The 72089-nt window shown below is 36.6% G+C and overlaps 4 protein-coding genes and 1 non-coding gene across 5 annotated transcripts; 1 reads left to right on the top strand and 4 right to left on the bottom strand.

The window, feature by feature from the left end:
* Positions 1-3025: 3025 nt before the first annotated feature.
* Positions 3026-3967, bottom strand: LOC145067014 (uncharacterized). The gene has a single exon (XM_079014243.1). It carries the CDS (start codon positions 3965-3967, stop codon positions 3026-3028), a length of 942 nt encoding a protein of 313 aa, XP_078870369.1.
* Positions 3968-9182: 5215 nt separating this feature from the next.
* LOC145067013 (uncharacterized) lies at positions 9183-9590 on the bottom strand. The gene has a single exon (XM_079014242.1). It carries the CDS (start codon positions 9588-9590, stop codon positions 9183-9185), a length of 408 nt encoding a protein of 135 aa, XP_078870368.1.
* A 28327-nt stretch (positions 9591-37917) lies between these two features.
* On the bottom strand, positions 37918-38421 carry LOC145067012 (uncharacterized). The gene has a single exon (XM_079014241.1). It carries the CDS (start codon positions 38419-38421, stop codon positions 37918-37920), a length of 504 nt encoding a protein of 167 aa, XP_078870367.1.
* A 21063-nt stretch (positions 38422-59484) lies between these two features.
* On the top strand, positions 59485-61255 carry LOC145069478 (uncharacterized). The gene has a single exon (XM_079016405.1). It carries the CDS (start codon positions 59855-59857, stop codon positions 60929-60931), a length of 1077 nt encoding a protein of 358 aa, XP_078872531.1. The 5' UTR covers positions 59485-59854; the 3' UTR covers positions 60932-61255.
* An 855-nt stretch (positions 61256-62110) lies between these two features.
* Positions 62111-62182, bottom strand: TRNAD-GUC (transfer RNA aspartic acid (anticodon GUC)). The gene has a single exon. It is a non-coding gene; the product is annotated as a tRNA-Asp (tRNA).
* Positions 62183-72089: the final 9907 nt, after the last annotated feature.

Genomic DNA, 72089 nt, shown 5'->3' with positions numbered 1-72089 from the left:
GTAACGTAATACAAACCGGTGCATATAAATAACCTAATTAAAATTATACAAATATTCCATGTTTTTTATAGGTTAGAAAACATACCTTAAAAAGCATAAACATACAACCCTCATAATAAACATACTTTGAAATAAACTTTATTCATTCAAATCGAACCACGGAAACTTTGATCTGTTTTCGTATTCTGTCCATGAATTATCTGTTGCTTGTGTCCCTAGGTTTACTGTCTCTTGTGTCCATTGGTTATCTGGCTCTTGCTGTCATTGGTACTCGGTGCAACCCTGCCATTGGTTTTGTGGCTCTTCCTACGGTTGGTATTCGGTCTCTTGCGCCCATTGGTTATGTAGCTCCTGCTGCCATTGATGTTCGGTCTGTTGTGTTCATTGGTTGTCTGGATGCTGCTGCCACTGATGTTCGGTCTGTTGTGTCCATTGGTTCCCACAACTTCGCTATTTGCTTGCCTATAATTTGGGTGTATAAGCAATGAAGAACATGTATGCTCGTCATTAAACGTCTTAATTTCAAACATTTTTGTTCCTTTAATGATACATGCGTATAAACGCCAATGACAGTTTTCTTGCATACAAACAACCTGGTACCGAGATTTTGAAGATTTTTCAACCTTTATCTGAAATTTTTCTCTAACGACTTTGAATTTAACAGCAGATGCTAGCTCTTTTTTGGTGTTATAGGTTTGATTGACAATTAATTTATCATTCGGACCTAAACTGTGAAATGGTCCAGGTTCAAGAATAGATTCTGGACAACCAGGAATAGAAGGAATACAATACCATGGATTAAAAGCAGTTTTTCGTTGCGTGTACTCATCATCCGACCACCCTTCATTTGATTTTTCCTCACATCTTCGATCATCAATTTCAGGAACTTCTCCAAACTCGAACAAATTTTCACGTTGTAATTCAGTCTTGCCCACTTTTGGTTCTTTATCATTATCTGATACAAAAGTGTCATTTCCTCTTCCCCTTGAACGGTTTCCATCACATTGGCTTTCTCTACGACATCTATTAGTTTTTGTTGGATTAAACTGGTTGTTAACCACTGCTTGTTCTTCATCTACCACCGTTAAATACAAATGCACCGTCTTCTTTGATTCAGACATTACATGTCTCAATTGAAATACATCAGTTTCATCTCCAAGCTCCATGACATATCCTAGCTCCGGGTGTTTAAAAGACAAACATATATGACTATTTAAGACACTCACCTTACTTCTAACAATTTGTAATAACATTTCATGGTCAATGTTAGGAGGAAGATTTAAACCATAGTTTTTCACATTATTTCTAACGTAAACCTCAACTCCATTAACTAACTGTCACGACCCTCCCGTACACAAAATAACAAAACTCATTTTACAAATCACTCTCTACAAACACAACAAAAAAACAACTTCTACTAGTAATTGAAACTCACAAACTCACAAATAACCACTTAAATGCGTCTATAACTTCTATAACTGATCCGCAGAGGTGTACACTGATCCTTAGTGGTGTGCACTAATCTGCAGAGGTGTACACTGATCTTTAGAGGTGTGCACTAATCTGCAGAGGTGTACACTGATCCTTAGAGGTGTGCACTGATCCGTAGAGGTGTACACTGATCCTTAGAGGTGTGCACTGATCCGCAGAGGTGTACACTGATCCTTAGAGGTATGCATTGATCCTTAGAGGTGTACACCGATCCTTAGAGGTGTACACTGATCCTTAGAGGTGTGCACCGATCCTTAGAGGTGTACACCGATCCTTAGAGGTGTGCACCGATCCTTAGAGGTGTGCACTGATCCGCAGAGGTGTACACCGATCCTTAGAGGTGTGCACTGATCCGCAAAGGTGTACACTGATTATTGTATTACGTTATTTATATGTATTTCGTTTGTATTAGGTTATTTACAAAACCAGTTGAGTTAACTTTTACTTTATTCCATAAAACATAAAATACAAAACAATACAAATATATGAAAAACATACATTAGCAGCAAACGTATTACATAAAATATTTCATTATTTTTAACCTTTTTTTTGGTCAAATTTTTTACATAATAATCACATAAAGTATAAGTGTATTTAAAAAAAAATAATATTAATAAACGAAAATGAACGCAAAAAAAAAAAAATTAAAAAATTAAAAAAATTTAAAAAAATTAAAAAAATTAAAAAAAATTAAAAAAACCAACATTCCGCAGAGCTGTAGCTAGATTCACACAGGCTTTAATGGATCCGCTGAGAATGGATTCCCAAAGAGTTCTGTGGACTGATATCAAACATAAGTTTATTATTTTTAACTTTTTTTTGTCAAATTATTTACATAATCACATAAGGTATTAGTGTATTAAAAAAAATTAATATTAATAAACGAAAATGAACGAAAAAAAAAAACAAAAAAACAAAAAGAAAAATAAAAAAACAGCAATTCCGCAGAGCATTTAATGGTTCCGCAGAGAGTGTACACTGATCTGTAGAGGTGTACACTGATCTGCAGAGGTGTACACTGATCCGCTGATAACGGTTATGTGGATTCTCAAACAGTTATGTGGACTGATATCGAACATAAGTTCATTATTTTTAACATTTTTTTTGTCAAATTATTTATATAATCACATAAGGTATTAGTGTATTTAAAAAAAATATTAATAAACGAAAATAAACGGAAAAAAAAAACAAAAAAAAATAAAAAAACAGCAATTCCGCAGAGGTGTAGCGGATCTGCAGAGCAGCTAATAGATCCGCAAAAGGTGCTCTACGGATCCTTTGGTTATTTTCCAAAATCCATTTTTCCTTGGTCATTTTCTTCGAACATTCTTTTCTTTTTGGTTATATCACAAATTTTCTCTAAATTCATTGCAATAATGCTGACAAATATAGAAATTTTACAAGTCAAGATGTACTTTTTACAGAATTCTACATCAATTACACAAATTTCTAGACTTGTATGTTAAAAACAAAACAATATAAACACAGTAAACATCTACAGGTAAATAAAACAACAACCCGCTAACCTTCATCATCAAGCTTCCACAACAGTAACAACATGAATGACCTTCTCATCATCAACAGGCAAGTTGATGTAATCAAACCCCTCTGCAACCTCTAGAGCGAATTCACCATGGAAAGACTTGCAGTGCATATACAATACAGCGTTGGCAACAGTGCTTGCAAGCAAACACATCATCAAGAAGAAGGAACCAAGCATTGTTATGAAGACAGAGTTATGATGATCATACACAGGCTTCGAAGACACCCATGCCAGAAGCCCATTCCCGATCAAATAATACAACAACAATGACAATGAAACCGATCTCATCCCCTTCACTAAACACCAGCTCCGTCTCAAAGCCGCAAATCCCCATTTCGATTCAGCAACAACCACCGTTAAAGCCAAACACCAGTTCATTTGGAAGTAGATTAGTATTCCGATTAACATCGCACCTAAGGCGATGGAAACCCACATGAAGGAAGTCCAGTTGAAATCGTATACAAACCCTAGGCTTTTCCCCAACATAACAATTGCTCCAACAGACAGGAGGAAAGCTAGGGAGATTAAAAATAGGAGTATCTGAGCTACAATGGCGGTTGAAACGAGCGGGAAGAAGTTGAAGATTAGGGACTTGAGGGCGGCGAAGTAATTCACCGGTTTACCTATGAGAACATTGTATGTACTGTAGGAGATCGTGCCTATGGCGCATAGGGCGAGGAGATATACGATTATGATGTAAAGGAGCTGAAAAATTATAATGTTTTGATAATTCGTCGGAAGCTTGTGGGAGAGGTCGGTGGTGAAGTGGCCGGAGAGATGAGGGTTGACAGTAGGGGTGAAGACGATGGAGATTGAGAGAGGGAGGAAGAAGAGGGCTAAGGCGAAGAAGTGCCAGTAGTTAGATTTCAGGATCCTCTGCGACTCGGAGAGTACGCCGCAGAGGTTAACGGTGTTCACCGGTGTCATTTCCATGGAAGCGGCAGATGACGATGGTGGGGGCGGCTGTAGCAGAGGTATATACACATCGATAATAATGTCTTTTCGTTATAGTTAAGGTGCTCGTATCCAGTAGTTGTCTGCCACGTGGTATGTTGACCTGTATTCAATCGAATGTGGGCCCGTTGTGTGTTGGAATATTGATCTCGCGCATTGAAAATTGGACTTTTCATTGGTTTAAATAAGAATAAAAAGAAGAAAAAACGTTGTTGTCAATGGCAACTATTTGAATTCGCAGGTGTGAGAAATTGTCTAATGAATCGATCTCAATCATCGAAAAGGTCATGAAGAAAGACGATGAAATGGAAGTTTCTTTGCATCAGGGTTTAGATCGTTATCTGGAAAGAAAATTATTGTTTTTTTTTTTTTTTTTTTCACTTTAATTTTTCAATACATATATTTTATGTTTTAAAGTTTAAACCCATAACCACACTTCTGTCTAATTTTACATTTTTGTCCAAATTTTAATTCAATTAAATTTAGAAATTTGTTTTTCTACAACTGTTTTAAGACGCTTTTATAATTTTTTACACCTTTTTTAAAAATTGTTTTCTTAATTTATTACAGGTTTTCTTAATTCTTTTATAGCATGTTTTAAATTGTTTTTACAACGTTTTTTTTTTAATATTTCATATACAATTTTTTTTTTGATAACTTTCGTACAACTCTTTGAAAAAATACAATATTTATAAACAGTTTCATAGATTTTTTTTTTTTAACTTTTTATTCTTTTTATAACATTTTAAAATAATTCTGTTAAAATAAGTCATATGAAAATATAAAAAAAGTTAAAAAAAAATGTACAACGAATTTAAGAAGTTGTATTGACTATTTGCTATGAAACATGCTTCTGTAAGAAGTCTATGTGAAACGTTGTAATAAAGTTTTAATATAACATTACAATTTTTTTTTTTAAACTTATTTACATTTTCTTACGAGTTATATGAAGGCTATAAAAAAAGTTGTATGAAAATATAAAAAAACTTTTAAAACATTTTGTGAAAGAATTTTAAAATGCCTGTAAAAGGTTAAGAAAAAAATCATTAAAAAGGTTGTAAAAAATTATTAAAAAAGTCCTAAAAAAGGTTTAGAAAAAAAAAAAGTTGTCAATTAAACTAAATTTTGAGATAAAATCGTAAATTGTTCGAACCAAATTAGTAATAATATTTAAAATTTGATATAAAAATGTAAAATTAAAATATTAAGACCAAAATATTCACTCTCTAAGATAATAGGTAAATATATATAAAGCATGAGCTAGTTATCATTTTAAATAAATAAATAAATAGGTTATCCTTTTAAATCATAAGATACTTTTGTTGTCTGTTTAAAGACAAACACAATAGTTTCTTTCACAAAACAGTCTAATCTGATCTAAACCGATCTGAACCCGATGTATCTATAATCACGTAACGTGATTTGAGAATTTCTTTTATTTTAATAAATGTTTTAAAAAGTTGCTATTTTTAATATTGAGTTAATATTATAAAAGCCCTAAATTTTTAACGCGTAATTGGAAAAAGCCCTGATATTTTTTTTATTATTGTTGTGGCCACAACTTTCTCGCAGAATTATCAGTCTAGCCCACTTAACGAGTTTCATGATTAAGTTGGTTAACTTTTTTGCAAAATTAGTCGTAAAAAGCTCAAATTTAGTCCCGAGATTTGAAAAAAAAATTACACCACATGGTTTTTTAATTTTATTTTTCGTTTTTTGTATACCTTATTTATTTTCGGTTTTTTTTTATAAATATATGTACATTTTTTATTTTCTTTTTATATATATACTTTATTTTTTTCATTTTTTAACTCTAATTTCAACTATTTTTTTAAACCTTTTTACCTTTTGTTTTCTATTTTTTAGTGTATATATAATGTATATTAGATTTTCTTTTTTAGGTTTTTTCAGATTTTTTTTGTATTATATTTTATTTTTTTCACCTTTTTATTTTTTTATATTTTTTGTTATTTATGGTTTTTCTAATATTTTTCTAAGGTTTTTTCATATTACAATTTTTGTTTTCTATTTTTTTTCCTATTTTAGTTATTTATGGTTTTTCTAATGTTTTTATTTACTTTGATTCAAGTAACGAACTTGAATTCAATATAAATTACTATAACAAGTTTTTTCTTTTATAAAGATCGACTATTTTTTTTTAGTCTATTATTAAATTGAAAAATATTATTTTGAATTTAATCTATTGATATCACATATAGAAATATGATTTAATTTGCAAGTTATATAACACATTGAAACACTAATTCTTAGTAAACAAACTACTTTTTTTAATTTTCATTTTTTTTCGTAACATAAATATAATAGCAATAAAGAAAAAAAAAAATAAGTTGGACCGAAATTACAAATATAAACATAACCACTTTATTTACTTGAATAAAAATAAAAAAACAATTACAAAAACCATAAATTATCAAAATTGTAATATACTCTAATATATGAATACATTTTATATTTTTTGAAAAATGTCAATAAAAAGATAAAAATACAAAAAAAAAATAAAAAAAACAAATAATTGGAAAACAAATAAGAAAAAAATAAAACAATAAAAAGATGAAAAAAAAAATATAATACGAAAAGAAATATGAAAAAATCTAAAAAAACTCTAATATACTCTATATATACACTAAAAAATAGAAAAAAAAAAGGTAAAAAGGTTTAAAAAAATTGTTGAAAAATAAATTTAAAAAATAAAAATAAGTAATATATATATATATATATATATATATATATATATATATATATATATATATATATATATAAAGAAAATAAAAATGTACATATATTTATAAAAAAAACGAAAATAAATAAAGTATACAAAAACGAAAAATAAAGTTAAGGGTTAATATTATAAAAGCCCTAAATTTTTAACGCGTAATTGGAAAAAGCACTGATATTTTTTTTTTATTATTGTTGTGGCCACAACTTTCTCGCACAATTATTACTTTAACCAACTTAACGAGTTTCATGTTTAAGTTAGTTAACTTTTTTGCAAAATTAATCCTAAAAAGTTCAAATTTAGTCCCTGAGGTTTGAAAAAAATTAAACCATGAAACTCGTTAAGTGGGCTAGAGTGATAATTCTGCGAGAAAGTTGTGGCCACAACAATAATAATAAAAAAAAATATCAGGGATTTTTCCAATTACGTGTTAAAATTTAGGTCTTTTATAATATTAACCCTTTTAATATTTGTTGTTTATTTTTGAATTATTGATATTACTTCATTTACTAGTGTTATAAAATAATTTATATCATGTTTGCTTTTTCAAAAAAATAAAAAATAAATAACATATATTTTATTAGAATTCATGAGCATGAAGTTTAAGATACCCAAGGAGGCCCTTAATAAGTTGGTAAAAGTTCAAAATTAAAGGTGCTTATAGACCAAAAGTAAGGTAAAAGTTCGTTAAACTAACTTCCTAAAGTGATCACATACGGATTTTATCCCCATGCATGGTGAACACGTCATGGTTGGTGATTGTATGTTTTGATGAACTCATTTAGATCATAGTATGCCAGATGCCTTTTGAATGATACCTTATGAAGTGATGTCATTATGACATAATGAGAGGTATTAATGAAGTTCTCATGCTCAGGAAATGTTTTATACTATATCTATTGGATCATGTATAACATTGCATTAGATTTCCATTAATTGGTTTGGAAATATGTGATGAAGATGAAGAAACGAGAGCAAAACATTTGAATAGTATGTATGGATTTGTTAGAATATGATGATGTAGATGCACCTTACTGTACAATGATGTATCTAGTTGAAGAATAAAAGCTTGTTGCAATTTTTCCAAAGAGTGAGATAGACTTATTCTTTGATACTTGGTCTAAAATTTTGAAGAGGATAAATTAGAATGATTAAAAGATGATTCTCATATCAACTTATAATAAGGAAAAGTGATTAATACAGAAAAATCCTATTATTTTAGGAAATTTTTAAATAAAATCCTAAAAAAAAAATTTTTTAACAGAAAAATCACGATTATTTAAAATTTTGTCAAAGTTAACGAAAAAGTCATTTTTATATTTGAATAATAAATGACGTATAATGTGGTTTTCTCAAAATATGAGAATTTTCTTTTTAAATTTTTTTAGGACTTTTTGAAACTTTTTTAAAAAATTTAAAACTTTTCTGCAGATTTTCTTATGAAAAACTAATATATTAGTATATGATTTAACATTTAAGCATGCGTATATAAATAAGGGAGAACTTAAAGGTGGAAATAACATTTAAGCATGCGTATATAAATAAGGGACTAGAACTTAAGGGTGGAAATAACCAGGTTGGTTCAAGTTGATGGATGGTGAATCAAATGCAACTATTGGTCAAAGGTTGATGTGTATCAGAATATATGCGCAAAAGAGCTAAAATGTATACAAGAATAATGTTATTATTCAAACGGTTAGGTTGAAGATAATCATAAAAAATGGTGATTGTATAAGAAAATTGTAAGTCCATCAACCTTATTGTGAGTACATACTCTTCAAAAGTAAAATGAGTCATTGTGAGTCCATACGAAAATTATTATTAATATCCATCGGAAGTAATATAATGGAAAATACAAATTTTGTGATGGAAGACACAATTGGTAACAAATAGAGGTACTTGTATGATAATTATATATAATCCATGAAAGCTTTGTATAAACGTTATTGGTGATTTCAGGGACAAATCTTTTTAACGTGTGAGAGATAATGGTAACATCCAAATTTTAAAACTTGTGATTTAAATCTATTATGAAAGTATGTAAGTTGAACTGAGATATTATTTTGCCTAAAAGTTATAAAATGGCATATTAGTGATTTATCGAGATGGCTATTACAGGAATAGATGATCCGTCACCGACAAAGACAAAATGGAAATTACTTATATCTAAAATGGATGAGAGTACATCTGAATTACAATGAAGGTGAGAGGTGTTTAATTACAATGTGTTTTCTAAAATGTATTCTGAATTTGATAACTCATTGAAAGAATACTTCAAAAAAATGGAAACTTTACACACTTACAATCTTTATACGACGTTCAACATGTCCTAAAGAAAAATATATCAATTACACAAACTTCTACACATTTACGTATATATATAAAACAAAATCATATGAGCATGTAGAGTGAAAATCTACAGGAAAGAAAGAACCGATAACCATGAATCCTTGATCATCAAGCTGCCACAACAGTGACAACGTCAACACAATGGATCTTATCATCATCGGAAGGCAAGATGATGTAATGGTGATCAAACCCCTCATCAATCCCAAGTGCCAATTCACCATGAAAAGCCTTGCAGTGCATATACAACACAGCGTTGACAACCGACCACATCATCGGCATCAAGGAACCAGTTATCGTCAACCAGATCATGTTCAGAATACTCCACGCATCAACAGTTTCAGGCACATTGTACGAAAACAGCATCACCAAAGACCCAAAAAATATCAAAAAATACGACCCAAAAAATATTAAAAAATGCGACGACAATGACACTGAAACCGATCTCATCCCTTTTACTAAATACCAGCTCCGCTTCAACGCCGGAATCCCCCAGTTAGATTCAGCAACAACTACCATAAAAGCCAAGCACCAATTCGTTTGGAGATAGATTATTTTTACGATGATTATGGAAAAACTTATCAAGATAACCGAGAAGAAACCGATTACAAAACCTACGCTTTCACCAAACATAACAATTATTCCACCAAACAGGAGGAATGTTAGCAAGATCAGAAACATGATAGTGTGAGCTAGAATGGCGGTTGAAATGAGCGGGAGGAAGGAGAAGGTTAAAGACTTGAGGGAGGCGAAGTAACTCACCGGCTTACCTATGAGAACATTGTATGTACTGTAAGAGATCGTGCCTATGCCACAGAAAATGAGGAGATAAACGATTAGGATGTAAAGGAGATGTAAAACTACAGGGATAGGATGACTTAGGAGAGACTTGTGGAAGAGTTCTCCGGTGAAGAAGTTGCCGGGGAGATGAGAGTGGAGAGTAGGGGTGACGACGATGGAGATTGAGAAAGGGAGGAAGAAGAGGGATAGGGCGAAAAAGTGGCCTTTGTTAGCTTTTACGATGTTCCGTGACTCAGAGACTATGGTGCTAAAGTTAACGGTGTGCAACGGTGTTGTTTCCATGGAGGCGGCAGATGGCGATGGTGGGAATGGTGGTGGCGGCGGTGGCAAAGGGATATATTGATAAAAGTGATGTCTTTTGATGTTATATAACAGGTGTATAGGTGTAGGTGTAGTTAAGGTGTTTGTAACTATTAGTAATCTGCCACTTGGCATACTTACCAAGTCAAAGAACTTGCCCTCTCGGTCAAATGTTATATTTTTGCTATTGAACTTTTCTACACCGTATAAGAAATCGTCTATGTTTGTATTTTTCTTCCCAAATTTAAATATATAAAATTCGACTTTTCTAAAATCGTTCCTTATTCATTCGCATAATAGCATTTATAATAAATCTTCTATATCTACGTATCTCCCCTCTCCCCCCCCCCCCCCCCCCCCTCCCCCCCTAAAAAAAAAATTCAATATCTAAAATTGGACTTTCTCTACGTTCACATTTATAATAAATTTTCTATATTTTATGTATTTATTTTCCTTAAAATTCAATATACAGAATTGAACTTTTGAACATTTCTAAAATCGTACCTATATTTATTCATATATTTAATGTATCATTTATGTTTATTTTTTCCATCAAAATTAGAATATACATAACTGCATTTAAAAATAAAATGGAGACATAAAATAAAATGGATACATAAGTGGTTATTTAGGAGTAAATTATAGTTAGTTAACTTAGTTTGTTGACTCAAAAAAAATAAAATAAAATTGTGTCTATATGGCTACATTCACCCACACATATAATATATCTTCTGAGGTGAGTGTAGGTCTGGTTTGAGTTTTTTTTTTATCTTGTCATGTTTCAAACTGAACATATTGACTGTGCAAACTGTAACACCCAAAGTTTTGAAGGCCAAGAAAGGAAAGAAAACCCTAATTTTAGGGGTGACTCGGCGAGTCCAAGGAGGAACTCGGCGAGTCCGAGCGGGATCCGGGTCAAGGTGTAAGTGACCAACTCGGCGAGCCAGCCAAGTGGACTCGGCGAGTCTGGTCTGTGCGAGGAAAACCCTAAATCCGTGGCTTTGGGCGCTATTTAAGCTCCTTATTCTCTCCATCAGGGTTCCTTAGAGCCTCCCTCATTCAGAAAACGAACCCTAAGCCTCCATTGTTGTGCATTCAAGCTTCCAAACCATTTTTGGGTTATTTGAAGCAAGAAGATGGAGGGGAATCAGTGAAGCTTCAAGGATTGGCTTCAGATCTGGAGTTTGTGGAGCCTTTCTGAGGTATTGAAGCTTGGGAAGCTAGTAAAGCAGGAGTTCAGTGAGTGGTCGGGCAGCAGTTAGTGGGATCATCAGCAAGTTCAGCCAGTGCAGGTGAGTTTCCCTTTGTGTGAATGGGTCTACGGCCACAATGCCGGCCCATGTAGATATGAGTAGAAGACCCGGGGGTTAGCCCTAGGCACGATATGCTAGTAAGATATTCGGGACGAGGTCCATTGAGAGAGGGCGGGTGCCCAAGGAGTGGTTTATGTGGTAGTTTATACTTGTTATCTGCGTGATACTTGTATATGCCTGGTAGGGAGGTGAGTGTGGGCAAGGTCCCGTCTCTCACCAATTGCAGAGTGTGGATGGTGTTCCACATCTCATTAGCAGCAGATCAGGGGCGAGGCCCAAGTTAGGGAAAGAGTGAGTGTGGGTTGGGCCCGCATCTCACTACCAGTAGGAGCATGGATGGGGTTCCATAACTCATCAGTAGAATTCGGTTGTTAGGACCGAAGGGTAGTCAGATGCCCCAGAAACGCCTGACAGTATGTGATGTTATGTTTATGTGCTAGCATGATATGATGTTATGTGATAGTGGTAGTAGGGGGTGAAATAGTCCCCGGTTACCGGTCGATAGGGCCGAAGGGGTAGATTAGTACCTAACTATGCTAGACAGATTATGATATATGTGATATGATATTATGTGGTAGTAGTATGGGTGAAATAGTCCCCACTTACCGGTCGACAGGACCGAAGGGGAGCCCAGCACCCGGGTATGCTAGGCAGTATATGACTTATGTGTTTATGTTATGCTTTTATGTGGTAGTGTTAGGGGGTGAAATAGTCCCCGGTTACCGGTTGAAAGATACCGAAGGGGAGGCCAGCACCCAGATATGCTAGGCAGTATCCGGTCGAGAGGACCGAAGGGGAGCCCAGCACCCAGGTATGCTAGGCAGTATCCGGTCGAGAGGACCGAAGGGGAGGCTAGCACCCAGATATGCTAGACAGTATCCGGTCGAGAGGACCGAAGGGGTAGGTCGGGCACCCAGATATGCCTGACAGTATATGTATGTTATATGATTGTGTGGTATGTGGTATGATGGGGGAACTCACTAAGCTTCGTGCTTACGGTTTTCAGTTTTGGTTTCAGGTACTTCTGGTAGCGGAGGGAGGAGCTCGGGGTGATCGCATGGCACACACACCATAGATTAGACAGCCTGGGAATGTTTACTCTGATAATGAACATATGTTTTGAAAACTAATGCTTTGATTATGTTTTGAATCGATGATTTTATCTTAAGTAATATTGTATTAAAAGAAATTTTTAGTCTTAAATTTTGGGACGTTACAAGTTGGTATCAGAGCCTTGGTTTGAGAGATTCGGGCATACTCTCGGGTGTGCCTGAACTCAAACTGAGGGGTCGGATAAAAATTTTTCAAAAATGAAAAGACAGCTTTGTAAAAAGAAAGTTTTTAGAATAAAACAGTTTTAGAAAAGCAAAAAGGATTCAGAAAGAAAAGAATTTTGAAAAGAGAAAAAGGGGTGTGGTGCATGCAATCAGCCGAGCTCAAGTAAGTACCCCAAAATACCCATACAAGTTTATTTTATGATTATCCGTTGATAGAACAGCATGCTAGAATAGGACTAAGGATCTAGGGATGATGCCTTATGTGCCTGTTATTTGTGCTTTTGAGCTACATAGTAGTGCTGATTAGACAGTAGTAGGATAGCCTGTTTAGGTTATGCCTGAGTTACGAGTTTGTGTTGCATGCTAGTTCAGATTCTTGCTATGTGGATATGATTGATTGAGTATGTTATGATTAGATTTTCCTTTGTCTGAATGCTGCTTGCTTTGTGCATTGTGGGATTCTGAGTGATGGGAGTTAGCCATTAGGTGGATACGACACGCCACATGTGATCAGGGTTGAATAATCTCAGAGTGTTGGATTTGGTCCTATTGCGCAGCTCTTGTTTGAGTCCAACCGTTGTAGGAACGAGTCTTTTACTTGAAGGATTATCTGAGCCTCGTCACATGTGACGGTATCCAGGTGATGGCTAATTGGCATCACAAGGAGACCTTCGGCAGCTGAGGACTGGTTTGAGTTGAGTCAGAGGTTTCCCTAGGGTAAGCCTAGGATGAGATAGTGCTGGGAGCAGTAGTAGTGGATAAGGGACCTGGTGGAGTCGAAGCAATTCCTGAGGAAAGTACGAATAGATGTGGAAGGTAGTATGGGCCCGTAAGCAGAGGATCCGTACTCGATTCGGGAAAGGCCAAGACAAGACTGGGAACCTGGTAGGGTGTGTTTGGTCTCGCAGCAGTGATCAGTATTTTGATTGAGGATGCATTATATTTTCAGCATGGAGACGTTGCAAGAGAGACCAGTGGGCGGATCAAGCGTCGGAGAGGGATCAGGCTCGGGCTCAGGAGCCGAGCAGCTCGAGGAGCGAATGAGGGAGTTGATATCCATCGAGGTTGCGCGCAGTATTCTGGATCAGAATCCTGTGATCTTTGGCGCGGTCAAGGAGGGTATAGTGGAGATTTTGGATGAGAGGCTGGGAGCCTTCCGTGCTGAGATGATGGCCTTGATGAGAGTGCGTACCTTGACATTTCGTGAGTTCAGGGCTTGCGGAGCACCAGATTATCATGGGGCTAGGGACCCCATAGCTAGCAGCAGATGGTTGGCTGATGTTGCCAACGCATTCCGTACGAGCAAGTGTCCCGAGGGGGACAAGGTCAAACTCGCTTCCTGTCTTCTGAAGGACAGAGCGAGGGATTGGTGGGAGGAGATTGGTCATGCTTTGGGGGATGATGCCGCGTTGGACGCGATGACTTGGGGAGATTTCTCGGCCAGGTTCAGGGCGGAGTTTTCGCCAATTGTTGAGGTGTAGCAGTTGGCACGGGAGTTTCAGGATTTGACGCAGACCACTGAGACTGTGGCGGAGATCACCGCCAAGTTCAGGGAGGGGGCTCTTCTGGTACCGCAGTATGTCGCGGATGAGGAGATGAAGAAGGCCCGATACCATGAGATGTTGAGGGATGACATCAAGGAGTTCGTGAGCAGATCCAGCTGTAAGACGCTGGAAGATATGATTTCTCGGGCTAAAGAGAGGGAAATTGATTTGGAGCAGATCCAGAAGAGGAAGCCGGATGAGGTTCAGGTAGCTGCAGGTTCGGGCAAAAGGCCCAAGGGATCGGATTCGAGATCGAGGGATTATCAGGACCGCAGTCGGTGCGGGAAGTGCGGCAGGGCGCATGGGGGCGCGTGCAGGAGAGGTAGCGGTGGTGAGTCTGGTTGTTTCAAGTGCGGTCGGACTGGTCATTTCAGCAAGGGTTGTACTGTTACCACCGCACAGGGATCAGACTTGATATGTTTTCACTGCAATCAGCGGGGCCACAAGAAGGCCCAGTGCTCCAGTTTGTTTTCAGCAGGACGGGTAATGGCACTTGTCCCTACAACTCTGAGGATCACGGATGGCCGTCAGGGCCGGGTAGAGGCACCTGCAGCAGGGAGCAGGGCTTTTCAGATGACGACCTTGGAGGCGCGAGCAACGCCGGACGTTGCAGGTATGCAATTTCCATTTTCAGTTCTTTTATTTGCGCATGATTATATTGTTATGGTTCTGCATCATTATCGGTATGAGTATTTTATTTTTGTGCGGTTGATTGTGATCGAGTTATATGTCATCTGCATACCTTGGATATTTGTATGGTAAATAGGGGATGTGCTCTATTGAAGTAGGTTTCGAAGGATGCAGCAACTGTAGCATGCTTGGGAGAGACTTGGTATGTCTTGCTAGATCGGAGTTGTATAGTGTTAGAAATGGATTAGTTAGATCCCTAGCTATGGTGAGCTTGGGTTCCTCAGCAGATTGATTATGGAATGGTAACAAGGATTGGGATTTCTTCTTGAGTATTGAGTACCAAGGGGAAAGCAGGATTGAAGTGGGGGAGAATCCTCCGAGTGTGCAAAGGTAGGAGCACGCAGACCCAGGATGAGTGCGCGACCTCCGAGAAGGAAATGAAGTAGTTCAGCGTTTGATGATTGAGGATTTCAGGGTTGGGAGTTTGAGAAACTCCCCATCAGCTAGTGCGTGTGATGGTAATGGTTAGTTCATGGTTGGGAATTCGGGTTGTGGATTGCCCGTAGGACTCGAGGGAGTCGGAATGAGGATCTTGAGAGCTAATGGCACATGGGTGCCTTCGTGATAGCAGCCAATGGTGGAAGTGTTGTAAGACTACGGGGCAGCCGTAGCATTCACTAGCAGTCAGCAGTGGATTATGATGTAAGACTATGGGTAAGCCGTAGCATTCCTTAGTAGCTTCGTTAGCGGAATTGAGGCGAGGCCCTTATTTCCTAGTGATCATATAGGGATCAAGATGGGTAGTGGATGAGAATGATAGGGAGTTAGGGGATCGGGGATCCCAGGTTTGTAGTGCCTGAATAGCAGAAGTGATTGAGCAGTTATAGTGAAATGACCCAAAAATACGACCCAAAAATTTCATTTTTCAATATAACCAAAAACCATAATCTGAGTGTCATATCATAAAAACCATACGTGATGTATCCCAAACATAATAAAAAAAACACTGTGCGGAAAACTGTATCATATCCATGTCATATCAAAATCAAAAACTAAATCAACTCCCAGGATAAAAGCTGAAGCTATGGTGTGTGCGATGCCATCATCCCGAGCTCTTCCCTCTGCTAGCGGAAGTACCTGAAACCAAAACTGAAACTGTAAGCACGAAGCTTAGTGAGCTCTCCCAAACCACCACATACCATACAATAACATATCAAGCACATATTGGGGCCTTGCCCCCTCCATCGGACCGAAGTCCGAAGTTGACTGACTGGGACCTTGTCCCCTACATCGGACCGAAGTCCGAAGCTAACATCAGACCGAAGTCCGAAGCTGACTGGGACCTTGTCCCCTACATCGAACCGAAATCCGAAGCTGACATCGGACCGAAGTACGAAGCTGACTGGGACCTTGTCCCCTACATCGAACCGAAATCCGAAGCTGACATCGGACCGAAGTCTGAAGCTGACTGGGACCTTGTCCCCTACATCGAACCGAAGTCCGAAGCTGACATCGGACCGAAGTCCGAAGCTGACTGAACATAGCATAAACATATCACTAACATGAACACACATAATCCTGTCTGAGCCACGAAGGCATCAAACATGCTAACTACTGCATCGGATCAAAATCCGGATACTACTGCTAGCTAAACGGGTCGGCATTGTGGCCTTAGACCCGTTCCTACTGAAAGGAAACTCACCTCGTGAACTGGCTGCTGTGTGTATGGCTCTGGAAGCTAACTGCTGCTGCTTCGGTATCTCCCCGGCTACAAGTCCATAAACACACTCAATCAAATACTAAACACTGCACTGGGTAAAATGACTCTTTTACCCTTGGTCAAAGTCAACTCTCGGTCAAAGTCAACCCACAGTTGACCTGACTCGCCGAGTTGGGCCGCCAACTCGCCGAGTCCCTATTCTCACTCCTCGACCCTACTCGCTGCTACTCGTCGAGTATGGCATCGACTCGACGAGTACTCTCCCGATCCAAGAACTCAGACAATCTTCATCCGACTCGCCGAGTCATATGAACAACTCGACGAGTTGTTCTTGAGCTTAAGAAGATTGCCTTGGACTCGCCGAGTTGTATGAACAACTCGTCGAGTCCCTCCATTACTGAGTCTACCCTCAAACTCGCTGAGTCCACTCCACTACTCACTGGTCCCACTCGACACCGCTCAAAAGGAAGAAATCGGGGACTCGCGACTCGACTCGCCGAGTCGTTCTTCCGACTCGCCGAGTCACCGCCATGAAACTATTCTACACTCGATTCTGCTCGAATCCAATACATACAAATGATAGATCTGAGTCCAATAAGCTGATTTACCACGTAAAGTTTCCAACTTTACGTGTACAAACACATGAACAAGGGAATAAAGGCTAAAAGATGCTTAAAAGGGGTAGATCTAGGGTTAATATGCAAAATAGCTCCATAAAGGCAATAGATCTGGGCTCTACAACTCCTAAATGAACAGATCTAAGGATATCTTGGCATAATAGAACTTCCATATCAACATAAGGCTTGAGAAAAGCATTAACAAGATCTAGAAAGGGTTTTAAAGCATAAAAGGGAAGGAAATCTGAAGAATACCTCAAAGAGCTCTTGCTTTCCCTTGAATCTCTGCTCTACAATCCTTCTCCTTGCTCCTTTCTTCTTCTCCTTCTTCAAGCCTTCACAAATGCACACAAGATCACTTAAAACACTCAAGATCGAATTAGGGTTTTCTCACAGCTTTTGAGGGTGAAGGAGGCGAGATTGGGGGCTATAAGGTGGCTTAAATAGTGGGCAACCCGGGGATTTAGGGTTTCTCCCAGACGGACAGACTCGCCGAGTCCAGAATATGGACTCGCCGAGTCGCCAGCTAACACGTGCTCGAAATCCCGACCCTACTCGGCGAGTCAGGCTATGAACTCGCCGAGTCCCTCTTGCAAAACTTCAAAATAAATACCAAGGAATTATCATACCGGAGACGGGTCGTTACATATAGGTGGTCGAGGTTTCTTTGGAAGTCGCTGGGAGCGACTAGTGATGGTGATGGGACTAGCTACCGGTGGGAGCTGGTAATCCAGACACTGATAGGTTGGTAAGGACCAGAGTGGTCTCAGTTCATCCGGAAAGCAGATGAGGGATGGCAGAAATTTCCAGTCAGTAGTAGTGCGGGTAAGCGGTTTATGGTGGAATTCAGTTAGTCGAGTCGAGGGGTGCTCGACACCAAGTTATGACAAGAGAGGAGTGTCAGTGGTTACTGGCGGTGATGACCCGTACTGGTTTTAGCGGGAATAATGGATTGGTGAAGATAGGATCTTCACAGTGTCAGAGGAGATAATTGGTTATGGAGTATTGTCTTGGGGAGGCAAGGAAATCGCGCAAGGAAGGAAGTGGAGAACCCCTATGGGTTCAGTGCAGTACTCGGTGAATACCAGAAGGAAAGTCGGTTGAGCAAGTTATGTTCCAGAATGTTCAGAGTCAGGGTTGACTCGTGATGATTATCTGCAAGGAATAATGTTAGTCGGAATGACCGAGCGGAAGGCCAGCAAGGGAAGGCACCTGGTGTTGGAATAATTGGTTGGGTATTAGAGGCAGATTGCAAGCGGTGGGCCATAGCAAACTTCGAGGACGAAGTTTAGTTTAAGTGGGGGAGAGTTGTAACACCCAAAGTTTTGAAGGCCAAGAAAGGAAAGAAAACCCTAATTTTAGGGGTGACTCGGCGAGTCCAAGGAGGAACTCGGCGAGTCCGAGCGGGATCCGGGTCAAGGTGTAAGTGACCAACTCGGCGAGCCACCCAAGTGGACTCGGCGAGTCTGGTCTGTGCGAGGAAAACCCTAAATCCGGGGCTTTGGGCGCTATTTAAGCTCCTTATTCTCTCCATCAGGGTTCCTTAGAGCCTCCCTTATTCAGAAAACGAACCTTAAGCCTCCATTGTTGTGCATTCAAGCTTCCAAGCCATTTTTGGGTTATTTGAAGGAAGAAGATGGAGGGGAATCAGTGAAGCTTCAAGGATTGGCTTCAGATCTGGAGTTTGTGGAGCCTTTCTGAGGTATTGAAGCTCGGGAAGCTAGTAAAGCAGGAGTTCAGTGAGTGGTCGGGCAGCAGCTAGTGGGATCATCAGCAACTTCAGCCAGTGCAGGTGAGTTTCCCTTTGTGTGAATGGGTCTACGGCCACAATGCCGGCCCATGTAGATATGAGTAGAAGACCCGGGGGTTAGCCCTAGGCACAGTATGCTAGTAAGATATTTGGGACGAGGTCCATTGATAGAGGGCGGGTGCCCAAGGAGTGGTTTATGTGGTAGTTTATACTTGTTGTCTACGTGATACTTGTATGTGCCTGGTAGGGAGGTGAGTGTGGGCGAGGTCCTGTGTCTCACCAATTGCAGAGTGTGGATGGTGTTCCACATCTCATTAGCAGCAGATCAGAGGCGAGGCCCAAGTTAGGGAAAGAGTGAGTGTGGGTTGGGCCCACATCTCACTACCAGTAGGAGCATGGATGGGGTTCCATGACTCATCAGTAGAATTCGGTTGTTTGGACCGAAGGGTAGTCAGACGCCCCAGAAACGCCTGACAGTATGTGATGTTATGTTTATGTGCTAACATGATATGATGTTATGTGATAGTGGTAGTAGGGGGTGAAATAGTCCCCGGTTACCGGTCGTTAGGGCCGAAGGGGTAGATTAGTACCCAACTATGCTAGACAGATTATGATATATGTGATATGATATTATGTGGTAGTAGTAGGGGTGAAATAGTCCCCACTTACCGGTCGACAGGACCGAAGGGGAGCCTAGCACCCAGGTATGCTAGGCAATATATGACTTATGTGTTTATGTTATGATTTTATTGTTGGATAAGGTGTCTAAGTCCATAACTATTTCGGGCTTGTACTTGACCCGACCCGGCATGGTCCATTTGGGTTGCATGGCACCATGCAATTGGATAGACTAAATGAGAGGAATAACACTTGGAGATTATTAATATATTATAAGTTCTAATATATTAATAATATTATTTGATTAGTTTGATCAAGAATTAATTTGGAATTAATTAAGTGATCAAAGGATAACTAATTAAATATATGGGTTGATTATGTAAATCATCCATATCTTGTATAGTGGGCTAAGAGGCTCCATGGATTATCAAGTTGGGTTCTACCCATAGGATGCTCCATGGATGCTCCATGGGAGTTACAAACCCATGGGTCATGGAAATGAAGAGTCATGACACATTAGGGTTTACATGGTGTAACCCTAGATGTGTCAACACTATATAAGAAGCATATTCTCCACCAAAATCGGCTAGACACTTATAGACATAAGAAACTAGAGGGCTTGGCCGATTTCAAGGAGTGTGTGTTCTCTCATAAGTTTTTCCAAGAGCATTTGGTGTTGTGTGAAGCATTTGAGGCATCACACTCGGGGTGCTAGGCTCACAAGGTTTCAAGGAACACAAGCAACAACAAGGTAAGTTATTCTATCTATTATTCAAGTTAAAATTGTTCCCCATGTATGCTAGATAGGAATATAACCTTGGAATTCAACTTAGCATGATAATTAGACAAACATAGATCCAAGGTTATTAGGGTTGCATGTACACTTAGGAAGTGTTAGAATGCTCAAAACCCATCAGTGGTATCAGAGCCTAGGCTTGTTTGTTTGTTATTTGTGCTTAAAAGTTGAAGAAAGTCGAAATCTTGCTGTCTGACTGATGGACTCGGCGAGTCCATGGGGAGGACTCGTCGAGTTCATGTGTATCTTCAACCTACTCGGCGAGTAGGTTTATGCACTCGGCGAGTAGGGTCGACAGAGTGCAGAATTTCGACTTCAGTTGCTGGAAATGGATTAGAAACATTACCCTAAACTGTTTTGGTACTTGAAAACTTGTTTTAGAAGGTGTAATGTCTTTTCTAACTCATTTACAACAACTAGTTATCAAAATTACAAAGATTAAATGTGATTTTGATTCTTGAATGTGTTCATATTCATGTTCTTGTTCTTATGAAGTTTAGATGATCATAGAAATTATTTGTAACCTATGTGGTAGTTTAATTCTTGATCATAATGTGTTTTAATGGAGTCCATAACTTGTCCTCAAGTTATGGAAAACCAAAAGTCTCTTGGATTAAAAAAAACCATTAAAAGAACACAAGAGTTAGAAAAATGAAAAGTCCTCATTTTATTACTCTATTAAACTCATAAGTTACAAGATATGAAAAGTTTTGAAAGTTTACAAAACTTGCCCTCAAGTTTTGGAACAAGTAAAGTTAAGCTAAAACTTTAGTTCCAACCCCTAGAATTTTAAAAGTTAAAATTCAACCCTTATACTTATATTATTATGATTTAATAATTATATATATGTATAAGAACAAAGTCGTCTTACCGCTAGTACGCCTCATTCACAAAGCCGATCTATAAGGTGGGTATAAGGTTGTTGCCTATAAAATGGTGACTTAATGGGTGTCCACTCTCACCCACCGCTTGCTTGATCGGTGGAGGGTCGTTAGCCGAACGGGTAAGACAAGGACTTATTAATTCTCATTCAAAGTATGATGAATATTATAAAGTAACTAAATGTTTTATTAAATTCCCAATCTTAGTTACTTTAGGAAAAATGTGAATAAGGTGCTATTCCATGAAATTACACTTTACACTTTGATTAAGTCGTTGGTGGAGCGTGTGTGGTTAACCGGCACACTAACTTGGACTTAACAAGGTAGGTAGAGGGTGACTTAGGGTTTATTATAGTATCGATGGAGCGTGTGTGGTTTACCGGCACATCGATTGAGTGATAAACTTTAAGGGTACCAAGTGATTTGCATGGTTACTTCACACCTCGTTTTGTGATCCTCGGTATCCCAATCACAAAACTTGGAGGGCACACTCGAGATTGAAACATGCCTTTGAAAAGTTCATTGAATCTCAAAGAATCTAGGAATTTCTAAGAACCATTCAAAAACCTAATACTAAAATATTGCGGTTTTCGTGGTGGAAATTGGTGAATCGTCATTCACCTACCTTTCAAATATGATATAGCTTAGATTACGGCATACCTCTTCTAAGTTATATTATATTGTGATTGGATCCTAGCCTTAATATTACATTTGGGTGTTTTATTAAGGACTTTCTTATATCTAAACTAGTCTTGTTCTCTTTTCTTCAGATGTCTTTCAACAATGCTTCTGGCTCTAATCCTAATGGCTCCTTTACCCTTATGAACTTGTGTGGGAAAGTCACCTTTGATGGATCCAACTTCAATGAGTGGATCAGAAACATCAGGATGATTACCCGCTACGAGGACAAAGAATATGTCCTTGACAAGGAGGTTAAGGAGATTGATGAGACCACTGCAACTCCTCAGGAGATCGCTGACTTTCGGGCACATGAAAGGGATGCTACGAAAGTGGCTTGCATCATGATGGCCACGATGACAGCAGAACTCCAAAAGTCTTATGAGGATTTCTACCCTTATGAAATGCACCAAGATTTGATGGAAAGATACCATCAAAGTGCAAGACAAGAGAGGTATGAAATCATCTGCTCCATGATAACAACCATGATGAAGGACGGGGAATCCGTCACGAGCCACATGCAGAAAATGCAAAGGTATGTGGATCGTTTGCTGAAGCTTAATGTGAACTTCCCGGAGGATCTTGCAATAGATATTATTTTGCATTCCTTACCATCGTGCTATGATCAATTCCGCATGACATATCACATGAACAAGGAAGAAGTCACCCTCAGCAAACTTCAGGGACTTCTCAAGACCGCAGAATCAGGTCTTAAGGGGAAGTCGGTTGCTATCACTCCTACTCCAAACTCAACTCCGGTTTTGGCAATCGGGATGTGACATCCCCAAAATCTCGGCCAGAAAAGACCGATTTTCATTTATGCTTTTAAATATTTTCAGAGTAAATCCTTTTGATTTGAAAGAGTTGCGGAATTTGTTCCCAAAAACAAAACATGATAAAACATTGTTTACCGAAGCATTTCATAAAAGAAATGTATTTTCATTATAATCAAAACTCGGGGTGTCATGTTCCGATACAGACCAATAAGCATAAACGAATACATTACAAGTCATATAACAAATATAAACATATGCAGACTTGTAAACAAAACAACTTGATGGTTCATCCATCTCATGCCCTTCCGCCACTACCTGTAATACAATTTAAAACTGAGTGGGTCAGGCTTGGGAGCCTGGTGAGCATATAGGGTTTTCAACCCACAATAAATATCATATTTAATTTTCACCAACCAACAATAACCCAATTACCCATTCCCGTTATTCTCACTTTAATGTCCCTAAAACAACTAACATAAGGGACCTAGTCTAAGAATATTTCATCGGGGCGACAACACATGCTTCGGGGGTACCTCAGCAATATAAGTCAAATAAGGCAACCATGAGGGGGATGGAGTACAGCGAATGAACACCCAAGTTCATTAACACCTACAGGTGGCGAACCTGCTAATGTTTCCACAAGACTGTCTAGAATAGCCAGTGGTCGTCATCTAAACTCCGCTAGATGACTCAATCAAACAACAACGAGGCCTCTCATCTGTTTATTACACACCAACTGTCTACCCATGTTCTACCCAACATATTAGTAGATAAAAATATACATTTGTATACATAGTTTAAAGAAAACTTGTATAGCATGCTTTAATCAACACATATATCACATAACAGATGAGGCACAACACACATAACACATATCTCATAAAGAAATAAGCAGATCTGTAAGATAGAAGAGAGTGAATACTCATTCACACATAACACAACCAAATATATACACATAGCACGTATTTTATATTAGAATACTTCGTATTATTGTATTAGAAGAAATAACTACACACTCACTTGATCAGAAGATGATCGGACAGCACTACGGCTTATAAAAGTAGTATTCCTCAGCAGATCTGGAAGATCTCCTCGAAAATCGAACTTCTCGCGGGCAGAGCTTCGACTCGGGAACCGCACTTTTCGGGATCTTCGGGATCTCGGGACTTGCCTCGGGGATAAAGTATGATATCGGGACTTCGGGATAGCTTCGGGGGTTTTTGCGCAGAGCTTCGACACGAAAACGAGAGGGAATTGGCAAAAATACCCGGAACCCTCGCATCCTATTTATAGGAGGCTGGAGCCTCGGAGTACGCGGGGCGTACTGCGTTACGCGGGGCGTACTGCCCAAAACGTCATTGCTTACGTATCCGAAGTGCTCGAGTGCGAGTGTCAACATCCCTCGGAGTACGCTGGGCGTACTCGAGTACGCGGGGCGTACCTCGGATCAGATCGGTGACTCCTTCGGATAATGCTTCCGAATTTTGAATTAAAAATAAATACAAAATGATTAATAAACTTCGGAAATTCATAACTTCTTCATACGAACTCCGTTTTCGACGTTCTTTATATCCACGCGAAGGTGAGACTACGCTCTACAACTTTCGTTTAGACTCCGTCGGCTAATTTTGACTTTATTTTTATTAATTATTTTTAATAGGCCGGGACAGAAACTTTCGTTATAAATTCATAACTTCTTCGTTTGACGTCCGTTCTCGCCTAACTTTTTATCGTTTCAATACCAACAATGAGATCTTCGATTCTCATTTAGATTGCTTCGGCTAACAACCGCTCGATCTCAAATCGAGTAAAACAGGCTGTATATCGCTAAGCCGGAACTTCGATAAATCATAACTTCCTCATACGAAGTCAGATTTGGGCGTTCTATATAAATTCGGAAACCTCGTTTCACTTACTACAACATTAACCAAAGATATTAAGTTTATTTTACACTTAAATTTTGACGCTTATTTTTATTCTTAATTAATCAAACCACATAATTAAGCAATTAAGCACAAAACACATAATACTCAAATAATACACTTTTATTATTTCAAAACGGGTTACAAAGGTTAACCTAGACTATTACATTGCTACAAATGGCAAGCCCGAAACACAGGCGTTACACAGGAAAAGTCGAGGGAGGAAGAGGAGGAGATCTTCGAAGGGTACCAAGGCTCGGACCCTTGATGGCTCTTCTTCAAGTGGAACCAAGAAAGGTTTCATTACTCCTTCTTCTGACCCGAAAGAGGCTGAATGCTTCTATTGCCATGAAAAATCTCATTGGAAGCGGAACTGCCCAAAATACCAGCAAGATGTGAAGGATGGGAAAGTCAAACCCAACCATGCAGGTATTTACACTATCATTTCTAATAACTCACCCCATTCTAATTCTTGGGTCCTTGATACCGGTTGTGGTATTCACATTTGTTGTGACTTGCAGGGACTAAGAAGAAGTGAGGATGTGGAGCAAGGAAGGATAAACTTGATCATGGGGAATAGGAAAGCTATACCTGTTACCAAGATTGGAGTTTATACTTTATCGCTAAGTAGTGGGTTTAGTTTAGATTTGAATAAATGTTGTTACTCGCCAGGAATGGCAAGAAATATTATTTCCTTTCATGCTTTGTACAAACAAGGGTTTACCTTTTCATTTAATAATGAAGTTGGTTCTATTGATGCTTTCTTTAATAATGTTCTTTATTTTAAAGCATTACCTTGTGATGGTGTGTATGAAGCTGTGTCTGTTATAGATAATTTAGGAAATAATGTTTTGTGTATTGATTCTACTAATAATAATAACTTGGATAAAGCATCATTATGGCATTGTCGTCTTGGACATATAAGCAAGAAACGCATAGGCCAACTCCAAAAGGATGGAGTCTTGGAGTCGTTTGACCTAAAGTCAAATGATAGTTGCGAATCATGCTTACTTGGAAAAATGACAAAGTCACCCTTCACAGGTTCGTGTGAGAGGGGTGAAGGTTTGTTGGACCTTATACACACGGATGTGTGTGGACCATTCAAACATGCCACAAGGGATGCTAATCGTTATTATTTGACTTTTACTGATGATTACAGTAGATATGGATATGTCTACTTGATCAAGCATAAGTCAGAGACTTTCGAAAGGTTTAAGGAATTTAAACAGGAAGTCGAGAATCAATTGGGCAGGAACATTAAGATGCTTCGATCCGATCGTGGTGGTGAGTATCTTAGTTCAGAGTTCCTCGATTATCTTAGGGAATGTGGGATTGTCTCACAATTGACACCTCCCAGGACACCACAGTTGAATGGTGTGGCTGAGAGGCGTAATCGAACCTTGTTAGATATGGTTCGTTCCATGATGAGTCGAGCTACGCTACCAATCTCATTCTGGGGGTATGCCTTAGAGACTGCCGCCCATATTCTTAATCTAGTCCCTACAAAGAAAGTTGCCAAAACTCCTCACGAGATATGGACTGGTAAAGTACCTAAACTAGACCACATCAAGATTTGGGGTTGCGAGGCTTTCGTGAGACGCGAGACTCATGATAAGCTCGAACCTCGAAGCGAGAGGTGTATTTTCATCGGTTACCCACAGCATTCCTTTGGTTACCTCTTCTACAGACCTAGTGACAATGTGGTCTTTGTAGCAAGAAGAGGAGTCTTTCGAGAAAGAGAGTTTATAAGCCAAGGAGACAGTGGGAGGCAAATTGATCTTGAAGAAATTCAAGAATCAAGCGGTGAAGGAACTTCAAACTCTAGCCCTCAACTTGAGGAGGATACTCCTGTTGAGTCAATTGACAAATTTGTACCTCTGAGGCGTTCCACGAGAGTTAGGAGTGCACCTGAGCATTACTATGGATTCCATATTACTGCAGAAGGTGAGACACTTATTAGTGATGAGACACTAGTAAGTCAAGATGACCCTAACAGCTACGAGGAAGCCATGGCAGGCCCCAAGTCTGCTAAATGGAAAGAGGCTATGGATAGCGAGATACAATCCATGTATGACAATCAAGTTTGGAACTTGGTTGAAAATGTACCAGGTCGTAAGACAGTAGGGTGCAAATGGGTCTTCAAGAAGAAGACCGACATGGATGGTAAAGTACACACTTATAAGGCTAGACTGGTTGCAAAGGGCTTCTCTCAAATTCCTGGAGTGGACTATGATGAGACCTTTTCTCCAGTAGCCAAGATTAAGTCTATTCGGGTTCTGTTAGCCATAGCTGCATTTCATGACTATGAAATATGGCAGATGGATGTCAAAACCGCTTTCCTTAATGGAAAGTTGGCTGAAGATGTTTACATGAGTCAGCCAGAGGGTTTTGTCAGCAACGAGTACCCTAACAGAGTGTGTAAGCTTGAGAAATCCATTTATGGATTGAAGCAAGCACCTCGCAGATGGAATCTTTGCTTTGATGAGAAGGTCAAGGAATTTGGCTTTACTAGGAGTGAAGATGAATCTTGTGTGTATGTCAAGGCTAGTGGGAGTATAGTTAGCTTTTTGGTATTGTATGTGGATGACATACTACTCATAGGAAACGACATTCCAACCCTGCAGGAAGTTAAGTCCTGGCTTGGGAAGTGTTTCGCTATGAAGGACCTTGGTGAAGCTGCCTATATTTTAGGGATAAGAATCTTGAGAGATCGGAGTAAAAGACTAATTGGACTTAGTCAGAGTACCTACTTGGATAAGGTGCTGAAGAGATTCAGCATGCAGGATTCCAAGAAAGGAGAGTTACCCATCCAGAGTAACACCAGATTGAGTAAGGCACAAAGCCCTAGCACTGAGGCTGAGATAGCAGAAATGAGTCGAACACCTTATGCTTCGGCTGTAGGATCGATCATGTATGCTATGACGTGTACTCGACCCGATGTAGCTTTTGCCTTGAGCATGGTTAGCAGGTATCAGGCGAACCCTGGCAAGGCACACTGGACTGCGGTAAAGAATATCCTCAAGTACCTACGGAGGACTAAGGACTGGGTTCTTACCCTCGGTAGGAGTGATGACTTGAGAGTTGTAGGGTATAGTGATGCTAGCTTCCAGACTGATAGAGATAATTTCCGCTCTCAGTCGGGCTGGGTCTTTACCCTAAACCGAGGAGCAATTTCTTGGAAGAGTTCCAAGCAAGAGACAGTGGCAGATTCTACTTGTGAATCAGAGTATATTGCAGCTAGCGAGGCAGCAAAGGAGGCGATATGGCTGAAGAACTTCATTGGAGACCTTGGAGTTGTACCAGCTATTAAAGAGCCAATGGAAATTTTCTGTGATAGTGAAAGTGCTGTTGCCTTAGCCAAGGAACCAAGGGATCACGGGAGATCCAGACACATCGACAGAAAATACCATTTCATCAGACATCGGATCGAAGAAGGACTCCTCGTGGCAAAGAGGGTATCATCAGATGAGAATCCGGCAGATCCCCTCACGAAGGGACTGAGTAGGGTTAAGCATCTCCAGCATGCTCGGAGCATAGGGCTGAAGGATGATATAAGTTTTAGTAGTTAGATAACCCAGAAATTTGTAAAGTGTAATTGACATTAGATGATGAATAAAAGGAGTTTTATTTATGAGTAAAGTGTTGCTATCTCTTGTCGATCGTTTACTATATTTCTTTTGCATGTTTTGACTTCCAGAATAATTTTTGTTTGGTATAACATATTATTCAAACCTCCACAGTCGGTCATATGTTGGAAGTAGATATGAATCAAGACTGTCATGTTTGTTGTAGAGGTCTTGGACAAGGCTACAACAATCATGAGTGCTCATAAGTTCTGAGCATTGGACTCAACCCACGCTCACTGGAATCACTTCATGGAATTCTATCTCGAGTGATCGTGAGACGGTAATATCGTATAAGTCTTCAAACCTAGAGATATGATTTGTTACTTACAAGTTGGTTATGCATTGACTGTACGAAACCGCATTGGTAACTCGATGTTATAAAACGTACTTTTGTGTGTAATTGAATGAGTGGTAGAACAAACATATGAGTCGAAGTTTATCTGTTCCTTCTTGGATTAGAAGCTGATATATGGGCCCCTCGATGATTTTGTTTTGACCTATGTACCGGGCCCGGTCAGAACTAAGTTGATGTGTTCAATTAAGTTCTATGTCAAACAAATCGGAAATCGGGAAACAAATGCTGGACAATAAGCAAGACAATGTTCCATGTATTTGTCCGGCTGATATCTAGAACAGAGGATTATATGATCACTTATCTTAAATGGCGTACCATCATCTTCTCAGTTCCGAGAAACCTTGAAAGAGCTACGATTGCCGGTCGGTTCCTGAAGTACTAGAAGATATAGTTATTAGACTTATCCAAGTGGGAGACTGTTGGATAAGGTGTCTAAGTCCATAACTATTTCGGGCTTGTACTTGACCCGACCCGGCATGGTCCATTTGGGTTGCATGGCACCATGCAATTGGATTGACTAAATGAGAGGAATAACACTTGGAGATTATTAATATATTATAAGTTCTAATATATTAATAATATTATTTGATTAGTTTGATCAAGAATTAATTTGGAATTAATTAAGTGATCAAAGGATAACTAATTAAATATATGGGTTGATTATGTAAATCATCCATATCTTGTATAGTGGGCTAAGAGGCTCCATGGATTATCAAGTTGGGTTCTACCCATAGGATGCTCCATGGATGCTCCATGGGAGTTACAAACCCATGGGTCATGGAAATGAAGAGTCATGACACATTAGGGTTTACATGGTGTAACCCTAGATGTGTCAACACTATATAAGAAGCATATTCTCCACCAAAATCGGCTAGACACTTATAGACATAAGAAACTAGAGGGCTTGGCCGATTTCAAGGAGTGTGTGTTCTCTCATAAGTTTTTCCAAGAGCATTTGGTGTTGTGTGAAGCATTTGAGGCATCACACTTGGGGTGCTAGGCTCACAAGGTTTCAAGGAACACAAGCAACAACAAGGTAAGTTATTCTATCTATTATTCAAGTTAAAATTGTTCCCCATGTATGCTAGATAGGAATATAACCTTGGAATTCAACTTATCATGATAATTAGACAAACATAGATCCAAGGTTATTAGGGTTGCATGTACACTTAGGAAGTGTTAGAATGCTCAAAACCCATCATTTATGTGGTAGTGTTAGGGGGTGAAATAGTCCCCGGTTACCGGTTGAAAGATACCGAAGGGGAGGCCAGCACCCAGATATGCTAGGCAGTATCCGGTCGAGAGGACCGAAGGGGAGCCCAGCACCCAGGTATGCTAGGAAGTATACGGTCTAGAGGGCTGAAGGGGAGGCTAGCACCCAGATATGCTAGACAGTATCTGGTCGAGAGGACCGAAGGGGTAGGTCGGGCACCCAGATATGCCTGACAGTATATGTATGTTATATGATTGTGTGGTATGTGGTATGATGGGGGGACTCACTAAGCTTCGTGCTTACGGTTTTCAGTTTTGGTTTCAGGTACTTCCGGTAGCGGAGGGAGGAGCTCGGGGTGATCGCATGGCACACACACCATAGCCTGGGAATGTTTACTCTGATAATGAACATATGTTTTGAAAACTAATGCTTTGATTATGTTTTGAATCGATGATTTTACCTTAAGTAATATTGTATTAAAAGAAATTTTTAGTCTTAAATTTTGGGACGTTACACAAACACTTCATACCAAATTACAAAATGAGTGGATGATTCGAACATGAAACATATACATATTTTAGAAAACAAGTAATTGTTAACTATGGAAAACAACCTTCTTGATAAAGGGCGTATGTATTGCAAATATGTATATCTCAGAAAAATGCTCCTAAATCACAACAGCTCTCTGCTCAGCATAATAGAAACTGGTAGCGAGCCTCCACCAATCCTTGACTCCGGTCCTCAGAAGGTTCAGGGCACACCTGACCTTCTGGTCAGCAGGGCACAAACAAGCGAAGAAACATTCCTCCACATCAGATAGCCACCTAATGGCAATGATTGGGTCCTGCACTCCGTCTAAATTCGGGGGCTTCGTATTATCGAAGTCTCGATACTGGAAAACTCAGCCTAGTCCAACACCCGCAGCTGCCACGGCTGTAGAGGGTGCATCAGCAGTAGTCTTAGCAACGTATGTGTATTTGTCATTAAAATACTCCATCATCATGGTCTTAATAGACCCAAATAGCTCAGGTATCTGATCCCGAACAATGGCCACAACCTCTTCACAGAGAATCCCCCTAATCCTAGCATCAAACTCATCTGATCCCATCTGCCTGTCAGCCCTTGATCCCGATCCGGATCCAATCTCAAATCGCTATCAGGAATCATATAATCAGACAATTCTATCATACAATTCCTAAAGATCCCTAGCCTATTACTAGCATGTTGTTCTAACATATCATAATATCAAACAACAATATGATATTTTGGGGTCTACTTACTGGTTACGGCTGATCATACACATCGCATCCTCCTTGAGTATTTTGAAAACCATTTTGAAAATATTTTCCTTAGTTTGAGACTGGTTTCACACAAGTCTTCCTCCAATTCACTCAAACCAAGGCTCTAATATCAACTTGTAACATTAATAAAATTATTGAAAATTTTAAAATTTTAAATAAACCCCAACCCATCATTGTTTTCAAAATAAGTTTTCACATCAAAGAAATCCAAAAATCATAAAACAAAATATGAGGAGGTGCACGATCATGCATTCGCCTTCCCGCGATCCTCCAAAGTACCAGAAACGTAATCCAAAACTGTAAGCCCAAAGCTTAGTGAGTTCTCCCAAAATACCGATACATAACAAATAGCACAAATATAACAACAGGGTGTAATGGGTCTATAGCTTAACATATTGGATTACCCCCAAGCCCACAACATAAGTCTTGCTTGATCCACAGTACCACAGCTTATGTCTAGCTTGATCCCCAGCCTGATTAGTCAACAAACTGAATACCACTAAGTCCTCAGTACGATTCTGACATGCCCTGCTCGGCCATCAACTCGTATCTAGAATGCTCATAAGTCCTCAGTATGATTTTGGCATGCCCTCCATGGCCCTCAACTCATATCTGGCATACTCTAGGGTTTGTTGGCTACAACACAAAGGAGTACTACCTTAACCCACCCATATAATATGTCGACATATAATAGATAATATCATATACAGATAAACAGGCAATATCACAGGTAGTCCTATAGATCTACCAGACTAGCATTTCAAACTAGCATGCATATCTAATTAATACTCAGCATATCAGCAAATACTAGGTTCTGAAACCAATGGGCCGGCATTGGTGCCTTCGACCTGAAAGTACATTGAGGAAAATTCACCTCTCAAATGTCAAGCTGCATTGAAATCCCTGACTGCTGACTCACGGAAAATCCCGAACTATCACAACAAACAAACATCCAATTAACAATTGGAATACTATCCTTGACTAAGGATCCAAACTTAGGGTAAATGCCCATTTACCCTTTTCCCTAGTTGGGTCAAGGCCTAAATCCAAAATCTTTGATCCAAAAGGTCTAAATAATTTCAAGGCCCATTATTAGCCCAATTTTCCAAATTGGGTTGAAATCCCTTATTGGGCCTCTTCTAAAGGTCCGATCCTCTAGTTAGCTCAAAACACACTTATCCAGATGGTCCATTAGGGCCCAAGTATCAAAGCCAAACAGATGGCCCAATACCCGAAGCCCAAAGTCTGAAATCCACACAGAAGGCGTACGCGGGGCATACTCCTTCGGTACGTTGGGTGTACTTTGCCTCGTCTTGACCACCATCGTGGTGGTTAACTCAATACACAGGGCATACATCAATCACGCGGGGTGTAACCTTGCAAGTCTTAAAATCCTTATAAGTGCTTAATGGGTTAAGCACCTAAGCTCAAACTTCAGATCTAAGACTCAAAGGCACTCTAGAACCATCAAGTCTCAAACTTTAAGACTTTGATCGTCCAAAAAGGGCTTAATACATGGTCTTAATCCATTAAGTCCTCCTACGAAGAACAAGGAACCAAACTAGCTCAAGGGACCTCATTTTTATGCCTTAGGACCTATCCTAGCGTCTGAAAGGACATCCCATCACGTCTAAAACAAAGCATGCACAATATTGGGACTCTTGAGACAAGAAGGATACCAAAAAGCAACCAAAGCAAGATCTAAATAATCCAAGCATAAATGTAGAAGCTTTATACCTTTTGAAGCTTCCCAAGAAGGTGATAATCCCAGATCTACAAGCTTACTTCCTTCCTTAACTCCTTTGATCCACTAACTTCTCTTTTTGGCACACAAAATCACACTATAAGCTCAAGATGCTCACTATGGGGGTTAGGGTTCTCTCAAAATGGCTAAGGGACTTGGAAGCTGAAAGAGTGAGTCAAAATGACCCATAATGGTGCTTAAATACTCTACAAACCCTCAAAATTAGGGTTTCACTCGGACATGCGTACGCCCTGGGTACATATGTGTACGCCCAGCATATTAGGGCGAGCCCTAGTACGTTTAGCATACTCACATGTACGCCCAATGTAAAACTCAGGCTCCTAGGAATTACCACTTTGTCACTAGGGCTTCTTAGGGCTAAACCCACCCAACATCAAAGACCAAAAATGACATATTAAAATACCAAGGGAAGGATTTGAAAATACCTGAAACCCGGGATGTTACAAATTTAATAAAAGATAATTACCATATATTCACCAAATAAATCAAGTTAGACAAGAAAATCCGAAATTAGGATCTGACACACAAACTCGCCGAGTTGGAGGACCAACTCACTGAGTTGTAGTCCAACACGTCGAGTCCGAAGAAACAACTCGATGAGTTCGAAGAATAGAATGAAGATTCTGTTTTCTCCTCCTTGTTCACGTTCATATTAGTGTCAATTCGATAGAGAACTGAACCTGGGCTCTAATACCACTGATGGGTTTTAAGCAAAACATATAATCCTATGTGTGCATGCAACCTTAATTGAAGATTTACGTTTTCTTTAATTGAACATACAATAATGAACAACAAAGTACAAACACTAGATCTATGGATAATAATCAAATAATAGGGTTATAATACATACCTTTAAGATTTTTATTGTAAACAATCTTGAATCCTTGCTTGAAAGACCTTTGGTAGCAAGTGCCACAAGTGTAGCGCCTTTAATGGTTCACAAACAAACTCAAGCAACCAATGAATACTATATATATATATATATATATATATATATATATATATATATATATAGAGAGAGAGAGAGAGATAGATAGAGAGAGAGAGAGAGTAATGGAAGAGAAATTTTGGCCCATAGGCTCTTAGAGAAGTCATAACCGAAATTTAACCCTAATGAGGGTTTATATAAGTGTTAGAAATGTATTGGATAAGGCAGGTATATCCAAGATAACCCTAATTCCTTAACTTCCTCCCTAACTCTTAAGGCATCCAAGGCACCCTTAGAGCCCAATGAAACCCTATAGATGCTCTAGATTTCGTTCCCCCTCTTTAGGGAGGTTCTAGCATTGTCCAATGCTCAACTATTGAACATTGTCACCTTTAGCCCCTAAAGTTTTAATTAATTCCTTTAATCTCAAAATTAATTCCAAATTAATTTCTGATTAAATATTAATTAAATAATATGATTTCTCCATAATACATTAATAAATCATGTATTTTGATTTCTAATTAATATATTAACCAAGTAATAAATTAATAAATCATTCTTCTCTCTCTAACAGTCATCCTATTCAATTGCCAGGTTTGAAGGCAACCTAAAATGACTGTGATATTATCAAGTATATATCAATTATAGTTATGGGCTTAAACACGTAATCAAACACCAATTATGAAGCCTGACTGGCTGAGTACATGGGGCGTACTCAGCTTGTACGCTAAGCATACACGCTTTGGGGTTTGTATGCGACACATACGAGTTTGTACGCCCAACATACTCACCCATTTAGCCAAAACTCATTTCCAGCTCTTAATCCATAAAGACTTTACTCCAAAACCTAGGTCTAACTTCCTTGGTCTGGTTTATCATGTAAAGTTGCTAATTTTAAGTGCATGCATAGCTTAATGAAGCTCTTAAAGCCAAAAAGGACTTAACAAGTGACTTAATGTATACATGTTACCATAAACCCCATAAAGCTTGCATCTTTATGCTTAAGAACATCATAACATGCTCAGATCTAAAAGGACAAGTCCTACAAAAGTCTTAGCTTATCAACCAACCCATAAAGGGACCAAAAGCATAAAAATAAAGACATAAAGAGATTTAAGCATTCAAAAGCCAAGGTATGAACTTGATACCTCAACATGCTTGCAAGATGAGTGATGATTCTGGATCTTTAAGCCTCCCACCAAGCTATGCACCTTCACCCTTCTTCACTCTCTTCAAAATGAGATAAAAAGTACAAGTTCTTCTCAAAAGTTCAAATGCACAACAATGGAGGCTAAAGGTCGATTTTGGGGTTTTAGAGTAATGCAGGTTGGTAAAGAGGCCAACCCTAGGGACTTAAGGTATTTATATAGGGTGCAAAACCATTAAATTAGGGTTTCAATAACCTCCGAGTATGTTAAGCGTAACCCTCGTACACCTAGTATACAAGGCCTCGCATCCGTGATCCAGCTCAACCTTAGTATGCTAAGCGTACCATGTGGTATGCCCCGCATACTACTCTAGGGACTAAAAGGCCAAAATTCAATATAAGAGAGCTAAGAGGTACATACCTAAAATCCAAGTGTTACAAAATGGTTATTATAAATTCGAAATAGAAATATATTATTTATTAGCCTAAATAATCTAAATAAAAATAGTAGTAATCATAAAAGCGAGAGCGTATATATTTACAACTTCTAAATCTAGCTTATTGTGAGAACGTTATGATCTTTTTAAGTTTCAGTGCAGTGGTGTGCGACATAGAAACCGAAATTAAGATCGGTCGATTATTAGGAAAAATGATCAAAACGAGAATTGAAGATTTCATCGATATGATTTCGTCGATATAAAGACAGTTGAAATGGATATAACATGAGAGACTTATGATTTTTATACAGACTTTAATATTTTATGTCTGTAAAAATATAACTTTAAAAATAAAGTGAGAATTAGCCGTCAGAGTCTAAATAAAAGTTGTATTACTCGTCGATAGCTACACACGCATATAAAGAAGATAAATCTTTTGAAAATCTAAAATTCATGCACGCACGGCGTGAGCAACTTCTAGAAGTAGACAAGGTGGACCACAATAGAGGCGACCTGTGGCAGCAAGAGAATTGGTCACGTCACTAGGCACGACACACTCCTACTGAATTCCTATATATATGTGTGTATTTTTTAGACTTTTGCTCACTCATTCCACCACTAAAACCTTTGGAAACCTTCCTTCACCCTAGCCCCTTTACTTCCTAATTCCTGACTACTTTAGTGAGGCCTTGCGCCATCAGATAGCTGAGATTTTCCCAGTTTTCACTAAGATATTCCTGTAAGTTAAACTACACTTACTACGCTTAAAGTGTAACTTATATTTATATTCATAGTCATTGTTATAAATGTATAAATAATATTTATTAGTAATTACAGTCATAATACTCTTGATCTACTTAAAGGAGAGGTGTCTAGAATGAGTTTCTTGGCTTGGTTGTTGGATTTTAGAAAACCTATATGCCGAAATGATCATTCATCCCAACTGTCTTGCCTGGTTGATCTTTATTTGATAGAACTATCAGTATTCATTGTGATTAGTGCAAGATCTAGCCTACATTAGCAGATTGCCATAAGGACTAATATTATAGTATTATAGGTTAATACTTGTTACGCGCTTGCTCGCCAATTGGATTACCTGGGTATCTGATAACCATATGATAAATTGTCTAGGTGAGTTCTTCTCACTATATTTTATACTCTAATATATATCCATTGTATGTTAAGATATAGTTGTCATGTAGTATGCAATTAGACAATTAAGACTAACTTAGTTAGTTGCATGTTATGTGTGACTGTTTGATATGTGTGTATGTGTGTGTATATATACACACTTACATAAACGCACATTGAGTTGAGGGCAGACCAGCCTTATGCTGAAGACCAATAGACTTAGGCGAACTAGCTTTATGCTAAAGGCCAAGGAAAGTGGACCAGCTACATGTTGAAGGCTAGTGGGGGCGAACCAATTATATGTTGAAGGCCAGAGTGTAGACCAACTATAAGCTAACGTCCATTATATGTATGCATTGCATATATGTTGTGGTATGTGTTATCTTGGGGGAACTCACTAAAACTTGACTTACAGTTGTTGAATAACTCGTTTTCAGATTGTTCTTTGGGTCGATGAAAGATTCACGCATGATTATACCTACATTGAAAGCATTAATAATATTTTAAGACTTTTGCTAAAACTCTCTTTCATAATTAAATATATGACAATAGGTTTTGTAATAATATGTAAAACTTATGTTTTAAATAAATAAAAATGAAAATTTTGACTTAAAAAATCAGGTCATTACATTTTACTTTTAAAATCATGCTTATATTCATCCACGTATATTATATATTGACTACAATATTGATTGTTTTTTACTTTTTGTTTAAAACCAAACATACACCGAAAAAATCCCATTTTGTTTTTGGAAATGCTTTTTTTTTTTTTTTTTTTTTTTTTGGATATCGGACTTCCTTGGGTTCAGTTTATATAGGAGTTTGTACCAAATTATAAAATGAATTCTAACCACACATCTTAACTGTCCAAACGCTTCATGCCAAATTATAAAATGAATTCAAGATGACTTGAACATAAAAAATATAAAAATTCAAGAAAATAATTAATCAATTGACAAGAGGATACAAAAAACATGAAAATATGGAAATTCAAAGCTATTATACTTGAGACTCATTCCTTAAACGAACCCAAATGTTTTTTAGAACGACAAACTGGAAATAAAAACAAAATACCTTGGATCTAGAAAAAGTTAAACAAACCTATAATAATGTCATCAAGGATACAAATTACAGTCTTTAAAAGAAACAAACAAACTTTACATGCTTATGATTTTAATAGGATATTCAGCATGTCTTTACAAAATTCTATACCAAGTACACAAACTTCTGCACTTGTATATGTATACATGTATAAAACAAAACCATATGAGCAAAATAAACATCTACAGGACCGAAAAACCAGGCTATAATCTTTGATCATCAAGCTCCAACAACAGTATCATCGGAAGAAGGCAAGTTGATGTAATTATGATCAAACCCATGACCAATCTCAAGCTCCAATTCACCATGGAAAGCCTTGCAGTACATATAAAACACAGTGTTGGCAGCGGTGTTCATAACCAAACACAACATCAGGAAGAAGGAACCAAACATCGTAAGCAAGACAAAGCTCAGGGTCTCCCTACGCAACACACAAAAAGATACAGTATGTGAAAATGACCACGCCATACCTCCATTACAGATCAAATAATACAACAACAAGGACAATGGAACCGATCTCATCCCCTTCACTAAATACCAACTCCTCATCAAAGCTGCAAATCCCCATTTAGATTCTGCAACAACGACCATGAAAGCCAAACACCAGTTCATGTGGAAATAGATTGTTATACCGATTATTGTCGCGATGGAAAACCACATGAAGTAAATCGAGTTGTAGTCGATTACAAGTATCCCTAGGCTTTTCCCCAGCATAACAATCATTCCAACAAACAGGAGGCAAGTTAGCGAGATCAAAAGTAGCAGAAGGTGAGCTATAATGGCGGTGGAAACGATTGGGAAGAAGATGAAGGTTAAGGATTTAAGGGATGTGAAGAAATTGACCGGTGTACCTATGAAAACATTGTATGTACTGTAGCCAATTGTCCCTATGGCACATAGAGTGAGTAGATACACGATTAGGATGTAGAGAAGATGACATGTTACAAGAGTCTGATTATTTGCGAGAGAATTGTGGAAGAGATCGAAGGTGAAGAAGCTGCCGGAGAGGTGGAGGTGGAGAGTAGGGGTGATGACGAGAGAGAAGGCGAGAGGGAGGAAGAAGATGTATAAAGCGATAAAGTCGGTGTTGTTAGCTTTCACGATCCTCGTTGTCTCGGAGAGTATGGTGCGAAGGTTCACGGTGTGCACCTGTGTTATCTTCATGGAAGTGGCAGATCACAATGGTGGAAATCAGGAAATGGTGGTGGCGGCGGTGGCAGAGAGAATTATATACGAACCATGATCATTATCGCGTCGTCGGAGTTGCTTTCTTCAGTCACATGTGGGTCCGTTGTTTGTGGAAAATTTAAATTTCGCTATCGTTGCATTAAAAAATGAGACTTTTCCACACGTATAAGAAATCGTTTATGTTCATTTATTTATCTTCCTACAATTAGACGTATAAAATTGGACTTTTCTAGAATTGTACAAGTATTCATTCATATATATAATAAATTGTCTATTGTTATGTATTTTTACCCCCAAAATTAACTATATATAATTATATATAATTGGACTTCTCTAAAATCGTACCTATATCTATTCACATGTCCAATAAATTGTCTATTATTATGTAATTTTTTTTCCCAAAACTCAATATATAAAATTGAAATTTTCTAATATCGTATACCTATGTTTATTTATGTTCACATTCATGTCATCATGTCCAATAAATTGTCTATTATTATGTAATTTTTTCCCAAAACTTCTGTATATAGAATTTGCCAATTTTAGAATCGTACCTATATTTATCTATATGTAATAAATCGTTTCTTTTTATGTATTTTTTCCCACCAAAATTTAATATACGAAAGTGTACATTTTAAAAAAAATCATGCCTATATTCACGCACATATAATAAATAGTCTATGGCTCCATGCTTATATATTATGGAAAATAATTTATGGTTTTATATTTACTCGTTTTCCTTTTTTGTATACCATTACGTTCATTTATTTTTTGTGCTAAAAAAATATCAGTATAAGTGGCTATTGCAGGCCATAGTAAGTCTAAAATAGAAAAACATACGGTTCCTAAACTAGTTCATCTGTGCCGGTGGATTCAACCAGAAAAATAATTGCTTCGTTATGTATAAACATTGGTGGTGAAATGGTAGAGCCCAAACGGTCCTTCCATAAATTATTTATATGTTTGAATAAAATTAACTTAGACTTTGAGTAAGCTAGTCTAAACCAATGCTCAACTAGCGTGTGAAAGTGTGAAAGAATAATCATCAATTTACAATGGAAACCTCCTTATCATTTTCTTTTTGGAGTGGTGTGAGACTTTTTCGTACCATTAAAATATGATGTCTTTTATATATATATATATATATATATATATATATATATATATATATATATATATATATATATATATATATATATATATATATATATATTCATTTTTTTCCAAACACCATAAGGTAGGTACTTCAAAATATTTCAGGCATGTCCTAAATATTTAATGTAACGCCCACATTTTCTGCTAGATTAGGTCATTTTCTGGAATCGCTTTGATCAACCATTGTAATCTTATGTGAATGAAAAATAAAAGATTATTCATATATTTATATGCTTATGTGTTCTACAAAATATTAAGTGTAATTAATAATAAAATAAATAGGATTTAAAATACGCATTGAAGAGAAAACATTACTTAGGACAAATAATCTTAACCTAGTTGTAGTGTACGTCATAAGGATTCCAGAGATATAATGAGCGTTCAAATCCGACTTCATACGAAGAAGTTATGCTTCATCGAAGTTTCACGATTTAACCGGCACGACTCCATGTCTCATAAAAAGTAGATTTTTGTTAAATTACTTTTTAGCCTTATTGATCTAAACGAAAATTGTAGTAGTCGTTTAACCGAGAGCATTTACATAGAAAGCGTCTAAATCTGACTTCGTGAAAGGAAGTTATTATTATTCTAAGATTCGGCTTAACAATATTCTGCTCAAAAATCGAAATTTAGATTGGTTGACTTTTAGCCAAAATAATCTAAACGATAGTTGAAGATCTCGTTAATAAGAGTTCAACGATAAAAAGTCTGTCGAAAGCGGACATTTGATGAGAGAGTTATACTTTTTGTACGTGCTTTAACAGTTTAAGCATGTGTGAAAAATATAAAGTCAAAGTTAGTCGACGGAGTCTAAATGAAAGTTATAGATCTCGTCGAGAACTTTTCAAGGATATAAAGAACGTAAAAAACGAAGTTTGTTTGAAGGAGATACGCAATTCAAAAATCTGAAAATGGTAAGTGTGCACGTCAGGAGCGTTGTGCGCCCGACAAGACCACACATCCCCACCCACTTTGCGACACGTATCATGCCAACATTTCACCACGTCACTATGTCCCAACCAAGAGCGCGGTGTGCCCCCATGCTGCAAGATGCACATCCCAAGGATTCAGTCTATAAATAACACCTCATTCCTTCATTCTTCCTCACACCTCTAAATCGATTTCTCTATAAAATTCTCGACATTTAGCCCATTTTTCCTTTTCTTCTGCTCTGTGGTGAAGCCCTACGACGCTCCTGATTACTCATTTGAGTAGTAGCCTTTGAGTAGGAGATTCTTAGTCAGTATTCTACCCGCATAGATCCTGGTTCTCGTCTATAGTACTCTGTAAGTGAGCTACACTTACTCTGCTTCCGTGTAATTCATAATTATGGTTATAAGTCGTTACTAGGAACTTATAAGTAAGGTTTATCAATGATTTCAAGTCGTTATACTGCTTGATCTACTTATGGGAGTAATTCTTGAGCTGGATTTAGTAAGGTGTTTAATGTGGGGTTTCCAAACAGTATACTCTGTATACCAAATGAACCCTACATCCGATATGATCCTACCTGGTTATTCCTTAGTTAGACCTTGAAGTAGACTTTGAGATTATTGAGGAATCTAAATACTTGAAATAATAGACTAAGACTTAGCATTATGTACATCTAGGTCTTTTAGAAAAGGTGTAAGGCGAAGCTCTGCTTGATTCACCAATCACCATACACTTTGTCTGGTGAGTGCGTAGTTACTATCAAAATCATAATCTAAAATAAAGTTATTATTTATATGAGACATTAAATGTTTGCATGTATTATATGTGCTATATGTTATGTGTATAAATAGGCTAATACTATTGAGTTTGAAATTGTATTGGAAATCGATTGCCTTTAGTTATAAGTCTTGCCGTAGGTTAAGAATGAGACTTTTAAAGGATACTTAGTTGAAATTAAGTTAGATATCGATTAGGTCTCTTGATTGGGATAGAGTGTGTGAGATCATAGTGGAGTGTTTCTCCACTTTCTTTGATGACAAAAAATGGTGGTCCAGATCAGACAACTAGCAAGTATGTCCGGGTCATCGACTAGAGTAGAGGACAACACTTGACTATTCCAGACAGTCTAGTGAATTACATTGCTAGCATAGACTTATAACACATGGATGTAGATAAAGTGGGATACCATATTTATCAAATCTATGAAGATTGGTCACCTTATATGACCTACATTGGTCAAGGACACCCCTAGCTGTGTATTCAAACAGTTGCTCAAACGATTCATCAGGTTGGACAATTCCTCCCGATAATCGTTGCATTTAGGATCTAAGAGGATTAGTTGGGTTGGGTAGTTGGTCTTAGGCCATATATAAAAATTGTTTGATAATATTTTTTGCATGAATGATATAAATTATTATCATTAAATTTTTATGGGCTTGAAAACCCTATGTATCTCACCATGTTTTCCTAAACCTGACTCACTCATCTTTATGCATCACAGGTAGTGGAACCAAGGCTGCAGTAGTCTAGTTAGGATGCTGAGTGGAATAAAGATATGTGCGTAGTAGTTTAAGGACCTTTTATATTTTACTCTATAATGTATGTTTGGATATGCATCATGACATCCTCGAGGTTTTTAATAAAATGAAATAATATTTGTTATCTCAAAATGTTTTGTTTAACTGAGAATTTCCGCATCTCAATTTTATAAAACGAAAAAAAATGCTTGAATTGATTCTTAAAAATGGGGGATATCACATTTTATATATAAATTGTTGTAAATTTTATAAATTTAGGTGGGTTAAGTGACCCACCATGACATACACTAGGCTCACCTCTAATTACATGTCATAAATGTATCTTTCGAACACCACAAATAAGTTCACTGGTAAATTACATACATAAAAAAGATGGTGACTAAATGTGAGCAAAAATCAAATTTTTTTATCTCATAATTTATTATTCATTCTTATTATTTTATCTTAGTTTTATTAAAAATTCTATTAATTTTGTAAAATGTTCATCTTTATAAATTTTTATATTAATCTATTTTTAAATCACTTTCTTATCTTGATAAAAAAATAATTAACCTATAAAACCTTCCCTACCAACCATTGTAATTATAATAAATATAACGTATTATGATTATTAGTCAAACACTATCTTCAAGGGTTGGTGTTTGATGTTCTTGATGGGTTTTAGGCATAAGAATAATCCTATGTGCTCATACAACCCTAATGCTTGGATCTAGGTTTCTCTATTGTACATGCTTTGAATCCAAGACTAATAAACTTAGATCTAACATATTATAAACTGAATTAGGGTTTATAGAATTACCTTTGATTGTTATATAGCAATAACAATCAATTCCTTGCTTGGATTGGCTTCAAAAGCTTAGTGCCTCAAGTGTTGCACCTCTAATGGAGTCACAAACACCTTATGCAACTTGGATGAAGAGGAGAAGAAGAGAGGCTGCCCAAAAACGACTAGATACCCTAGAGAATCAGTTGTCCACGTTTTTGGAGCCTAAGGGGTCCTTTATATACTTGTGCGGGCTGCTAGGGTTTCAATCAAAACCCTAATGGACAACTTAAACTCCAAGCAGCCCATGGAACCTTCTGGATAAGGCCATGGACGAAAATATGATGGGCTTCCATCATAATTTCGTTCACCCCTTATTCCTTTAGCATTCCTTAGCCCAATAACTCAATTATCCAATAATTGTAGTCCAGTCCCCTAAATTTAATTAATCTCTTTTAGCCACAAAATTAATTATCAATTAATTCTTGACCAATATTAATTAAACAATATGATTTCTCCTTTAATATATTATTCTCATAATATATTAATAAATCATATTTAAACCTCTCTCTCCTTAATTCATCCTACATATTGCTATGGTGAAGGCAACCCAAAAGGACCATGCTCATAATCGGGTCAAGTACATACCAAAATAGTTATGGACTTAGACACTAATCCAACAGTTTCCCACTTGGATAAGTCTAATAACTATTTTCCGTAAAACTTCAGAACCTGATCAACAATCGTAGCTTTCAAAAGCCGCTGTGAACTCTGATCTTATCATATAGCGTGTCCTCTAGATAAGGGATCATACATTCCTCCATTCTCAAGATATCATATAGACATAAGACATGAATTTTAATCATTCTCTCTATACTGTTTCCTGACTTCTGATTTATGACGACTGATAAGAGACTACAATTGAACACATCAACTTAGTCCCGGCTTGGCCAAGCGCTTAGGTGTCATCATTAAATCATCTAGAGGCCCACATATATCGCTTTTATCCCACTTTGGGTAAAAGGAATGGATAAACTTCGACTCATATGCTCGCTTGCATTTACCGATCAAATCACAAACAACAATAAGTTTTATAACACCAAGTTACTGGTGCGTTTACTTATTATCAATGTGCAACCGACCAACAAATAACAACTCACATGTCTCGGTTTCAAGAATATACAATATTATCGTCTCACTAATCACTCGTGATAAATCCATGAAGTGATCCAAGTGAGCGTGGGTTTAATCCAATACTCTAATCTTATCAAAGCACTCATGAACTCTGCAGCAAACTTGTGCTATGTCTAAACACTTCAGACAATCTACAGACATATTCATGACAGTCTTCCTACATACTTACTTCCAACGTATGACCGACTGTGGATGTTTGAATAACCTAGTTATTCGGGAAGTCAAAACATGCAAATTGAAACATAACAATAATACTTAATCCTATATGGCCCCAAACTTGTGAGAGTAAATAAAACACTTCTATTTATCCACCATATTGATCACTCATTATTTATCATTTAATGTTTCGGATAATCAACTCATTACTTGAATTACAACAACAATTGTCCCATGCTCTAAGCATGCACACTTTGTTTCCTATGGTCCATGCTTTGTGAAATAAACCTTTTCAATGATGCTCATTTCACAATTCCTTAATCCCCATTGTTAGTGTAAGAACACAAGGTTCTTGCCACTACTAGAATATGCTAGATTCTAACATTTTACGCAACGATCCTTTCGCAAAGTCATAGCACAAAAGTCACCAAGACTTGGCCAATGAAATTACAAAGTACTCTATCGCAAATTGTTACAAGACAATTCTATAGACGTGAAGTCTCACATTCAAATTATATTCCTTTGAACATTCTTCTTGCATAAAAGTTTCTAATCTAGACATAGATTCTTAATATGCAACTCCCAATATGGAAACATTTCCACATTTGCCATATGACAACTCATTCTTAATAGAATCTTATCTATTCATAATAATGTCGATATGGTCCATCCAATACCATACTTCTAACTACTTACAAGCGACCAATCCTCAGCGAACTTTGGATCGTCCTTTGATAGTTGTTCAATTATTTTAGTCAAAACCAATTCTAGTCCTTTTTCCCTCTTAATGCGCTAGACATTTGGAAAATTTTAGAATGGTAAAGTATTATAGCATTTGCAATCGATCCTATACCCGAAGCGTATGGGACACAATGCATAATGTCTTACATAAAGATATGATACTTTACCAATCTTTTGCCATAATATTTTATGTGTCATGTTCTCACAATTCAAACTATGAAGAGGGATGCCGTAATCATAATCGAAATTTGAGAACACACAATGTATCCTTTGACTGAACATATTAAAATTTCTCAATCTAAGCTTTAGATTTTGAAACGAAGTATAATATTCTCTCCCTTAATTATAGCAAAAACAATTTTTTCAACCCATGCAACTTTGCAAATTGAATCTTTGTTTTTCTATAATTAATATTGCTAACTTGCAATACTCGCCATAATAATCATACAATCATAACACTTATGCTCCCACTATCATGATGATTATTATCATATAAGCATAACACTTATGCTCCCACTAGCTTTGACATGTATTCAGAAAACAAATGAACTTCCAGAAAAACAATGCCTATTGAATTTCTGAAATTCATATTTTTAATACTAGATGCTTCGATAAGCCTTTATCTAAGCTTCTTAAACTTATACACCTTTGCCTTAGATTGCTCATATGTGTGCTTAAACAATTTAGAACTTATGTTACTAAGTTCCAAATCTTCAAACTAATTGCCAAATCTCACAATTCGAACTATGGAAAAGGATGTCGTAACCATAATCGAATTTGAGAATACAATTTTCACAATTGCTATCTTCTTAAGATCTCTCTTAGTGAAAGCATTTCCTCACAGTCATTTTCATGAAGGAGGGAATCTTATGACACTTAGATTTTATGGTGTATGAGTTCCTATCCATGTGAATTTGCCAAAACCAAAGTTTGTGACAAATTCAACCTCATATGGACTGAACTTTCTTAATCTTGATTTCTTGCCTTATGGTAACACGAGTGCCCACCATGTCTTCCAAGTAGTTTAGTAATTTGTCCTTACATATCAATGTACTTTCCATCGACTAAGGCTCTAGTATGCATTCAAATGAGAACTCATAGAACTCACATACACAATTAACTCAATTGGAATGACATATAAACAAAATAATGTCAGCACGATAGGTTGTAAACCCCAAGTCGTGTGCTAGTGATGATCTATAAGGTTTATTCTTGATTTGTTCTTGAAACCTTTCAAAACCATTAAGACTCCCACTGACTCCTTGATATATAAGATTCTCTTTTCAAGAAACATGTCTTGACAAAGAAAATATTCAAGAGTTAGTGTAGTTCTTATCAAGACAAAACACTTCACATAATTGGTCCTAGTTGGTCTTTGTCTTATCCAAGACAGCACAACTTACCAATTTCAAATGTGCAAGAATAAGAAAACTTTTCCAAATTCCACATTTGTTAAGTGTTATAAACCTACTTAAGTCTTTTCACTCAATGTCACAATCTTGACTCTAAGACTTGATATTGGAACGAAGTATGATTGACTTATTGATTTAACCATTTCTACAATACTCGATTCCTCTTCTTAGACATGCAATTGCACTAAGACTCACTTAGAGGATCTATTGAGACATGGTTCTTAATCTTTAAGACTTATCATAAAACACAATAAAAGGTACTCTCCCTTCTTCCTAAAAAGGAGAAACTTTTATTTTTCTGCCTACTTGATTCTTCTTTATTCGTTCTACTATTCATTGAAACTCTTTCAATCAACTCAGAATTACACTCAATCTTATAATTATAATCATATTTACTAAACTTTAGTAAATCATGACGAATATCTTTGTCACTCTTGTGGTGGACTTGATCAACGCACAACCTAGTGTACTTGATCTCCTAGTCCTTCAATTGACACTTTGCTAAAGAATTAGTCTAAGTTTCCCAAATGTGAAAGTTTTTCATTCATCATACAATACACATTGCATGATTCCAAGTTTCTGACCAATTGAAACTTGGGCGATGAGAAACTCTCCCTATTTGGTAAACTTTTGACGTTTCCACAAATAAGATAATTAAGAATCAAATCCATTTTGCTAATAATAGAAGTACACAAACATCAATTTTTCATATATTTCATTGCAAGGATAAACAAATAAAATAAAAAACCAAAATTTATTTTATTCATAAAAACAGCGGAAAACATGTCCTTACAATGCAAAATTCAAATGAAAAACTATGTAATCAGATACTCCTAACAAATCTATCATAACTTCCTAAGCTCAAAATCTGATCTTCGAATTCATGCGATCGAAATCCATTTCTTCGTGATCAGACTCATCTTGCTCTTCCATCAAACTTCCTCTCTTTTCTCTAATCCTGCAAAACATGCAAATGTAATCTTATCACATTATGAATAAAGAATAGGAATTTAAATGGAGTTAGATAGTGGATTTTATACCTGAAGTAGAGCCCTACTTATCGACTCTCCTATCTCTTAGATTCTTCAGGTCCTTCGGGCAGCTTCGTATCCATTACCCCTTCCCTTGGCAGCAGGAACAGGTGGTGTCCATGGAAGCATGGTTGGTTGAGTTATCAGACAAATATGCTCCATTACTTCGCCAAATCATTTCTGATTCAACAGCAATAAGCATGTAAGTCAAGTCAATGAGGGTTGCGTCAAGTTTCATCATATAATACTCTCTTATGAACTTATCATATGATTTAGGGAGTGACTGAAGAACCCAGTCCACAGCCAACTTATTTAAGATAGACGCACCCAACATAATCAACCTATCAATGTGTGATTTCATCCCTAGGATGTGAGCACACACGGGTTTGCCATCTTGATGTTCCATTTCCAATAGGTATTCGGTGATCTTGAACCTTTCAAATCTTCGATCATTAGGGTTAGGGAGAACAACGGGAGGAAGAGGAGGAAGTGAAATCAAGCTAGTCCACAGTGATCCTTCACTTTGAATCAAGCTTTCACTTTCATTAGGAACACTTTTTCCTTGGGATTCGGGAATACCACGGTTAGAGCCAGACATCTACAAAACGGGAGAAAATTCAAGTTAAGTTGATTGAGTCTTTAATAAAACACCCAAATGAGTTATTAAGGCTAGGATCCAACACAATATTCTACAACCTAGAAGAGGGATGCCGTAATCTAGTTGCAGAATATTTGAAGGTAGGTAAATGACGATTTACCAATTTCCACCATGAAAAACGAAAGGAAGTTTAAGTTTTATTGAGATTCATTGAACTTTTCAATGGCATGTTTAATCTCGATTATGCCCTACTATTTGTGACTGGGATGTCGAGGATCACAAATAAGGTGTGAATAACCAGACGAATCACGTGGTGCACCCAATGCTACAATCACCTAATCAATGTGCCAGTTAGCCACACACGCTCCATTGATCTATGAAAAACATTGAGTCACCCTTCGCTACCAATGTCATCCCCAAATTAGTGTGCCGGTTAACCACACACGCTCCACTAACGTTTGACAGGGGTACGAAGTGTAATTCTATGGATTAGCATACAATTTCACATTTTTCCTAAAGTAACTATGATTTGGGAATTTGAAAAAGCATTTAGTTACTTTGTACTTCATTATACTTATAATGGAAGGTTTCTGTCCTATCCTACCCGTTCGGCTAACGACCCTCCACTAGTCAAGAGTGCGGTGAGTAAGAGTGGATACTCATTCAATCGCCATTTTATAGGCAATTTCCTTAAACACCCCTTATAGACCAGCTTCATGAATGAGGCCTACTAACGGTAAGACTAACTGTTTACTCATACATATATAATACTAGACTTTTAATGTTATATATAGTATAAGGTGTATTTTACACTTTTAAAATACTAGGTGGTTTAACTTAGTAAATTATACTTTTAATTTAATTAAATATAAACCAAAAACTTTATGGGTTTATTAAATCACTTTTAATTATGCACTTAAATTTATTAATAAAACCATAAGGGTGTGATTTGAACTTTTCAAATTACTAGGGTTTTAGAATTTAACATTTCAAAATTAAACTTTTAGTCAAATTTTAAATTCCAAAACTTGAGGGCAAGTTTTGAAACATTTCAAAACATTAGGGATCAAATAACAAATAATTCAAATTAAACAATTAATTTCATAATTATCTATATTTGACCTAATCTTATTTTAGTCACTAGATAATTACCAAATAATTTGAAATAATCCATATTTATCATATAAACAACCAATATTTAAAAGATTTGAAATTATCTATTGTTTTGGCAAGCATAATCATTAATTTAAGATAAAAATCGGATTTTAACTTCAAAAAACGAATTAAGCATCAAATCCAAGTCAAAACAGCAGCTAAATCTCGAAATACCCTCTGCCTGACGCACTGACTCGCCGAGTAGGGCCAACTCGCCGAGTCCAGATACTGAGTCGCCGAGTTGAGTCGGGCAGAGGCCAAAAACTCGATTTTAAGCAAACAAAATAGTTAAGCATCACATACAACTGAAACCATTCAAGGCTCTGATACCACTGATGGGTTTTAGGCATAAGAACAATCCTATGTGCTCATACAACCCTAATGCTTGGATCTGGGTTTCTTTATTGTACATGCTTTGAATCCAAGACTAATAAACTTAGATCTAACATATTATAAACTGAATTAGGGTTTATAAAAGTACCTTTGATTGTTATATAGCAATAACAATCAATTCCTTGCTTGGATTGGCTTCAAAAGCTTAGTGCCTCAAGTGTTGCACCTCTAATGGAGTCACAAACACCTTATGCAACTTGGATGAAGAGGAGAAGAAGAGAGGCTGCCCAAAAACGACTAGATACCCTAGAGAATCAGTTGTCCACGTTTTTGGAGCCTAAGGGGTCTTTTATATACTTGTGTGGGCTGCTAGGGTTTCAATCAAAACCCTAATGGACAACTTAAACTCCAAGCAGCCCATGGAACCTTCTGGATAAGGCCATGGACGAAAATATGATGGGCTTCCATCATAATTTCGTTCACCCCTTATTCCTTTAGCATTCCTTAGCCCAATAACTCAATTATCCAATAATTGCAGTCCAGTCCCCTAAATTTAATTAATCTCTTTTAGCCACAAAATTAATTATCAATTAATTCTTGACCAATATTAATTAAACAATATGATTTCTCCTTTAATATATTATTCTCATAATATATTAATAAATCATATTTAAACCTCTCTCTCCTTAATTCATCCTACATATTGCTATGGTGAAGGCAACCCAAAAGGACCATGCTCATAATCGGGTCAAGTACATACCAAAATAGTTATGGACTTAGACACTAATCCAATAGTTCTAGGAGAGAAAAATATTGTTTTTAAACTTTTTTGGTATCGCTCAAATGTTTATGCAATTGTTTGATGTTCATATCCACTTGACATTCTCAATTATAAAAGCTTGAAGTTACAAGTGATGATAATATCAAAAAACATAATGTGTTAATTGAATAAACCACTCTATGTTATTGGACATGAAAATAAAATACCATGTAACCAAGAGTTATAAATAAATACTTGAAACGATCATCCTCATCTGTTAGAATGTGATTCATAATCACATGATTATGTTTCTACAAGATGTGAAATGAATTAGAAGCCTTGGAAAAGTTTATTTTGTGGACACATTTCATCAATTCGACGACATAATGTTTCTTATGTCATGTATGTTTATAAATGCAATCAAGATTGTACATCGAATTGAGATCTCGAACGATATCATTCTCCTTTTAAACTTTGCCATGATTGTTACCCATTACGTGATGCAGTAAAGTTCCTTACACTTTCTTATTTGCTTTTTTATGATTGGGTGTACTTGTGTTGATGAATAAGTGTGTATGGCATTAAATTTCTATCCTAGAAAATCCCAGTTTCCTTAAATAAATTCGCATATAAACACCAACTATAATATATTTTTTTTAAACAAACAACCTCATACCGCTATTTCGTTGAATTTGTGTGCTTTCATTTGAAACCCTTCTTCTATTAGAATTTCAAGGTAATAAATGCACTTGGATATTGTGAGAATTGTGATTCCACTTTCAAATCAAAGTATTCGGATGGTACTCCCTAATCTTGATTGGATAAGACTTAGAAGAGATTCAAAACAGAGAATGAAATGTATCAATTTTGTGAGTACTAAAAAAACTGGCCAAAATTTAGTTAAATACCTCCTTTGTCTGAAAACTGTCAAAACTGTCATAAAACAGTTTTCCAACAGTCAAAAAACTGTCATAAATATGAGTTTTCTATATCGATTAACGCAAAACCAAAAATGGGTCAAATATTCAAAATCTAGATTTCTGATGCATTTTTAATACAACAATATAATCTAAAACTTTCATAAAACAGTTTTCCAATAGCCAAAAGTTGTCATAAATCCGAGAATGAAATGCAGCTCTACCCCAACCATGGGCTCTTCCCCCTTGGACCCCGCTAGGGGCTGTCGCCCCTTAGACCCCGCTCCTAGGGGTGCTGCCCCCGGACCTCCATTCGTTTAGGGGCTTCGCCCCTAAATAACAGTCTACTTTTAATCTTGAATAAACTTAAAAAAATGTGTACTCCGCACCTTCCTTGTTTAATATTCGTCAATATTGATTTTTAGTCAACAAGTCAACTAATTACACTTAAATACAATTAGGGAAACAAATCACCAACATTTTTCACACATTTTAATCCAAGGACAGGTTTAATATCTTGTTGTTAAAGGTAATTTGGTACTGTGAGATGGTGTAAAAGCATTAACTAAACCAAGGTAAGGTGGTATGAGAGCTATATATGGGAACGACGTTTGAGTTTTGTATTGGTTTGCATATTCATCATCCGACCAACATATTTCAGATTCAATAGATCCTTCATTGTCATATGTTTTTTCACAAAAGTCTACTGGTGCTCCTTAGTTAACTAAATTATTTTCTAGAACAATAGTAAGCCATCATTTTATCTATTTCATTACATGCACATTCATCATCATCTTCAATGCCATAATCAACATTCTCTGGTAAATCATTTTATTTAGTTCTTAGTGGACTATTATATACAATGTTTTCAAGAACTAAAGAAATGATATGTAAACCCACTAGATTGTTGCTTCCTCTTTCAATGGAATGGTTTCTGTTGGATCATATTCTACCATAACATCTTCTATTGTCGAGGTTTTGATCATCAGTTTATCGCCGCCTAACATTTAATTGATCCACCACTATTTTTTCATGAACATCACCAACCGTCACCAAAACACATATGCACAACAATGTCTTATTAGAAATAACATTTTTCATATGTCTTACATCATTCTTATAAGTCATATCCATAACATACCTATATTCTAGATGTTAGAAATACACCTTAATAATACTATTATCCAAATGATTTGTCTTTCACTTTAATCAATTTTATCAATCCCATATATATATATATATATATATATATATATATATATATATATATATATATATATATATATATATATATATATATATATAAGTTTGTAATTAATGGCCAAAAATATGCTTTATCTATTGCTTTTCCAAGACTATCATATACAACAATACCAAAGAATTTGTACATATTTTTTGTAAATCATAGATGAACTTTATTTGAGATTTTCTCAAACAATTTTTTTAGTTCTACCATTTTATATGAGAAAAAAGTCATAATTACTACCATACAAATTATGATTTATCATTATTTTTTTGTACTTTTGTATTGAGTCCGTTGTACAAGTATATTGAGTTCACAGATAAGCTTCTGTAAACTCGTTCTTCATTAATGAGTTCGCAGAGAAGCTTGTGATGATTAAAAAACAAAAAATATGAAATTTGTCCCTTATAAAACTTACTAATTCACACACACATATATATATATATATATATATATATATATATATATATATATATATATATATATATATATATTCAAATACTTAAGTTAATCATATTTAATTTATTAAAAAAACACCATCTTTAAATTGATTTTTTTTATTATTAAGAAAATAATTAACTTGTAACACAACTATATTACCTTCTCCCACATTTTTATTCTCGACCTATTAATGCATGAATCTTTACAATATATTGACACCAAATTAAAATTAGTTTTTCAATGATTTTATTTGTAACTGAAATTTTCAGTTCAAAAGAACTAGAGGAAGAACAAAATTATTTAAAAGAGAATAATCGCGGGTCTTCTAAATCGATTATAGGAAATGAAATACATTGTTTAACAATCGAGTAGGAATATGGAATCACCGGATTTTGCTAATCGAATATACAAAATATGAATGTGAAAAGAATATGGTTGTGAATAAAGAGATCGATTATAAGATTGAATGTAAATGTGCTTTATTAATTTAGTTATAATCTAATTTTAATATAATTTTTAAAATTTAAAATATGTCAATTATGATTAAATTAAATATTTGGATGTATACAATTTTTATAAGGATATACATGTAATTTAAAGTTTTACAAAGATGTAAACATAATTATGAAAGTTTATAAGGATATCAAGTGGGGCGTACGCAGGATTTCATAGTAGGGGTGCACGGGAAAGTCATGTGTTGCACAATAGTAAAAAAAATTCAAAAAACTTCGAAAAATTTTAAATTATATCCGAAAAGGTCAGGGATTGCAATGACCACTGTTTGTGTGCTGTATACTAAAATCGCCGCTTGATATAAACAAAATTGTAACTTAAATATATGTGGAGTTCCTAGCGGGCATGCCAAAAATATGAAATTGATGGTTATTTTTGAAAAATAAACCATGTTTGTTACTTTTATAAAATAAGATAAAAAAAAATAGTTATATTTGTCAAAATCTTTAAATATTAAAGAACATATTAGACAAAATTGCAAAAATGGTCCCTGTGGTATGCAAAATTTTGGGGTTTTAGTCCAAACCACGAGTTTTTTGGAACCATAGTCCTTTTGGAGTGGTTTCTATGTGGTTTTGGTCCCTGGACTTAACTCCCGTTAAGTTGGAACTGTTAAGCCCCCTCACGTGCCTCACACGTGAGGGTAATTTCATCATTTCATATGTCAGGGACCATTTTTGCATAAACGTTTTTTTGGATTAATTGACATTTACCCCTCATTTACTTTCCCCAACACTCGTCAACTCCCCAACTCCCTCCTTCTTGCTTCTGCTCCATTGAACCTGCAAAAAACCCTCGTTGCTTATCCAAACAAGATAATCGACACTACACATATAAGGGCATACGTTTAATACGAAATGGTGTTCGTAATGTGGCATATCAGACCAAAACACGAAGTTGTTAATGTATCAACTGTATATGGTAAGCTGCTCTGTTTTCTTTAACTTTTATACTTTGCATTTTCTTATTGATTTAGAAGAAAAAAAATGCAAAATTTTAACTTTTAATATGTACAATTTTGATTTTTAGCTGGTGCACCCACATGGTTTAGTATTAAGCTTCATCACGGTGGGAAATTTACTAAATTACCTGATATAAAGTACATTGGAGGTGAAGTGCGTTATGTTGATTATGTGGACATTGATGAGTTTTCTGTGCATGAACTTGATGCCATAATGCTTGACCGAGGTTACCCAGACCCATAGAATTCTGAATTCGCTGATGAATCCCCAGTTATATAGTACCATTTTAGGATACCCAATGGTGACTTTCAATTTGGTCTTAGAGCTTTAGGGAATGATCAGGATGTGATCAACCTTTCTAAATACATTGCACATAACAAGCTGATTGAGGTGTACACAGAGCATGGAAAGACAAATTTATTGACTTACTTCATGTCACCAAATGCAAAGGGTAAAGTTGTCATTGAGGAATTACCAGAAAATGATGATCAAGGGGCTGAAGTTGAGGGTCAAGTTCATGCAGATTCTCCAATGAAAAATGTGAACCATGGTAATGGTGAGCCTATTGGTGAGTTCATGTCTCTGATTCTTTTTGGGAGTAAGAATGATAGTTTCTCACCAGAGTATAGAAGGGGTAGGGTTGGGAATTCCAAAATAGGTGAAAGTTCTTGTAGCAAGAGGCTTAATTTAGATTATATTGATGAGGTTGTTCACATTTCAAAGGAAAAGAATGATGATCAGGATGGTTCAACTAATGTTCAGGAGGCAGCAACTTGTGTTCACATTGATGAGATGGATGGTGTTAGGGAGGCTGCAAATGTTGTTCAAGAGGCATCAACTGTTGATGAAGAAGGCTACAACACCCCCCCCCTGTTAATAATGTTGATGAACAATTGAATGAGTTATTTGATAACCTTATGGAAAATTTGATTGGGAGTGATGATGATAATGAAGAGTATGAAGGGGATGGAGAATCTGAAGAGGGTAATCAAGAGTATGAAGAGGATGATGAATCTCAAGAAAGTGATCCAAATTTTGAAGAGTATGATGAATCTGAAAATAGTGATCCAGAGTATGAAGAAGATGAGAGACAAATAGAAGATGAAGATCATATGGATGACATAATGGATGTTGACAACAATATACAGGATGTGGATGTGGACATGGGAGACTTCACTCTCAATGTTGAAAGTGATGTGGAAGGTTCTTGTATAAATGTTGTTCATGGGCATGAACCTGAAGATATGGAAGTGATTAACAATGAGGAATTTGAATCTTTGGATGAAGGATCCGACCAAGACAGAGAGAGAAGAGCTCTTATCAAGAATTTGAGAAAAGAAAAAAGGTGCAGTCTTGGGGCAGTACATAAACAATCTTTTTTAGTTGGAGATAAATTTAATAGTAAAAAAGAATTAAAGGAGGCAATTGATCTGCATGCACTAGAATCAAGAAGGAATATTTTCTTTAAAAAAATGACAATGTAAGGCTTAGGGCACAGTGTAGAGGTGTTGTACCTGTCACCAATAAAGGCATAGTGGGTAGTCAAGCTACCACTTCAAAAAGAAAGGGTAAAGAATTAAAGACACAAAAAGTAACATGTGGTTGGTACATTCATGCATCTAGGTCAAATCCTGAATCCGACTGGTTTATAAGGACCTTAAACCAAACTCACACATGTTTGCAAACAAGGAAACTCAGGGCTTGTACTGCTTCTTTAATCAACAAGAAAATCTTTGATCAAGTTGAGGCGAATCCAAATATACCTTTGAGAGCCATACAAGATCACTTTCAAAAGATCTACCAAGTGGGTGTTAGTATGGACAAGGTGTTCAGGGCAAAGGATAAGGCAAGAAAGCATATAACTGGGGACTACACAAAGCAGTATGAACTGTTGAGGGACTATGTTCTCGAACTTCAAGCCACCAACCCAGACACCACAGTGAAAATAGATGTATGTTCTGAGCCTAACCTTGATTCCCCAACTAGGCAGTTTAGAAGAATTTATGTGGGATTGGGTCCACTGAAAAAAGGGTTCAAGGCATGCCTTAGGGACTTATTAGGTTTTGATGGTGCCTTCATGAAAGGACCATTCCCTGGGCAAGTCCTTTCAGCAGCTGGTCTTGATTCCAATAATGGAATTTACCCATTAGCATATGGGATTGTTGAGTCTGAAAACACAGAAAGCTGGAAATGGTTTTTAGATAACCTTGGGGATGACTTGGACCTTGGAAGAAACTCAAATTTTACTTTCATAAGTGACAGGCAAAAGGTAAAGTTGGAAGTAGTTTTTATACATTTGGTCATTTAAAGTGTGGTTGTAAGTTAATTCTAATGATTGACAATTAATTTTTGCAGGGTTTACATACTGCAGTTGAGCAAATTTTTCCCAATGCTGAGCATAGATATTGTATCAGACATATTCATGACAATATGAGGAAAAGATGGAGGCAAACAGAGTACAGGGACCACTTATGGAGGTGTGCATCAGCTACCACCATTCCTGAGTTTGAACATTTGATGAAGGAGTTTAGTCAGTATGATAAGGAGGCATGTGAATGGTTGAAGCAAATTCCTCCTAAACATTGGGCAAGGAGTCATTTTTCAGGTAAATCTATATATTCCAATTTGGTCCTTATGTCTTTCACTTAGTGAACTGTTTTACTTGTATGTGAATTGTATTAAATGTTTTTTAATGGTAATTTACACACAGGAAGAGCAGTTTTTGATGTGTTGATATCAAACATGTGTGAAGTGTTTAATGGGAAGATAGAGAAAGGAAGGGATAAACCTGTCATTGGATGTTTAGAATTCATAAGGGAGTATCTAATGAAGAGGATATGCAATGTCAAGAAGGAAATGAAAAAGGCTAAAGGTCCACTAACACCCACAGCAACAAACATCCTAGCTGCAAGAAAAACAGTTGCTTCACAATACATTGCTAGGTGGAATGGGGGAGACAAGTATCAAGTCACAGGAGCTTTGCAGGATCAACATGTGGTTGATGTTAGGAACAAAACATGCACTTGCAGAAAATGGGAATTAATTGGAATTCCATGCAGACATGCAATTGCAACTCTGAATGAGATGAGTAAAGACCCAGAGGCTGAGCTTGACATTTACAAATGGGTTCACAAGGTGTATTTTCTAGAGACATGGAAAAAGGCTTATTCTTTTAAGGTGGAGCCAATTAAGGGTAGATCCATGTGGCCCAAAAGTGAATGTCCCACAAAGCTAATCCCTCCTCCACATCGCACTCAAGTGGGAAGGCCTAAGAAAAAGAGAAGACAAAGTGAGGGTGAAAGGTTAAGCAAAAAACAGAAGGCAAGTCAAGGTGATGGAGTGAATGCTGCACAAGAAGGAGGTTCCCAAAAACCAACAAATGATGGAGTGCAGAAGCTATCAAGGAAGCATATCAGTGTTACTTGTAGCGAATGCAAGAACAAGGGACACAACTCTATGACCTGTAAAGGGCAAGGTGGGAATCAATCCAAGAAGTAATGTGTCATGCATGTATGGAGTTTTCTGTGATTTTGGTTGGTTATGAAAACTTGGTTGTTATGTTTACAATATTTTGTTGAAAATTTTTGGTTGGTTGTTATGAAAACTTGGTTGTTATCTTAGGTTTGGTAATGTGTCCCTTTTGGTAATGTTTAGAATCTTTGGCTGTTATGTTTAGAAACTTTGGTTGTTATATTACAAATCTTAATGAAATGTGCATTTTGGTTATGTACAATTGGTTCTAATATATATATTTTGGTAACACATTCATACCATTTCTATTCATATGTTAATTCTTATACATTCATACCATTTTGGTAAAACATTCATTACACTTGCATCATAAAATTGTACATATATCATTATCATCATAAGTCACTACAAACTTGATCACATAAAATTACAACAAAATGACCAAAACACCCTTCAGAGTATACCCCTACACAAACCAAATATAAAAGAATACAATCACAAAGAAAAACCAACTTCCAAACATGTACATTTTCAGCTTCAAATTATCATCCTTCAATGCTCTGATATTTGCCACCAACATGTTGTTCCTGCATATCAGTCCATTGCATTGATCCTGTAGCATGTTCATACCTCTAACCAACTCATTGCACCGTTCCTGCACTGAATTCAAATTTCTTAGCAGACCAGGTATGATGGCTTTAGACCTAGCACACATTGGGGGATCAAGCCACCCAATAAACCCACAAACGGAATCATTCATAGGGCATGCAAAAAATCTCCTTCCTGGATTCAGAGGGGTCCAAGACGTTTTCACCACAGCAACTTTTCCACAAAAACATAACACCATTTTTGTTGTAGCAGAGCTCAAGAAGAAGAAGGGTAGAAGAAAAGAGACGTTGGGGAAGAAGATCGCAGGAAGTGGGGGTATTTAAAAGGAATTAATCCAAAAAAACGTTTATGCAAAAATGGTCCCTGACATATGAAATGACGAAATTACCCTCACGTGTGAGGCACGTGAGGGGGCTTAACAGTTCCAACTTAACGGGAGTTAAGTCCAGGGACCAAAACCACATAGAAATCACTCCAAAAGGACTATGGTTCCAAAAAACTCTTGGTTTGGACTAAAACCCCAAAATTTTACATACCACAGGAACCATTTTTGCAATTTTGTCAACATATTAACCATTTTGCAATTTACAAAATACACACCATAAAATTTAAAAAAAAAAACCTTGTCACATACCATAAAAATTAAAGTACACATTCCATTACACACGAGAACCTAGGCAAGCCCAAACTCACACGAAAGTCAAAGACACCGACGCGCATCTCCTTCCTTCGTTCCCAATCATTCTTCAAATCGACACACATCTCTCTCTTCATGACCTTTCCAATCTCACTCTATCGATCTTCATGAGATACACCCCCTTCTCACGTTATTCCACCTTCTCGTCTTTACAGTTCCCAGATCGGTCCTTAGCAAAATCCATCGATAAACACTCCCTCTACACACATATTTATCCACACAGATCATTCCCATCAGGTATGCCACAAAACCCAGATGCAATCAGCTTGATTTAAACCTTCATTACCATGCGATTCATTTTTCTGTGTTGAGTTTTCACAAATTGGGTCTCTTTTCTGGTTCAATTATGGAACCCGCACAAGGACCAAGCCCTAGGCTCAGCACAATCGCAGTACACAAAGAAACCCCAGATCTTCAACCCTTCGAACAAGACTTACCCAACAATGTTACTCGATCAGATCACGTCTTTCAATCAACTAGTGCTTTAGAAATCTTGAGAGAAACAGTAAGGATTCTAAGGTATAATCTCAGTGGGTTCATGGCAATTGGGGCATTACTAATCTGTCCTGTTTCAGCTGTTCTTTTATCGAATGTTCTAGTCGATCCATCCATCGTCAAAAGACTTGCTATCAGACTTCTGTTAGTTTCAAAATCAAGTGGCCTTCCTCTAAGACCTTTCGTTGAACACTCTTGCCAAAAATTCTCCGAAATGGCAATCTCAACCACAATGTGTTTCCCTTTATACGTCACATTGTTATTGATTTCAAAAGCTGCTGTTGTCTACTCAGTCGATTGCACTTACTCACGAAAGATGTTCGATTCCTCCAAATTCTATCTCATCTTACGGAAGATCTGGAAACGAATCGTCTCCACATACTTGTTAGTATGCACTGTAATAGTCGGCTGCTTAACTTCATTTCTCGTTCTACTCATTGGCGTCAGCAGCTTACTCTCTGTAATCGGATTCTCCCCAAATCTAATCGCCTACTCTGCTATCATCTTCGGGTTATTTTTCTCAGTGTTCTTCGCAAACGCCATCATCATTTGCGATCTTTCCATGGTGATTTCAGTATTGGAAGACATTTCAGGGTCTGAAGCGATACTAAGATCTACTGTTCTAATCAGGGGTCAAACTCAAGTTGGATTGATGATATTTCTTGGATCCACAATCGGAATGGCTTTTATTGAGGGATTATTTGAGCATCGTGTGAAAACTTTAAGCTATGGAGATGGGTCTTCGAGGATATGGGAAGGACCACTTTTAGTTATCATGTATAGTTTTGTGGTGCTTATTAATTTTATGATGAGTACTGTTTTCTACTTCAGTTGCAAGTCTTACAGTTTGGAAAATGGTTCAAGTGTAGAATGTCAATCGGTTTTAGAGGCATTGACTGTTTCACCTGTAGGTGGGGTTGATCAATAGTTTATTGGGAGAAAAAAAGTTAGTGAAATGTATGATTAAGGGGAGAATATATATAAATGGGGTATTGAATTTATAGCTTTATGAATTGGTTAATGGAGGTGGATGAAGATGTGTAGCATGGAAAAGCTTGGAACTTTATGATCTTTGATGAGAAAATGTCCCTTTTGGGGTGTTTTTGTTTTGGATTAGAGTTAGATACATTGTTTCTTGATTGTTGTGGTATGACAGATGATGCAAATTTACTCATAGTTGTATTGAACTTGATGTACAATCTGTTATGGAGTTGAGGCCATAAATTAATAGAAAGAAAGATGATTTTTGCTACTTTTTTGAAGAATTTTTGGTTTGTGTTTGATATTGTAATCTAGAATGTATAAGTGAGGATGCTAAAAGTCTTACCCTTGGAATGGTCTCTAATGCTATTTTTTTTCCTATGAGACTCCAGACAAGGGTAATCTTGTCTTTTGCATATATGAGATATTGAGAGTAAGTCATTGTCCCATCTTTTTAGATGAGATAAAAATTACAATTTTTGTCATATTAACATCAATCTAAGATATGAAAAGTCATTTTGTCTTTTGATGCACCTTTTAGACAATATTAAGGAGATTGAGTATGTAGGTATATGTACTTTGCGTGTATCTTTTAATGCTGCATACACTCAATCAAAGATGCCTGTGATTGATCATTTTCTGAGTTGTGAATTGTCGAAAATACCCTTCTGGGATTCTGAAGGTGAACCCGATACAAAAGTGCTAGACAGAGCAACATAAGATGTTAGTACCTTTTAAGTTTCAGGAAAACAGAAGCATCTCCTTCCGTCTAAAACTAAAAGTGGACCCCTTACCCCTTCTTTCACAAGTATGTGTCACCCATCTTTCTTTTAACCCATTAAATGCACTATTCTTCGATAGTTATTTTTTTTGGATTATTTAAACTTATAATTCTAGTTACATGATTTCTAAAGAAACAAAGATTTGATATGCACAAACTTAGAGCATCAATAGTGGAGTTTGATGCAGACTGGTGTTCATTGTCAATAACGTTTGTGGGGGGTTTGTAACGAAATTTAAAAAAAAAAAAAAAAAAAAAAAAAAAAAAAAAGGAGAACTAGGTTTATTTTGGAGTGAACCATGTATAGTCTGTATGTTTTAGAAATCTAATGCGAAAAATTAAAAACGCCGTTGCCGGGGATCGAACCCGGGTCACCCGCGTGACAGGCGGGAATACTTACCACTATACTACAACGACTTGCTCGTTTGACTTGAAATACATATTCATTATATTGGTTGGTTGCTTAATTTATCTGACATTAATCACTTTGGTTTCATTATATACCTTCGTTTCCCTCCTTAATACATACGTTATTTGTAATTCGAAGACTCATATTTTATAGTGATTAAATATCATAAGGTAAATAATAGAACATATTGTGATTTTTTTTTTGTACATGAACGAAGGGAAAGTATCTATAATTAATAAGGTACACCGATTGTTTTATATCTATTTCTTTAAACTTTAAATAGTCAAAACGTGAGTTAAATAACACACTTATTCAGGTTTTCAAGTATTATATTTTTTGAGTAGTCGATACACCTTCATAATGAAACAATATGATTCTCTCTTGTGATATTTGGTTGATTACCTTGGGATATTCTCTACATACCTAGTATAATGATTGATTCATCTAGTAATTATACATAATTGAAATACATATTTTTGCCTTTCTAGCCCTCATAAGTGTCAATATCTCCATCTGGATTTAACTTCTTGAATGTCTAGACTATCTTATGAGAAATCATTTTAGGACACTGCTAACAATGTTTTTATCTTACGCGGTGACTCTATATGTCAAATAGCCTTACAAGGGGCATAATCATGTGAATCATTAGACCTTATCAACATGGAAGGATCCATAATCCTTTGATTAATGACATTTGTGGTATTTGAAAAAAGACAACTTAAGACACTTGAGAAATTGTTGGGGTCTATATCCATAATACCTAAGTTGTTATAGACTTGTGGTTTGAATAGTATTGGTGAATAATTTATACATATGTTGTTGGTGAGTGTTGAAGATTGGTGTATAAACAATTTATAGATCCAAATATCAACGAAAGAAAAAAAATAGTATTTTAAATTTTGTAATCCCAAAAGTCATGAATCTAATTAGAAATACTACATAAACATTTATGCAACATCATACCGTCTTCTTTCTTCTATGGCGTAAAGTCGATGATATGGCCCCTTTGAGGTGGTTTGTGTGGGTTGAAGAGAGAAAGTTTTCAACTTTATGGGTTCTCTATGTCCCAAGAGCATTTTATCTCATAGATATAGAAAATGGTGGTGATTGAGAAACATTGCTTGAATTCTAGGTTATATTTTTTGACCTAAATATGGGAAACGACATGCATTGGGGCATGCATGTCCATAAAGTTTACATTTTTAGGGTTCATTAATGTCCCTAAAATGCTTCTGGAAGTTTTGGATTAAGATTTCATGGACTAAGTGCTTAATGGTCTAGTCTCATGCATTAAGTGGCCTTTTTGGACTTTAGAATTTAGATCTAGACTTAAAGGGATGTATTCAAGGATAAATTTGAAAACTTCATCCATCAAGACCTTGGAAAGGACCAGATTTGAGCTTTTGAACTCTTGAATAAGAAGAAAACAATTTTAACTCGATTGAGTTGTTCAGACCAATCCCCATGAGGTGGCGAATGGGGAATCATCGACTATTTTGGCATATTATGCCCACAATGTGGCCAAGGAACGCCACAACGTAGAGGGCTGCTATTGGTGATTTTGACTTTAACGTTGACCGCTGACTTTGAGGGTTGACTTTTTGACTCGTAGAATTTTAGTCAAATTTCTAGTTTTGGAAAGATGGCCTAAGTATTTATCTTGTGTGATGATTTAGGTGGCGTTTAACACCTCTTTCCTATTTTGCGAGCCGTTGACTTTTGACTGTATTAGTAAGGTGAATCTTCTCACTGTACTTATGGGTCGAAGACACCAATTCCGACCCACTGGATTGTGCTAGTTGTTTTTGTGACTCCTTCATTTTATGTTAGACTAGGCCTATTATGTATGCTAGGTTGGGCTCATTATTATGTTGGGCTAGGCCCATTTATATATGATGGTTTGGGTGCATTTATATGTTGGGTGGAACCAATTTACTTATATGTTGTGTTGGGTCCATTTCTTTGGTATGTGTTATTTTGGAGAACTTACAAACCTTAGTGCTTACGGTTTTATGGTTTAACATTTTCAGGTACTTCCAGTTCGAAAGGGAAATGTCCGATATGCTCGCATCGATGATCATTTTACTATGATGTTTTTGATAAATTTGTTTTATGATGGTTTTAAGACACATTATGTATGGTTTGATAAATTTAAAATTGAAAAATTTTATCACCAGATTTTGAGATGTTATATTATTTCTTATTAAAAATTGAGGTATTTGCTACCTGTTGATGTTTATTGAGATAATAAATATGCAACTTTATTGTCTAGTATATTCTCGTATTTCATGAATTAATCAAGCATATAGGAATCAATGGTCACTTGGTACATGAGTACAAGGCCTTACAAAGGGTAATAAAGGTATTAAAGTTGATATGTTGGAACAAGCTAGGTATATTTTTACCGAGTTTTTTACTATGCACCAACATAACTTTTTATGTGAAAAGTTAAATATGCAAAATGTTTTTGAAGGTTTTCTTGATGGAAGGTGTTCACCAGCGTCTCATTGATTTTGATTTTATTGATTTTGATTTTTGAGGGCTACATGAGAAAAATAAAAATGATCTCTCTCTCTCTCACACACACACACACACACACACACATATATATATATATATATATATATATATATATATATATATATATATATATACTATCTTATAAAAGAAATTCCACTATTTCTAAAAATAGATTGAATATAATAATATCATTTTTTTAAGACGTTCAAATCATTAAGCTAATAGTACAAGTAGTCATCAATAAAATAATATTAAATTTTAACCTGTGTTTTGGATCCTTATATTTCTCAACAAATTCTATCTCCTTCCCTGAATTTCGGATAATTCAAAATTTGAAACCATCAGAAAATACTTGTTGATTCAAATATCCCTCCTGCAGATGGCTCTTTCTTAACAGGTTTTTATTTTAATCCTTACTTGTAATTGATTTCATCATTTTTAACTTTTTGTATTTTTATCTTATAAATATATTGGGTGAAGGCTTTATTATATCAGGTTTGTTCCTAAAAAGGTTTTTACTATGTTTCTTTAATGTGTTGGCTTTGCAGGTTCAAAGAACTCAACCAAGAGGGTCAGTTAGAGCATTGTATTTGATGGGTTTTAGCCATAATAACATCCTATGTGCTCATACAAACCCTAATGCTTGGATCTGGGTTTCTCTATTATACATGCAATTCATCCAAGACTATAAACCCTAGATCTAATATATGATAATCAATATAACATATGAATTAGGGTTTAGATCATACATTGATTGTTATGTAGTAATAACAATCTCAAACCCTTCTTGTATTGACTTTAGAAAGCTTAGAGTCACAAATGTCACTCCTCTAATGGCTCACAAACACCAAGAGCAAGAAGATGAAGAGGAGAAGAGAAGGAGACACCCAAAAGCTGTCCAAAACCCTAAGGAATTACTTGCCCACATTTTTGGTGCTCTAGGGATCTTTAAATAATGAAGCTATTAGGGTTATCAAACAAGGAAACCCTAATTGGGATGCTTAAGCCCTAAGCAACCCATGGACTCCTTCCTTAAAGGCCCTTGGACGATTTCTAATGGGTTTCCCCATAAAATTCGTCCAACCTTATATTATAAGGTAATCCATAGCCCAATTGCAATTATCTTATAATTACAATTCTAGTCCCTTAAGTTTAATTAATATCTTTTAGCCACAAACTTAATTCTTATTAATTCTTGACTAATATTAATTAAATAATATGATTTCTCCTTTAATATATTATTCTCATAATATATTAATAAATCATATTTAATCTTTTCTCTCCATAATTCATCCTATCAAGTTGCTTTGGTGAAGGCAACCCAAAAGGACCATGCACCATCGGGTCAAGTACATACCAAAATAATTATGGACTTAGACACTAATCCAACAATATTATCATTAGTTTGTATATTTTGGCATCTTACTTTTGCAATAAAAAACGGTTAAACACAAGATTTGACATGATTAAGGTAGTTTGTATATTTTTCATCTTATTTAGTCTAAAAATGAAACCTTTTTCATCATTGGTCCTTATACTATCAAGTTTCATCACATGGACTTCCTAATTACGGTGATTATTGTCCTTATTATAAGGTTCTATATAGATTTTGTTCAATATTTTAAGGTTTCGAGAACCTAAATCAATATGAATCCTTGAATTACATACCATCGTTGAAAATGTTTTAATTTGTGACCAAACTTGGTTTAAAATCACAATGAACAAGTTGACACCTGAGTATTTTGGCCTTCTCAAAGGCCTATTTATCGACTTTTGAATCACAACACCTGATATTCTAAAGGTTTATTTTTATAAACTATTATTTATATATTTTAGCATTTTACTTAGTAGGACATTAAATTAATAAAGGAATTATGGAAAACGAAAAAAGAGTGGACGATAAACAGTACAAGTGGTTTGGGTATGTATAAATGAAAGTAATAACCATTTAGGGGGTGTTTGGCAAAAAAACTTATTGCTTATTAGTTTATTAGCTTATAAGTTAATACGTAAATGTAGGGTAACTTATGAAAAAATGACGTATTAAAGGTTCCCCACCGGAATAAGTTATTTTATTCCAAACACTTTTTAACTTATAGTGATGTGGAACCTAATAAGTTGTTTTAAAAAAGCTTAGCCAAACACCCCCTTAATATGGTATGGTAATACTCTTGAAAAACAAATGTCATTTAATATTCATTTCTCGAAGTGAACGCAAAATGGTTTTAACTCTAAAGAGATCAAATTATTCGCCGTCCGCCGCTTTGCGCGGGTAGACGGCTAGTGTATATATATATATATATATATATATATATATATATATATATATATATATATATATATATATATATAGAGAGAGAGAGAGAGAGAGAGAGAGAGAGAGAGAATGAGAGAGAGAGAGAGACTTAGGTTCATATGTGGATGGACATATATTGTGTGGTCGTAGGGACCAATAAGATTTCAGAAAAAATTTAAATCATTAAATTAATAAATAAGGGTAGTTTGGTTATTTTATTTTTATAAACCAAAAACAAATTCCTTTGTTTTTGGAAAATCCCATAAATCACGTCTGCAATACTTCAAATACTTCATCGTCGTAACCCTAATTTGTTTTCACATTTCTGATTCTTCGAAATGTATAAAGCAATCATCTTCTTTGTGTTTCGAACACCAAGGAGTCTGTTTATCGATGATAAGTTTCTTGCTTATTTTAATATGTATATCTGACCAGCAGCAGAAAAATCTTAGTAATTCCTTTTCTATGTTTTTTATTTAGTGCTTTCATCCACATCTTCACACAATTCCAAGTTTTGGTGTATTTAATTTGTTCTTAGAAGGTGAAAAAGCATCTGGTGTTGAAGGTTTTGTTTCGGGGGTAGGTAAGGGTATAATTGGCGCTGCAGCACAACCTGTAAGTGGAGTCCTTGATTTACTATAAAAAACAACGGAAGGTGCAAACACAGTGAGAATGAAAATAACAGTTGTCATAACTTTAGAAGACCTCCTTCTTCGCAAAATAGCAAAACAATCTTAGCAATTCCTTTTTCTATGTTTTTGATTTAGTGCTTTCATCCACATCTCCACACAATTCCAAGTTTTGGTGTCTTTAATTTGTTCTTAGATATAACCAATCGAGTCAATTATTATATAAATGTAGAAAATAGCTGAAGAAAAAAAAAACTCTAAACTTGCAGTCATTAAACCTATAAACAATAGAAATTAGAATTCATTATAATTCTTGAATTGCGTTTCTATTTTCTAATCTTAGTGATATACTTAACTAAACAATTGTTTATTCTCATTTTACCTTTCTACCCGGTTTAACAATCACAAATAAATGAAAATCTTAGTTTTTTTTTTCAAATCAATTTTTCTAATGCGTTTACTATTGATTTTTGTAGTTGTTAATAATGGTGAGGGTCATTCTGTCGGAATTGAATCCAGTTCTGTCGGAATGGAATCATGGTATTTCATCACAAATTTATGCATTTTCTACAATTCTTGGTTATGGATTTTGGTGTAATTCACAGGTCTTCTGATTTGTACAAAAGATTTTAGTTTTTTATTTTTTATTTGCTAATGTATTATAGGGTTCTAAACTACAATTGGATTTGGTTTCACAAATGCTTGAAGAACGGACCACAAAATTGAAAGTGATTCTTAGCAACAATATTCTTTTAGAATGTATTATTGTCTTTTTGTTATATTTTGATGTTTTTTTTTTCAATTTTTAACCGTTTTTAGTTTTATTCTTTAACAATAAATGTAATACTTAGCAATTGTTACCCATATTATTTAAGAGTTAGTGTAATTTTTGTTTTTATTCTTCAATTGATGGTTCAATAATTTGTTATTCTTCAAGATGTTCATTTCGTCAAAATATGTATTTTGTCAGAATATTTATTCTTTTATGGTTTAAGAATGGTTTAAAATACTCATAAACATATTCTGTTAGAATGGCCCGAAAAAAAATTAGAGTAAATTACACGAGTGGTCCCTATGGTTTGAGGTAATTTGCACGCTTGGTCCCTAACTTATTTTTTTTAACTCGAAAGGTCCATACTGTTTGTTTTTGTTACACGCTTGGTCTCTAGTGTTTGTTATTGTTACACGCTTGGTCTCTGTCTTACCTAAAAAGACTATTATTTAAATAAGAAAAAATGATAGGGTATGAAAGGTAAGGTAAGGGGGTGGGTTGAGGGTGTGTTTATTTAAACAAATTAAAATATTAAGGGCAAAATAGTATTTTTGTAAGTAAGACAGGGACCAAACACATAACAAAAACAAATAGTAGGGACCATCCGAGTTAAAAAAAAATAAGTTAGGGACCAAACGCGCAAATTACCCTAAATCATAGGGACCATTCGTGTAATTTACTCAAAGAATTATTATCTATTAAAATCATATTTTTAAAACTGAGAAAATTAATTACCCCTATAAATCTGAATTTTCCTTTTTTAAATGTAGTTTAATTGACTAAAATATCTTTATACTAAGATTTATGTGATTATATATATATATATAGTACATGATATCTCATAATAATATCATAGACCCTCAACTCATTACCATTCATTATATTCATCTATTGGTCCAGAATTATCCTTACAACCACATAATAAATATCATTCACATTATAACCTATATATATATATATATATATATATATATATATATATATATATATACACACACGTAAAAGTATGTATACATTATTTTATATTTATTAGTTTATTATTCATTCTAAAGTAAATGTTGATTTATTTGCATATATGTAACATTCCAAAAATCATGACCAAAAATTTCTTTTAAAACATTACTAAACCATAGCATTAAATCATTTCAAACATACTAAAAAGGGTTATATGGCAAATCAGAGTATTTTTCCCAAAACACTTATTCATTTTATCAGAGTAAAACATCCCAGGCTGACTAACTATGGTGTGTGCCATACGATCATCCCGAGCTCATCCCTCCGATACCGGATGTACCTGAAACCAAAACTGAAAACTGTAAGCACGAAGATTAGTGAATTCCCGACCTACCACATACCATACACATAACTGCATACTACAAGTATTGGGCCTCGCCCGCTACAACAGGCCCCGCCTGGCTTCGAACCTCGCTCGGTGTACAAATCTGTTTCTCTTAGGCCCCGCCTGTCTCTGGGCCCCGTCCGCTAAACATATACAAACATATAACACATAAACCATAATTACTCTACTGCATTCCTGTACTAAGGCCTCGCCTGTCTTGGGCCCCGCCCCTGTCCTGCTACTGATGAGTCATGGGACCCCGTCCACACTCCTGCTGATATTGAGATACGGGCCCAACCCACACTCACTCATTTCCTAACTTGGACCTCGCCCCTATTTGGCTATTGAGGAGATATGGAACCCCATCCATACTCTGCTAATGGTGAGATACGGGACATCGCCCACACTCACCTGTATACGAGGCACATACAAGTATCACACAGACAACAAGTATACTCTATTATGCAAACCATTCCTTGGGCACCCGGCCGACATTGGACCTTGGTCCTGAATATCATACTAGCAAACAGTGCCTAGGGCTAACCCCCGGGTCTTCCTACTCATAACTACATGGGTTGGCATTGTGGCCTTAGACCCATTCACACAAAGGGAAACTCACCTCAAACTGCTGGAGTTGCTGATAACCCTCTGGCTGCAATCTGACAACCCTCTGAACCGCTGCTCCTCAAGCTCCCCGAGCTACCAATACCAATAATAACAATTAGCCTAACTGCCCTCCCGAAGTCAACTAGGTCAAATCTGGTTAAGGTCCTTCTCAGGGTTAAAGTCAACGGTCAGAGTCAACTTCCAGTTGACTCGACTCACCGAGTTGTTCTACCAACTCGTCGAGTCCATGCTCCTCAAATGCCAAAACAACCTTGACTCTACTCGTCGAGTCTAGCAACAACTCGACGGGTTCTCCTTCAGCTAACCATTCGGGGCTATCTTCAACCGACTCGCCGAGTTGTTCTTCAACTTGTCGAGTCCATCTTCTTAAGTTAAGGAGATTGCCTTGGACTCACCGAGTTCCTCCTTAAACTCGTCGAGTACCATGATCTTCATGTCCAAAATGGACACAAACTGGCTGAGTCCTTCTCTAACCCCACTCACTGATCCGACTCATAAACAAAAGGGTTTGGGTTTGCGGCCCGACTTGTCGAGTCCATGAACTGATTCGCCGAGTCCATCTTGTGACATCTCTATTTTTTCGATTACAGTCCATCCCAACACCTCCAACTCATAGATCTGGACTCCTTATGCCAGCATTGCACGTAAAGTTGCTAACTTTACGTGCATGCAAGGTGTTATGGGGCTAAAACACATAATCCAAGCTTCAAAGAAAACCTAGGTCATGAAATGGGACCTTAGCTGGATAAAGCCAACAACTTTGAGCTTCTAAAGCTCAAGAGTGTCCAGATTTGTGTCCAATCCATCCTCAAAGGCTTAATACTCGGATTAACCTTGGAAATTATCCAAATATGACCAAAAACAAGCTAGAAAGGGGATCTATCAATTGAAAGCTCAAGGTCCAGACTTTTTACCTTCTAACAATTGCCAAATCGATGTGAAGGCTGGATCTACACTTCCTTCCTTGCTCCTTTCTTCCAAGCCTTCAAAATCCACTCCAATGGACCTTAATATTCACCAAAAGCTCCAAAAATGAAGTTGGGTGGCTAGGGTTTTGGGGTTCTGGACGAGAGAGGCTGTAATGAACCCTAGGGAAGGGAATAAGATGCTTAAATAGGGTACCAAGTCCCGAAATTAGGGCTTTCCCAACCCAGGCCAGAATCGCAGAGTCCACTCGCCGACTCGCCGGGTCGGCCACTTATTCTGCGACACGGAGTCCGCTTCGACTCGCCGAGTCATTCCTTGGACTCGGCGAGTTGACCCCATCTTGACTTAGGGTTTTCCTTTGCTTTCTTGGCCTTTCTGATTCTGGGTGTTACAATATAAAACTTGTATACAACTTGTGGTGTTTGTGTTCGACCCGGTGTATGTAAAACACAATAAGGCTCCCTTATGACGATGGACCTGTGCAATCGCCGACGTAGTACACCTTTCAGACACGCCATTGTAAAGTTGTTAAATGTTTGTAACAAACAAATTTCAAAGCAAAATATTTTTATACTTAGTATGTTTGCATTGGAGGGTTACAATTCCTTATAGCATAATATTTTGGCAACTTTGGAAACTTCAAGGGTAGATAAGCAAAAAAGGATTTTGGATGACTCAAGAGTACAGTCCTCTTTGATTTGTGTCTGACTGAGTCGGGTCAAATATTTTTGGCTGACTCGGTCAGCTAAAGCTGTTTGGTAAATCAATTTTCGCCATCTGACTCGGAAAGAAAGGTCTGGCTCAG

Source organism: Lactuca serriola, chromosome 8 (genome assembly GCF_051521515.1).
Source record: "Lactuca serriola cultivar US96UC23 chromosome 8, Lser_US96UC23_V15, whole genome shotgun sequence".
Lineage (NCBI taxonomy): Eukaryota > Viridiplantae > Streptophyta > Magnoliopsida > Asterales > Asteraceae > Lactuca > Lactuca serriola.
The sequence above is the reverse complement of the archived record's forward strand: the minus strand, read 5'-3'. Positions and strand labels throughout refer to the sequence as shown.

Coding starts and splice junctions, on each gene's coding strand:
- LOC145067014 (XM_079014243.1), bottom strand. CDS start 3,967: ATGGAAATGACACCGGTGAACACCGTTAACCTCTGCGGCGTACTCTCC.
- LOC145067013 (XM_079014242.1), bottom strand. CDS start 9,590: ATGGTAGTTGTTGCTGAATCTAACTGGGGGATTCCGGCGTTGAAGCGG.
- LOC145069478 (XM_079016405.1), top strand. CDS start 59,855: ATGGAACCCGCACAAGGACCAAGCCCTAGGCTCAGCACAATCGCAGTA.
- LOC145067012 (XM_079014241.1), bottom strand. CDS start 38,421: ATGATTGTTATGCTGGGGAAAAGCCTAGGGATACTTGTAATCGACTAC.